The following is a 66096-nucleotide window of genomic DNA, read 5'->3' on the forward strand; positions in this document are numbered from 1 at the left end:
GTAAGTCACAACTCAGTCACATCAATGTGACTGTAAATCCGTTCTTTTAAGTTTCACAGTAAAACAAAAGAGGAAGGTATTGCATATGAAGCAGAAAGAATATAAGATTGGGAGGATTCAACAGCATTTTTGAATTATAATCATGCATGGAGAAAGTCAGCAAACAGATCCTCCAAAAATGAGTTCAAAAATCTATGTAGGATAGAAAGACCTCAACTCCTAAATGGTACTTTTCTCTTTGTTTCTCCTTTCAGGTGAATTTTGCAAGCCCTCTTAACCTCTTGCTAGATTCCCCTACCAACAAAGTCACTGATGAATTCATGAAACATATCCAAACAAATTAACTGGAGCATTTACAGAAAGCTGCAAAGTAGATTCTGTAAAACAGCATTACTTCTACATAAGAGCTCTTTGTCCACTTCCCGTGGTCAAACAGTTTGATGGAAGATATAAGAACAATTACAGTGAATAAATGTTTATGCTTGTGCCCTTAAGCCAAGCTGCACCAAATATTGCCTGAATTTCTTCCCGAAAAGCTGACCACTTAGCCCACTTTCTGGAGCAAAAAGCCAACAAGAAAATAAGACTTGAATGACCTAGATCTGAGAAATTTTCTCAGCTGAAAATATTTAATGTGAATTTGTAGACACTGGCAAGTGGGACTGGCAATAAAGACAGAAAATCAGAGTATCAGCAAATCAGATTTCTCAGAGAAAGTGAATTCTCAGCTCCCTAAAGTTAACAAGATTTCTTAATTCAGTCTCACTCAAGATTAGGTGCTGTTCCTTTCTGCATTCTTATTTTTTGATTCACTGTTTGATTTGAATTATTAGCTCTACTGCCAGCCTTCTTCATTCATAATTCATCCCCTACTGACAAGATTGAAGAAGAACATTTTTAAAAGGGCTAGAGACTTACTGGTGTTAAGGATATTCCGCTGGCATACAGACAAGTCACCTTTGAGAAGCAGATTCTACAGTTATTTCATTATTTGCAAAGGAAGATCATTCTAGCAGGAGAGACTTCATGGTCAACACAGATGTTTGTCATGATATACCTAAGGCAGCCCCTGGCAGTTTCGTTATTCCTGCAAACCCAAGTGCTCCCATGTGCAATTTTCTCTGCTTGTCACAGATTTCAAAAAGTCTACCTTGGGGCTCAGAATAGACAACTTCTGAACATTGGCTACATCAACACCACTCATTTACCCTCACAGGGACAGATTTCAACCCAAGACTGCAATTTTCACTTGCTTTGCTTACATTTAATAATTGTTACCAGTGCAACTGTATTAGCAAACAGCACCTCTGCTATGTCTTAAAACAAGCAAATCCTTGGACTTACCCTGATACAACTTTTCCCCACAGCCTTTTTAAGAAAAGGCACTTAGCCCCATCTGCTGGGCTTGGAATATTTCTCTCTGCGGCTGAAGACCACACAATACAAATGAATTTATTTTCCCTTTGTTAAACATCTTGTATGCCAACAATAGGATTCCAACTGCTGCTAAGTAGATACCTCCCAAAATGCTATAAAGGCATCACTCCTACCTGAAGGTCCATTAATACAGCTCAATTCTGCCCTTAGGGGCAGCAACACCAGTCCTTGGTAAACCTCTCACCAATTCAGAAGTAATTTCGTATATTTTGCCCTGTTTGCTATGATAATTACAAACACAGAGGGCACTGAAGCTGGGCTGTCCAACCAGATTCAATTAACTATTTCAAACAGGTAAGCAAAAATCACTGGAGGAAAAAAAAAAAAAAAAAAAAGCCTGACTAGCAAATGTTAACATGATCTTTCAATCTGAACCTGTAATACTATAAAAACCCACCCACTAATAACACTGCAGTGTTATGAGTAATTTTAGAAATGAGTGTTTTGCACCTCATGGGAAGCAAATTCTCTTAATAAAAGAATATCCTCATTTAAAGAAAACAACTTACAATGAGTTTAGAAGTTCCTAAACATATATATATTATTGCTTCTTCCCTTAGTATGCATTGTTTCAACTCATCAAATTCTGGATAGGCAGAATGGGATAGAGATTCATAATATTTCATTAAAATATATTTTTTAAAAACTATTTACAATTATAAAATTCTAAATCAGAATTTAGAAAGAGGGAAAACAAGCATAAAAATATTTTCATCATCTGTCTGAGATGACTAGTGTAACTAATATATGGCTTACCTGTGTCAATGAAGCAGTCAGAATTGTATCAATAAAGCCTTTTTAAAAACTCAGTGGAACAAAACAACCCAAAACAAACACAAACACCAAACACTTTCATGTCTTATTCTTTTTACGGGCCTTGTTCTGCTATTATTTTTACAAGTGTATTTTCTTTTATCTTAACAAAGCATGGCTAAATTTACACTGGAGTAATTCAAAGAAGAGCAGGGACTGCATGCTTGCAGACTGAGCTCTCTGTGTACTTCAGTGGGATTTTGTTTATCTAAGAGCAGGCACAAAATGTTTTTATAGCACAGTAGGTAGTTCAGTGGAAAAATAAAACCTTCTGAAACACTTTTGCTGTCAGTCGCCTACCTTTGGCTATTTGTTACACTTTATTCCCCCTGAGAAAGTCACCAGAGGAGACACTGACTTTTCTTACATTCTCTCCTCCAGAACAAGATAAATTGAAACACCTACTTCGTACACAGAGGGCAAATCCAGGGGAAACAAGCCTTTTCCCCTTCCTATAATAGACAGAATTTTTAATGCAAAACAATCTGAGATATATCCATTTTCCCAAAATAGGAAGGGGTTTCTTTGCTTCTTTGTTTGCTTGGGGGTTATTTATTTTAATTAAAATAAGAATTAAAGCTACATGGTTTGCAACTACATTTTCAGAAGTCCTTTGCTGCCCTCATGTGTTCCACGGGAAAAGTAACCCTTGAAGTCCACACACAAAACAAAACGGCTTCTCCAGACAAGAATACTGTTTGAAAAGGGCATAGTCTATAAAAATAATAACCAAAAAAACCCTGAAAGTTAATGTCTTTGTCCTATAAAAGCTAAGTTGACCAGTTTAAAATTTAATCATGATACATTAAAAATAAGACAATGTATTCAGTTTGAGATAATCACAATCCCAAAACAACAGATTTCAAGGGCAGCATGCCAATTTAGAGAAAGTTGATCATGTTGGACTGGTGGAAAATCTTAAATTTTTAATGAAAAGTATGTTTTTAAATAAAGCATAATTTCAGCATCTTTTTGTTGCTTACACTTACTGGCAGAGTAACTTCTTTCCTGTTCCGTTATACTGCACCACAGAGAATAAAACCATGTGACTGTTGCATTAAGGCTCAATGTACATTCAGTACAGCCAAAGCTATGGTGACCACAGCAAGCTTTCCTTTGACACTCCTGCCAGCCACTACACCCTGCACTTCTCATGAGGATCTCAGTGCTCAGTCACACTTTGATGGAATTTGCCTCAGAATTTGGCTGCTGAGGTTCAGACCATCCTCAAAAACATTTCACCACTCAGTTCTTCTGTTACTGTCTTCATCCTATCTAGTCGTTCTGATACCAGACCTCAATCTGTCAACATGGGTTTGTAATAAATTGCAATAACTTCTCCAATGCCACTCCTGGGTTTACAATGATAAACTGTATCAGAACAACCAATAAAATCTGCCCAGCTAACAAGATCTTCCGTACTCTGTCCATCAGCCATAAACAGCCCTCCTTGTAACAAAACTGGTGGCAGTTCAGCAATCCCCCAACAGCCATTCCATGGGAGAAGGAGAGCAAAGGCAAAGCTGGATCGTGATCCCCACAGGTTTGTTCCCCAAGCACAGTGCTGCCAGGTGTGCTACCGGCACCCCAGGCCAGGGGACCGGTGCCTTCAAGTTGTGTTAACAAGAGGGTGCGTGGGGAGAAAGCAGCAGAGAGAGCTGAAACGTACAGCAGGTTTAAAACATATAAATATCCTGTTTACAGGGACTGCGTAAAAATACCTGGTGATTGAAGTTAACTCATAATGGCCTAATGGAGCTTTTAAAAGCTGAACACTGTCCTTCTTGCTCAAGTACCAGTATGACCGGTCTCTGAGGAAAGTCATGGTTTCTCTCCGTGTGTTCTTTCAGCACAACTAATCTCACTGGGACCCCGCGGCTGCGGGCACCGGCTGCGCAGCACCAGGCAGCGCCGCCCTCCCCCACCCGTGCCTTCCCTTGCTAAAGCCTGTAACCTGCATTCCTGCTGCTTCACTCTCCTACTGGCAGCCCAGCTTGCAGGTACCAATTAACTTTCCTCTCGGAGAAGAGCTTGCACGAATTTATAACCTGGCAGATAACTGAACGCTCAGCATCCCTTTGCCCCTCCTTTGCAGCCCTGCGCGCCTGGAGCGCGTCTCCCACATGGAAAAATACCGCTAGAAACACGGCTTTGCCCAGGTGCCACGGAGCACGGTCAAGCACAGCTCAGCCTCGCTGCCCCACCACCGCCGCTGGAAGAGCTTTCCCGGCCCTGGGCGGCGGTGCGGGGCGGGCGCTCCTGGATGCCCCGCCTGGCCCCGCCCCGCCGGGCCCGGCCCTGCGGGAAGCGGCAGCGGGCGCAGCCTCCGGCCACGGGCCGGGCAGGAAGGGCTTCAGGGCTCAGCCCCTTTCCCGCTCGGAAGCCGACGGGCCTCAGCTCCGCGGGTGCGGGTGCGTGCCCCGGCCAACCCCGCCATGACACGGTGGCCGATGCGGGTGCTGGCGCTGCTCCTCTGCCTGCTGCGGGCGGGCAGTGCCGCCCTCCCGGCACCTGCAGGCACCCGGCTTCGGGAGGAGGGCGGCGGCGGCGGCGGTCGGGGCCGCCCTGCGTGGGATGGAGGCGGCCGGGAGCGAGAAGAAGCGGCGGCGGCGGCTATGCGGGTGGGTGTCCCGGCCCGCACTTCGCTCGCCATCCGCGCCGCGGGGCTGGTGCGGGTTCTGCCGGAGGAGGGCGGGCGAGGTGCCGCTGAGGGCCGGGTGATGGAGGCCGGGAGGCGGGGGCAGGCGGAGCTCCCCTCCCGCAGTGCCGGGACGCGCCCGCCCGCTGCCGCTTCCTGCGGGCGCTCCCTTCGTGCCAGCCCCGCGGGTCTCCGCCGGCCGCCAGAGCGGCTGCCCCGCGACACGGGACAGGCGGGGAGGCCTCTAGGTCATTATGCTGTTCTTTTGCTTTATAAAGACATAAAGTGATGGGGTTAACTCTTGTGTGAAGACATTCTTACATATCTCTGAACCACAAGGTTTGTTGTGCTGTCAAAGAAGGACATCAGATGAGTTTGGCACTTGTTCTCAGCTTGCCTGTTTTGTCTGATTCATGTCAGTTTCTTGCACTTAACAAATGCTTTTTTGATATTTGTTGGAGTTTAAATTAGTCTAATGGCTTTCCTGTTGGTTTGCTAGGGATACAGGATGAATTTGAGGTGAACAGTTCTTGTTATCTAATTTTGTGTTTACTGTTGCTAACCTTTTCTTTTTCTGCTCTTACGGTTTTGTCCCTGCTGCTAATTTAATAATGCCCACAATTATTTTTGTATTCCTTCAGGAAAGCGCTAAAAGAATTAGATTATTGAATTCATCATCAAAAGATAATACGACTGCTATCTATGGAATAAATCAGTTTTCTCACCTGTTTCCTGAAGAGTTCAAAGGTACATTTTCTGGTTGCTTCTAGTGCATTTTCTGTTGTTTTTTTTTTTTTATTCTTTCCCAGAACCTTGTGTCTTTCACATTTACAGATTCTTCCTGTCCTGATAGTCAGCTAATTTACAATGGCTGGTACCAAACTGTAAGTACTTCTGGAGGATACAACAATCCTCTTCATGTTCTGTAGTCTTGCAAGGTTGAATTGCCCACAGCCTGAATATGTTTTAGTATTCAGGCAGTTCTATTTTTCCTTCTTTCTTCTGATGGTGCTTTAAAGCTTTTTTCAGTTGCAACAGTTTTTAAAAAGTAAGTAAATTTCGAGTAAATTCTCAAGTAAATTCGTATTCCCTACCCCAGCACAAAATCTGACTACAGTCCAGACAATGCTTGGAGGTCCATGGCTGCACAATGACAGCTGTGGCTTTCTGGAGCAATATGACATACTTAATTCATTTTTTCTAGAAAATTTGTCTGATACCTGATCTAACCTTCCCTTCTTGCTGTTCATGTCTGTTGTTACATTTTCTATTCATCAAAGGATTTAACATTTTGTTTTAATTTTAAACAAATTTTTTTAGTGAAAAAACAGCAACTTGCCAGTATTTCAGAACCTTTACTTTATTCTCTTATTTTCTCCTTGTACATGGCTAAAAGAGTATTTTTTAAGTAAGTAAAATGTTTTGGAAGTTTTCAAGTGAAATTTGTTTTGTGGAGTGGTTATGGTTATTGTTCAACTTCAGAAAATCTTCACACTTTTCTACCCACATTCCCTACATAGAGTGTTTTTGTTCTTTGTGGAACTGCAGAAATATTTACATTCATTCTGGAGTATAATGATTATTATAAAATACATGAATTTTCTATGGATTTTAGAATGAGATATAATCTCATGGTTGTAACTTTGTAGATCTTTGTAGATCAGAGTTAACTCTGAATTCTAGTAAAGTTGTTCATGGGATTTTTTTTTTGTTCGTAGATTTATAGATGTTTGTATTCTGTGTTTAGCTATTTACTTGAGAAGCATACCTCACAAACTTCCCAGATACATAAAAGTGCCAAAGGGGAAGGAAAAACCTCTGCCAAAGAAGTTTGACTGGAGGGACAAGAAAGTCATTGCACAAGTGAGAAATCAGCAAACAGTAAGTCCTGGTGTTTTCTGTTCCTGGTTCTCAGCACATAGGCTGTAGAGCACAGTGGAAGCTTTGCAAGGTTTTGCTTGAAGACTCCTTGGAGCACTGGCACCAGAATGGCTGGTTGAATGTACACAAAGTCATGTAGCATTTTATGCCAGGTGGTATTAGACTTTAAAGTATGAGGTGTAGAAGTTGTGCATTTAGAAACTGTGTGTAATTTTTTTTTGATCTAGTTAACGAATTCAGCAAATATTTTGCACCATGTGCGTTTTGTACTTTTCTGAAGGAACCAAGGTAAGTTTAGTACTTAACCTCATCCCCCTGGTTCACGTGGATAGGTTTAGATCCTTTCCTGTTGTTTTTCTGCCATGACTGAATCCCCTTGGCTGGTCACCACCTATATCTTTACCAATGAACTCTTCAAGGGATGCATTCGTTGATAGGAAAGTAAGCAGACCCCACACAATTGCAGTTTATCCCAAAGTGATTATGGTCACTGGTAAAAAACAAGCTGTTAAATCCCCAGTGTCTCCTTTCCATGCTTCACTTAGGACCTTGTGAGGAATAAATCGTGCTTCTTATTTTAGAGAGCTTAGAACTGCAGTATAGATTGTAATTGTCTAAGAATTTTTCTATAATGTTTAATTTACTTTATCATTTCTTAAACTGTAATCTGTTTCTACAAAATTTTATTCATCCTGAGGCCACATTTTTCTTTGGAAAACAGATATCTCACAGTAAAAAGCATCCTCAGACCTATCTTCAAGAGCAAAATTTCATCAGGAAGGAGTCCTTAAAGTAAGACACCCATAATGCATTTCTAGTTTTCACAGAGCAGTACAGGGGGGAAAACAGTTCAGCATTTTAAATGGATTATTACATTTCTTATTGCCTAAAGAACAGAGTTCAAGGATGATGTATTAAATGAAGAGCATTGCAAGACTCCTTTGCCTCTTTTCTTCTTTTTGTATCAGGCTTCAAAAACAAAGCTGACTTTTGCTTTCTCCCCCATTTCCCTTTTCTCTCTCTCAGTGTGGAGGCTGCTGGGCTTTCAGCATTGTAGGTGGCATAGAGTCTGCCTATGCAATTAAAAGAAACACCCTGGAAGAGCTCAGTGTGCAGCAAGTTATTGACTGCTCATACAATAATTACGGCTGCAACGGGGGATCCACTGTTAGCGCTTTGAGCTGGCTGAACCAGGTCTGAAACTCTTCATGAAAGTCTCAAAAGACTTCATCAGCTTTCATATTACCATTCTTATTTATTGGAAAAAATTGATGGAGAAGGTGAAATGTGCAGATTCTATTGTTTAAATGTGTGTGTGTGTGCATATATGCATACACATATGCATCAGTGTATAGGTATGTATGCTTATTTATTTAGTTTGGAACCAAGAGAGAATTTGTTCAAGCAGAATTGAAATCTGATTGGAACTTTATGCTCCATATATGTTCTTGTGAACATAACAAATCAGTCCACAGGGGCTGAAAATAACATTCCTGAATTCATTTGTAGGCATAGAAGTACCAGTGCAGACAGATTCACTTATGCATATGCCATTTTGTGGATTTGAGGCACCAGCATCTGGGGAAAAGGAAGGATCTTGACATTTTCTCTTTTCAAATCTCAGTAGTTTCTGTTGCAAACACTGTAAAATTATATAAAACCTCGGAATGAAATGAACTGCTTGTACCTTTGTTTCGCTTGCAGCCAAAACCATTGAAAATGCAGACAAAGTTTCTATGTCAGTTGTTGCTAACACATTTCATTTAGTGAAAAATTCAAAAAATAACATAGGTAAACAAAAACATTTTGGTGTCTTTGAAATAAAAAGTACTCTCTCAGCCTGAATTGCAAGAATATAAAAAGAATTCTTCAGTTTTTTGAACTAAAAAAACCCCCCTTATTTTAAGAGACTGTAATTCTATCCCTGAAGAGTAATATACCCATGGCTAATAAGTCTAGATGACTTGTTTAAGTTTGAATATCAAGAACAACAAAGGATACTCACCTTGATTCCTGTGAAGCAGAATTCCCTCTTGCTTGGCAGCAGCAGGACCACAGATGAATTAGACTGAGGAAATCACTGTTATACTGTACTGCAGAAGACATGGAAAGTATAAGAGGCTGATCATACATCATATACTAGCATGAGAGTTAGATGCTAAGAACAGAATTGGACTTTACAGTATTTTATGTAACTTTTTGGGATATTTGTGCCTCTTGAACTCTCCCAAGGAGAGGGTAATTTTGTGTGTGGAAGTCATTTGAAGAGAATGAATAGTCATTCATTGAATGAGTATCTCTGTGTCTTGAAATTGACAGGATTGCTTATGAGGATAGTTTAAACCAGAGATGCCTTTTAAATTTCATTCCTTATTTAAAGATTTCTGAATCCCTTCTGAAGCTGTCTCAGGGAACAAGGAAACTAGAGGTAGTAAATACATATTTCACAATGTCACATTCTTATTTCTAATCCTGCCCAACACACACTTAATTTTGAGTGGGTTATGTGGTAGTTTTCTATACTTTTTGAGCTGCATAGTAGTAAAGTCAAATGCATTAAATTCTTACTCAATTACCTTCTTGCAGACAAAAGTAAAACTCGTGAGAGATTCAGAATACACTTTTAAAGCTCAGACAGGACTGTGCCATTATTTTGATCGCTCAGATTTTGGAGTTTCAATAACAGGATTTGCTGCATATGACTTCAGGTAGCTATTATTGATTCTTTTTATTTGCTGTACTTTCCTTTTGTGTTCAGCAACCATGGAATAAGCTGGAGTGAAGAGACCAGGCAAAGGTTATGAGGCTGATTACATCAGTTCTGTAGCTGTGTAGGATTAATGCATTGATTAACTCCTTGACAGTAATGGCATGGCACAACGAATCCACTCAACACTGCTATCACTAAGCCTGTTCAAATGAGAAACTTTGTGTCTTGAAATCAGGTCTTTTAAATTGGCTATAAACTGGAACATAGAGTTAGTTACAGTTTTTAATAAATGAACATTATACTGCTATATTATCAGAAACAGTAAAGCCTACCGATAGTAACTGGAATTTATTGAAAAATTAAGAAGCATTCAGTTACTTCAGTACTCATGCATTTACATATCCACCCACATCTTCTCCAGCCCGTGACTTTAGAAACAGTGTTACCAACTGAATTCTGTAGACTTCAGCATTTTAGGCTCTGTGTGAAGAAACTTTGTTTCTGAGTTTTAGCCGTACAATACATCTACATACTGAATAAAGACAAGAAATACTGTTCCAACTAGGAATTGTGTTACTGCTCGATATAAGTAACTAAAATCAATCATATCTTTGCCAATCTCTATTTGCCAAATTTAGTTATTGAACATAATCATGCAGTGATGAAAATTTTCTGTTCCAGTATATTAGATAAATAAAGCTGTATGAGGATGCTAATGCTAAATGGCTGATAGTGGAAGTGTCCTGTGTTTTAATAAGTTTGAGACATATTTTAGTGTATTATTATGTATGAGAGGTACTTCTGTAGGTTTAAGAAACAGTGGGAAATTCTAATATGGACTAATGATTTGTCCAAAGCTGGTTTTGATTGAGAAGAGTGATGTACAAAAAGTATGTAGTGCTCTCTATTGCCCACCGGCTTGACCTAGAAACCTGCTGCTTTTTAATAGCATTATGTCTTTGGATCTGCACCTGTCCCATAGTTTGTGTGTCCTGTATTTTTATGACTGTGTTGTAGTATATGAAATACATAATTCCTGATGTGTGTTATGTGGTATGTAGAACTTGGAGGAAAGAGTTTAGTTATTTGATTTTTAAACTGTCCTTAACAAGTAGATTACAATCACTCTAATCACTTAAGTGTGCTAACTTCAGTAACTTAGCATTTTTACTCACTTCTTTCACAGTGGTCAAGAAGAGGAAATGATGAGGATGCTTGTCAGCTGGGGCCCTTTGGCAGTGACAGTCGATGCCGTTAGCTGGCAGGATTATCTCGGTGGAATCATACAATATCACTGCTCCAGTGGAAGAGCAAACCATGCTGTTCTTATCACTGGTTTTGACAGAACAGGTGCGTTTCCACCAGCTGAACTTGAGCACAGTAGGTTTGTTTTACTTGCTACTTGCCTTTTGTGGGACAACTGATTAAAATCCAGAACTTGGTTTTCTTTTGGAAGCTGTTTGGTTTGATGTCACATCAGTTCTGGAAACGTAGCCTGATCCCAGGAGAAAAACTCTTTTTTTTTTTGTTGTTCCTTCAGTTCTGTGGGACTTCATCCTTGTAAAGTCAAGAACATGGCTCTGTGTGTCTTTATGCTAGAAGAGCCCATATCCAGTCTTCCCATACCAGAATATTAGCTCTTTTCTGGATATGAACAACAGTTGGTTTCACTGGCCTATATCATCAATCCATCAGAAACTATGAGATACTAAAATGCTAATTAATTCTGTGGAGTGTTAGGAGGCCAAAGCTTCCCAAATTTCGTGCTGTCTCTTGTTCATGAAATGAATGTCTCTTGCAGGTAGCATCCCTTACTGGATTGTACAGAACTCTTGGGGGCCAACATGGGGAATAGATGGCTACGTTCGTGTTAAGATAGGCAGCAATATCTGTGGTAAGTCTGACAAAAAATAAGTAAGGTGGTAAAGGCCATGGGCTGGGATATGTTTCTCAATGGCTGTAAAAAAGTAATATAATACATACAATAATGTAACAGAGGTATAATGGGATCCTCAGAGAGGCAGTACAAATCACTGCTATACTTCAAAACAGGTTAAATGAGTCCAGATGGAAAAATAAATAAAGTGGCTGCTAGTTCAATGAAGCCACCTAGTTGAATGATTGAAAAGCACCATGTAAAGGTAAAGCTGTATGAGACATAAATAATCAAAGTACTGTTGTCCCTTACCAGGTAGAGGTAATTGTAGAGTATCCAGCCATGTGTGGTGGTTCTAGGTGGGTGCCATCACTGTACTCGCTGTAGGTAAAACAGCTGCTGTCCTTGTCTGCTTGGTGCCATTATCTCTGGGCTCAGCTCAGCAAACAAATGTGGAAAGCGAATCTGCCTGGGAATTGTGCACCCTGCTTGTGGCTTTTCTTACAGGACAGAGAGACATCTTTTTATAGTGCTAGTTTGATCTCCTGCCCTATTATTGTTTGCATGAAATTTTTCTTTGTATTTGGGGGATTTCTTTAGCATTAATTACCCAGTTTCTGCTGGATATAGAGGTAAGACAAGTCAAGCTCCTGTTTATCATTAGATTGCTGAGCCAGATTGGTGGGATATTGCCACTACAGAGGAAGCATTGTGTATCTGTTGTAATTTTATGTATTAGAGTAACCCCTTGGCTTTCCCTTCCGCATGTGTTTCACAGTAGCTCTCAACCACTGCAAAAGGTGTTAGATTACCCAAGACTTCTGCAAATAAAGAACAGACAACATCCAGTTTGCCTGCACTTAGTAAAGATCAGAGCAATGTATCCAGTCATAGCTTTCTCATGTTACTGAATCTTTTGTTCTTACTGTTGTTGTGTAAGCAATTTGGAAAGAGAAATTTAGAAGTAGTGATAAAGCAAGTCAATAATAGAGATGGCAGGGAGAACAGAGGTGTTATTTTCAAAACCTGTTCTTTCAAAAAGCAGGATCTTTCATATTTTTTGCAGTGTACCACACAGAACAATCCAGCAAAGGACAGTAGTTGCTCATTTTCCACAGAGATATTGTCTTCTGATTTAGAGGTGCTCTGATAGCACCAGGATACAAAATTTTGAACATAAAAGCAGAGGAAGGAGATTAGGTTTTCAACTATACATAGTGCAAGGCAAGGAAGAAATTAAATAAAAGGGTTGCAGCTGATTCCCTGGATTCCTACTGTCATAGCATGGAGGGGAGGGGGCATTGTATGAATATGAATTCTGGGAAGTCTCCACTTCAGTATTTATTAAAACCAAATTTTATTTCCTTTATAGGTATAGCAGATACAGTTTCAGCAGTATTTGTTTGACACTTAGCTGGGCCTCTACAACTGATCAAAGACCACAAGTATCATTAGGACATACACTGTATATGAAGGTGTAATTCAAAACAACGTCTTTAAATATAACAAATGGCTGTAAGGGCAATTCCTGCAACTCCTGGCTGAAGTTGTTAAATATGCTTTTATTTGAAATTTGTGTTGTGTGCCAAATTTCTCATGGAGTAAGAAGACTCAAAAATCAACTCCAGAGTGCACAAAAAGAAGTTACAAAGATGGAATGAAGCCTCAAATGTGAGCTTTATCCAGATGTTGAATACTACTGCATAGAAAAATCTTGAAAGAAAAGAAGTGATGGCAAATGAGAAGGAAAAAAATCAATAGTATTAAGAGTATATTTGAAATTATTTGAATATAAGAAGAGTCATGAGTAACAGTTTACAAAGTCAGCAATTACAGAATACATCAAATAGAGTGAGTGTTGAATTTCCCTCATTAATTGAATTCAGAGGTGGGACTTGGTGGTAATGAAAAAGGGGTTCCAGCTTCGCTGACCTCTGAAACTGCAGCTGTGGGCAAATGTAACTAGAACTCACAACCAAACATGTAATTCTAAAATGCTCTGAATTTTTCACCTGGAATGCTTTACCTGTATCTTTTAAGGAGGCCTACTAGAAAAAGTATTGAAGAATTTCTGTTAATTTTGCACTCAATTACTGCACCATGTTTTTAGATTAGTTTTTTATAACCTTTTTATGACAAATGCAGTGAGTATTTATAATAGCCTGTTCTAATTGTTAATATTTTAAATGAAAGGAAGACCAAGTGTGGTGTTTCTTTACTTCAGGTTTTGCTACTTACTGAATTTACTTGGCTGAAAACTTCAGTTGAACAAAATGTGAAGTCTTCTGTACTCTGACTGTTGTGTAGTCTGGCCTTCCCTGAGTGGCTTACAAACAACAGATAGCACACTTCCATAACTGGAAAACAACTGCCAAAGTTCCTAATGGGCATAGATAAGAGTAATGTAGTCATAGCAATATGAAACACAGATGTGCCACCAGTGTTTTTGAGGTGCTACTGCCAGGTATAAGTACCCTGAGATGCTGGAGTAGAGAGAACTTACCAGAAATTCCAGCCTATGTGTCTTTCCAAAGGAAGCACTTAAAAAGGCAAAGGTCCATTTAATGAGAAGATGACACTGCTTTATCAGTATTCTATAGCCAAAGTTGCCTTTTATTATATACCAATTTGAATAAAAACCACTTTAAATGCCTGTCATACTCTTGTTTGAACTTTATAGTTTGCTTTAGAAGAAGACTTAACAAAAGATGAGCTTTAATACTGCTTTATTTGAAATGCAAAGTAAGTACTTATAATCTGCTATTTTTAACAGTATTTCTACGTAAGGGATTTACATTCACATGTAACCCATAGATAGCAACATGATTCTTGATGTATTACAGGTTCAGGATGCTTTGGTTTCTACAGATTCAGGACCTACTCTTCTGAATCTAGCTTTTGAAACTTGTAACCCAAAATTCCTTTTGAAATTGCACTAGAGCTCAGAAACAAATATTCTTCTGAAGGCGATGAGACTGATTATATCCTCAACTAGACATTAGGCAAAGAAGCAAATACAAAACTATGTACAAATAAGTCATGATCATAACAATTGCATGTAATTTTCTCCCTTTCTCTAGGTGTAGGCTTTAAGAAGTCAACTAAGAGTTAAATTGGTCATTAGGTTGAATTGGGGTATCATTGTACTCGTAATGTGGGCTAACTCAACACAGATTTATTTTTTCTACAAGCAATTACTTTCTTTCACAAGCCAATTATACTATTCACAAAGGTGTCATACATAAATACATATTTACACGCCCACACTCTTTGTGAGAATGGCTGGTAGCACCACTGAAGGTGAAAGTCAGGAAGTTCTTTACAGCAACCAGCCTAGAAAGGCAGGCTAGTCAGAGTCATCACTGCTGAAGTAGGAGCTGTCACAGTATTCTGCTGTGTAAAGGAATTTATGAATGGTTGGGTTCATCTTTGGTATCCAGTGTCTTGGCACTAGAAATGTTGAAAGATTGAACAAATCCACAAACACCTTGTATCTGTCGCTGAAAAAGACAATCGGAACAATAATTCCATCAGCATAGAAGGCCATAATTTCTAAATCCTCTGTAATCATTCCTTCTCATGTATTTAATAAGATTCCTTGCACTAACCCTCCTGAATATTGCAGAGCAAGAATCCGGTCCTAACTTTCTAGGGCATAGCAGATTAGGCTTAAAAAGGAAGTAGGGTTCTATAGTAACATCTTTCTTCTGAGAATTCAGAGTATGTAGGGTGTGATCTCTAGTAGAATTTATCTAGAAACAGTCTTAACCTGACATGAAGGAAGAGTGGGAGAGCTTTCTAAAATCCACAGTGGACATTTAATTCTCACTATCAGTCTAACCATCCACTTTCTACTCTGCCCTCTCTTCCAATAGTTGTGATAGTAGTTGCTCACAGCCATACATGGTGGTTCAGTGCTCTTTGAGAACAAACCTCAAAGATCCTCCTGTAAGGAGGTTGTGCAATTAGAGGTCATGCCAGGGAATAAAGAAACAGTCACACAGTAGCTGGGACTCACTTCCAGCCTGTGGCACCTCTGTGGACTTGGGCTAGCTGGCACACAAACTAAACAATGCAGGGTTAATATTATTGCTAGCACTGTAACACCTGGACCCCTTGGCTGCAAATTATAGATGGCACTTTGTGTGAGTGATCAAAAGGAATTCTTATTCGCTAGAAGCCTTGGAATTTATATATATAGTCACTGATAAATAAATGTACAACAACCAGGTGGAGATGCTAGAGTTCTAGAAGAGAAGCAGCAGCCCTTTGGCCTCCAGTGAGCCATCTGAAATAAGTCTCCCAGCATCAGAGTATTTATGAAGTGCATTACTGCAGGTAACAGGGGAAACATGTTATTCCTACCTCACTGTTGAGCGCAAGTAGTGGTAGCCTGATGAGCCTCCAGTGCCAGCCTTGCTGCCAATCATTCTGTGCACCAAACAGACATGGTTATCTAAATGATACAACAGGAGAAAATGGCACATGTTCAGTGTTTAGATATAACTAAAGAGTCACATTTATTAAAGGTCATTCAGAGATCTTTACAGGGCTATAGAACTATTAGGTCTTCAGCAATGCAGGATTTAATTCTGCCATTCTTCAGTCAATTAATACAAAATTATTGTTACTTCAGAATGAACACGCTAATTATTAAACATTACTATGTTCTGTTAGTACAGAATTATATATTCAGTTACGTATGCCTAGATAGGGAAGGAGCAGAAGGAATGTTTGCATATAAAGACATGTCATTATGACTACTTGGGATACATTGAAAAATATATACCTGGCCTTGAAATAAGATAGTACACTTAAAGCCCGTCATACAAGTGGTAGCTATACCTATGTATCTAATGGTCACAGAAGCAGCTCTTTCTCTTTCCTCTTGGCTGAAGTACAAACAAAAACAGAAATGTCATTCCTAAAGCATGAACTCCAAAGCTCGATTCTTAGACTGGGTGTAACTCAGAGACAGAGCAATTTATTTGCGCCCAGAAGAGGGAGTGTCACAGTCAAAAAAGTCAAACTTACATCTCCATTTAGTCATGAGCACATCGAGATCCATAAGGGAGGTAAGAAGCTGAAAGGGAACCTGGAAACGAGGCTCCTCCCTTGGAAAGTGAAAGAGAAGAGTGAGACCTCTTAGCATGTGCTGTTATTTTTCAAAGTTGCATTTCACCAATGCTCAGTGACTTAAAGTATAGTTTTCCAAAATTAGTACTGAAATATCAGATATTTCAACAAATGCTTCTGCCATGTAAGTCTTGATCTGCCCCTTTTCCCTTGTACTTGGAAAAGGACTTCAAATCTTTCTAGGACAGGTAAAACAAGGCATTTACTAGTCACAATCGGAGAAGCAGCATCTGATCAGACAAGAACCAGCTGCCCAGAGGGGATGTGCAACCTCCATCCTTGAAGATACTCAGAACTTGGCTGAACACGGCCCTGAGCAGCCTGGTCTGACCTTCAAGCTGTATCTGACTAATCAGGGTTCCTGTGGAGGCCTGAAGTAGATTGCTTTCCACAGCCCATTCCAGCCTAACTAAACCTGGGCTGCTGTTCTTAGCCTTCACCTCTCCTCCTGCCAGTCACCATCAAAGACACACAGCATTACCTGTAAAAGTAGATCATCAAGGCCCCCTTCAGTGCTTTGTAGGACAGTCGTCTCTCTCCTGCAAGATAAAAGTGTCCTTAGTTTGTTGCTCATTCTCCTGCAATTTTAATGTTATTATGTGGTTATAAATAAGATGTATAAAACATACAAAGTGCATACTGACATACGGTAATGCAATCTACCTTTACTGAGCAGATGTTCATGGCGTTTTTCATCAAATAATGAAAGTAATACATCTCTCTGTTTTTGGAATTCAGACAATAAGTCATCTTTTTCTTCTGATTCTGCCTTGGCCTTTAGTATTTAAAACAAAGACAAGTTTTAGAATTCAGTAGGGAAAATTAAGCACTTAAATGACTCATTATGCAACTTTTATTTAAATAAATACTCTGAAGTTTGCATCTTAGATGTAAGAACTGTATTTGCAAATAAGATACATGAGTCCCTGTCCTTTGAAAAGTACAATTACCAAGAAATGTACAATTAAATAGATTCCAGCATAACTCAGACAAATGAATATTCAAACAAGCTGGCAATTTATCACTTATTTTGGTCTAGAGGCCTTAAAAAAATTTCATTTGTTTGAAGTCTGATTTATTTGTTTTCAAGGCAAAAAAATTACATCCTTGCAGAGCTGTGGGCAAGAAAATTGTAAATAAGAGAAGTTTAGATAAGTTAGAAAGTCATAAACAGATATTCTCCAGAAGTTGATTAATTCTTACTATTTTTTTCATTAAAAATGAAAAAATTAAAAATGTTATTTAAAGCCACAGGTCTTAAAATATTCAGGGATTTTCTAGTCCTTTTTTGCCAGCATAATTCAAATGATCACATAGCAGCAAATTGGCATATTCTGTTAAACAGAAATGGGCTGTTTATAGTGACAATCCATATTCACAGCTTAGGGGCCCAAACTTCATATTTACTGTGGATTGTAGATGCAAGTACTAACTAAAGGTGGAGTTGTAGCTTCAGCAGAATCAAGTTCAGCCCTCCCATTGATACTAATCCATCCCTTTTGCCATCAAAATCATCCATGTATCTCATGTTTTAAATCATTTTAGATGTCAAATTTTAAAAATATTCTTATTTCCTTAAGAATTTGCATTTTTTTCTGCTTCTTGCAGACAGAGACTGATGAAGATTAAGTGAAGTGAGTGAGAAACTGTGAGTGAGCCAAAAGTTCAACTTATGGCAGACTATCATTTTGCCAGATGTCTTTGCTTATGGGTAGTTCAAGAGTACACTCTATACCTGTATCAAGGCAAATTCCTCTTCCAGACCTTTTAAAACATTCTCTTCAAATTGTCCCCAAAAATCAAATTCTTCTGAATCGAGTCCTGGAGTTCTTTCCAGCCATGCCTTTAATAATAATAATAGTAATAATATTAGTAGTAGTAGTAATAATAATAATAGCAGTAGTAGTAATAATAATAGTAATAATAATAATAGTAGTAATATGTTCAAATAATAACAAGGCAAGTGCATTATCCTAGAATTACAAGTTATAGCAACATAAATTATACTACTACAGTTCTGGTTTAGTATCCTGTAGAAGTGCTTATTGCTAAATTCAGCATGTCCATGCAGATAATTTACACCTGCAGAATGGTGCCATACCAACCCCCCTCAGCTTCCAGATTGAACGGCCAGTGTTGGAATACAGAAGCTGTCTCATTCTAAGGATATCATTAAAACAAACTACAGGAAAACAAATCTTATTCTACATATATATATATAGGGAGAGTAATATTAATGATATATCTCAGAAGGAAGATACAGAGCCATCTATATTTTTTAACCTCTCTAATAGCCATCACTAACAGTGTGACTATTTTTAAAGTTTTCTTTCCAGAAGGGCCTAGAGTCATGAAAACATGCAAATGAAACAGTACATTTACATTCTCAGTTCACACTTCCACAATGCAATTTACCAGTTTAACAGCCAGAATTTTCAGATGAAAGGAGATGCTGTGAAAAGTCAATTGGTTTACTAACAACTAACTCTCTTTCATGCAAAATTTGTAAAGAATCCAAAACACAATTGACAGAGGATTTGCCGGCATGCTTGCTTCTCTTAAGGTAGGAAAATTTGTCACTGACACTAATGAAGGACATTCTCAGGAGATGGGGGGAAATGAAACAGGGCTTAAGACAGACACTGTTACCTCCACAAGTTGCAGTAGTGTTGGTTCTTGTTCTGATTGAAGCAGTAGTTCATAATCCTGTCCCTTGAAGTTATCACGGTAATGCCTTCTGTTGTAAGGGACTCTCAGACTTTGGGGAACACCAATCTTGTTCTCTAGCAAGCGAAACTGCAGGCTCTGAAAACCTGAGGCTGGGCTTAGGTGGTATCTTTGGGAACAAAGGAAAAGAAGATACAAAAATGCAGGATGTTATTTTACAATGGTGAGTTTATCTTTTTCTCAGAAAACCCCACCCATATTTCATATTTGAAGAATAACAAACAGCTATCTCACCATTTTTTTATATGACTGCATTTAAGGAAAGAAAAAAACCATGCAACTTTAATGCAACTACAATGTTTGTACAACAATCTTATTTTCTATTTCTGTCTTGTTTGTGCATACAGAGATACATTCACACATTTTTGTTTACACTGTGTTTTAAAATGGCAGCTTTGTGCACACAATGTACAGGAGGCAACATTAGTGAATGCCATTTTTTTTCCAAACAGGCAGTTTCACACCAAATTGCTATTACAAAAGTTTTCACAGCAAAAAGTGTCAACAAATGCACTTTAAAGTCTTGCTATACAGCATAATTCCTGTATATTACTACATATATGTGTGCAATATTATATATTGCCTTATTCTATACAGTAGAATAATGTTCAGAAAAACTTCCAGTGGGTTTTTTTGAGGGATTCATTAATGGGAGTCTTTTCGAGTTAAATCATCTGACCATGCTGAAAAACAATTACTAGTGAAAGTAACCTGAAATCCTACATTGCTAGATAATTGTAATGCATTTTGAATAGCGAGTACAAGACTTGACAGAGACAGATCACTGATTTAATCTTAGGTTTACTTATCAAATGACAGTATGTGGTTGAAAAGGTGAAGGAAGTATGGATCAAAACAGACGATTAGCCCATGGATTTCCCCTGCTGTAATGTAATGATAGATGATACAGACATTTCAAACTTTAAAAAAGTGAAGAAAAATTGTAGTTTCCTGCTCTTTTTATTAGTGAATATTAAAAGATAGAAGGAAAAGGGTTCCAAAATGCAGAAGTGGATGGGATGCTGGATGGCACTGAGGTCACCAGGCAGACAGATATGCACAAATGACACAAGCAGAAGAACAGGGAAGGCAAACAGTGGATGAAACTGTCATGCATGGTAGTGTGGTGGAAGGACCTAGATATAGTGAGGGAAGAGAAAGAAATGCCATGGGAGAAGTGAGACAAGCCAAAGGATCCCAGAGAATGCTTGGGCAGAAGGCAGAAGAGCTACCCACCACCCAGCCCAGCAATACACTGAGCTGCTACTGGAGAGCAGAAATTACAGGGGAAAAAGGACAAGGGACAGCAATGCTTCCTTCAGCCACTTGAAGCCTCCAGCGCTGCAGACCCAAGGAAACACCATGCAAACCAAGACAGCTGAAATGCCTGTTTGATAATCTAGAGGGAGTGCATTTCTCCCACCCAAGCACTTCTATGATTTGCCATAGAACAAGGCTTCAGCTCTGCAGTGCCAAGTTTCAACTAAATTGTTAACAGAACCATGAGCTATTTGTGTTTTTTCTGCTGTTTTAACTTTTGACTCTGAAACCAGTCAGCAGCACCCTGCCCCAAAACGTCAACACTTGTACTTCTTTGCAGAACACGCTGGACTCACACTCGGGCTCAATTTCGTAATTGACCCTTGCACTTTAATGTCATGTTTGCCTCTCCAAGGTGAGTTCTCAGCTTGCTGAAAAACACCAGCAGGCTTGCAAAACTCACAGTCAGTTCTAAGGATGGGAATTACCAGCTTACTGGTGGATTACTGTGTGGAATAAGAAGTCTTCACCTGAAATCAAAGAAGTCCAATGCAGTCATAGTTTCCAAAACTGAGAATTGTTCCACAAGTAATTTCAGAATCAGTGAAATTCTGTTCATTCGAGTAATAACCTTCAGCATGTTTCTCTCATCTCTTACCTGTAGAAAAAATAAAGATCATTACCAGACAGAATGGTGTTTTCTCTAGATCCTACCTAGTTATTTCATGTCTTTTCACTGTTGTACATCACTACAGTTACCAAGTCCTTCCCATGTGAAATCCATAGCAGCAGAATCTCATATGGAATAGAGCACTCTGGTTTCAACTGAAAACTGAAACTATAATTTTCACAGATTGAAATCTGGTTTTTTCTGACTGATGTTACATTACAAGTAGGCCTATCATATAGGGATTTTTCTTTTCTATGTTTTTGACTAAAATAGAAGTCAAAGAAATTACATTCTAAAGCAAAATAATTTATGAATTCCAATAATTACAATATTATTGTAACTTCATATTACATAATACAAAAATTATATACTTTCTGTTATAATTACTTCCAGAATGATTCCTATTTTTGTGAAGGAACAAGCCATAAGGCAGGTATGGGAATTACTTTGAAGTTGAGAAGCAGAATATCTGACAGCTACATCAGGAGAGCGCATCTAAAACATGTTCATCAGAAATGTGCAGTGGCAAGCAGAGAAGAAGAGAAAAGTGGGAAATAGAAAAAAAGTGGTGGGAAATAGAAAATATTAAATGGAGAATACAGAAGTTCTTTTTTTGGCTAAGTTGAACACTTTGCCTGCAGAGGTGTCTGCTAAAATTCCTTTCAGTTTCAGTGGGATTAAACTTCTCTCTAAAATCTGGGCATGCAACCAGGAAATATCAAACTACAAAAAATGGCAAATGATAACCATTTCCCTAATTGCTTGGCTGTGTACTTGACCTTAACATTGACATTTCAAATTCTGATTACAAGCATGGCTTCATTTTTCACAAAAATAAATATTGAAAGATTATTCTTCTTAAGAACTGATTTTGGTCAGTTATAATTTGATAAAATGTTAAACTAAAAAGCCAATGAAATTAGGAATATAGTGGGCAACAGAGAACATTTTCATTGCACCTTGTGAAAATAAGGTTCCTTTTTTCAGTCTGGTCTAGTTTCAAATTTACTTTGTAGACACATGGTCATGATGTACTCAAGGTATTTCTCAAACTGCATGCAGTCAGTTTTTTCTGTGGATGTAGTATCAAGTCAAGAGTTTTCCATTGTTGCCTATTGTTATAATGTGTGTTTAACTTTGGACAAATGCAAAGAGTTCAAATCTGTAGACTTCAAAAACTGAGCAAATGCAGAAATGACTTTTCAACATAAAAATTCTTGTGAGCCTTCTGCTTTTCAGTTTTGCCTCTGAGGCTGCTTTTTCTGCAGTAGAATATCTCCAGCTTACGTTTCTGCAGTTACCCAGCACTAACAGGAGAATATGAGAGCATGGCCAGTGAAATTGGCCTTGAAAGGTGATCTACACAAAAGGCAAACTTCCAGAGGAAATAAGATTTTGCTGATCAAAAATCAGTAGTATCAGGATATAAGAGCCACTTGGCCAAATTTTACTTGGTCTTTTGATGCTGTTTCAAAAAAAAGCACTTGTTGCTTTAGTAAACCCAAGTATATCAGGCTCAGAGGCAGGAAACAAGAGAAAAACAGGGCTGAATTTTCCAAAAATTAATATTTTTTTTAACTTACATGACCATTTTGAAAGATCACTCGCACAGAGTCCATTTCCCACAAAATCTGCTTAAACCAAAGTTCATATGCTACAACAAGAAAGACACTGTTAGCATCAACTTCAAGGTTATTTTGTTTTTTCTTCTTAGCACCAAGAAAGAAAAATTCTTGCATGTTGATTTGAAATGAATGGCCTGCATTGACACTGCCAGTGCACAAGAAGATGCTGATACATACACTATTACTTGTTACAGTATTCTGTCCTTTACTGAAAGTATTCCATGAAATAATCTAGTCGAGAATATTGACAGAATTTTTAAAAATATGTTTTTACATGTCAGATATTTGATCTACAGATTGTTCATTACAAAAGGAGGAAAGAGAAAATCCAGATCTGATACTTCAATAAAATCTAACTCCAGAGCCGCTTACAATCTGCATGTTTTCTGTCAATAACAGAAAACATCATCAGGCCAGGCTCTGGAAAACAGGCAGATATGGGCATTACAGGGTGCCTAACCAGTGTGCTGATTTCTAGACAGATTCTAGGTGGTTAAAACTGGATTGAAGTTTCAGAGAAGGCACAAAGCAACACACAATATTTGCCTACAATAAACTGCATAGCAGCCTGCTGCTTGGACGACACCAAGATTTTCACCACCTTAATTTCTCTGAGAATAAAACCATCCATACCTTGGTTTACCAAATCCAAAGGTTATACTTATTGTGGATACAAAAATGCTGTTAGTGAGAAATTTTCCTGCTCCTTTCTAAGCCCGTGGGATACTTTTCTCTCTCACGAGGATATTTGCAGAAGTTCTGTAAACTATGAACACCTGCAACCTTGTAGAACTATGCTTATGGTACAGTAGAAAAATATTTTGACAATGGATGTTTTAGGATTCTAGCCAATCACCCCAGGGGGTGGCTGATCCTTTGTCCAATTAGACTATGAGGAAAAAAGTCTATAAAAGAGTTGGTAAAATAATTAAATAAATCAATCTTGATGCACAATTCCTGCCTGCTGGATCTTCTCTCCTCTCCTCCCTACGGCTGCGGGATACAGTAATAACTTATGGCTTCACAAGCATAGAGTTGATTACAGTCTTACAAATTATATAGGAATATATACAAATATGAAAGCAGATAAAAGACAGAGCTATTGCTGTGCTAGTGTCTAAAATGAAAATAAATTGTGAATTGCATGTGTCGGCACCCCATGGCAAAAATGTTGGTCAACCACCACTGCACTCCTCCACTTACCTTGATGTGTCACAATGAAAAGATGCTCATCATGGATTTTCTTCCCTTTCTTCTCACTCTCAAGTTCTTGAGCATTCAATATTTTGTTCAGCTTAAAAATAAAGGTAAGACTGTTCTGTAAAGCTCTCAATTCTACTATTAGCAATGGTAGTCCTACTGTGTACAGCTAATTTTTAAGGATAATATTTTTTAAAAATACACAAATAGACACACTCTAGGTTCTATGACAAGTTTGACTAAATTGTCTCAGGTATGACTTTTACTTTTTAACTTAAAAAACATCTTGCCTAAAATGGAACATTTAGGTACCTCAAGTAATAAAGTTTTGAAAATAATTTTAAGGGTATTTTTAGTTATTTATATATATACATATATATATAAAAATAGAGAAAACAAAATATCCAGCATGCTTTCCAGATTTTAGGTCTATACTGTTGTGTCCCATGAAAACAGAGTTCCTATAGTAAAATTCTGAGTAACCGTTCAATAACATCTGCAAAAGAGTTCTAATTTGAGGCTGTAGAGTTTCAGTTCTGACATTACTAATTTTTTTTCTTAGTCAAATTTACAATTTAATCATACCTGTTTTCAAATAAATCTTTGCAAGATTCCAAACAGTATATCAACAAATCAGTTCACAATTATAGAGTTATTCCCTTCACTTCAGTTCATGCTGTCAGAAAAAAAAGAAAATCTGGATTCTTTTTTACCTATGGCATTTTATTTTTACTTATTTCTTAATTACTTCTAATTTTTGCAGTTTTTGTTTGGGGTTTTTTTATATCACCCCTTTGTCGTCATCCCACCCCCTAGATTTCTGAAATACACTTTTCCAGTCAAGTATTCTGGACTTTCAAGGAAGTTGCACACAGCCTGCTGACGTGCAGAAATTGCTGAGTGATGATGGCCAGACCAAAGAAAGCTTTTTGTGGTGTGTCACTTTACAGTTTAGGCTTACCAATATGGATAATTCCCTACCAACCCCATCTTCCTTGCAGTTTGAGAAGCCTTTCCCACAGTCCACCTTGAGGTCCCAGCTGAGGTGGGCACCTGTGACTGTAACACCTGGAGACCTGTCTTAGCAACTAGCTGACTGCGGGGAGAAGTGTCAAACACATGTTCTGCCTCAAGTTACAAGAGCAACCAGGAGAGCAAACATGAAATCCTTAAACTTACTTGTAGGTATTCTCCATAGATAAGCCCACCTTTGCTGGCTTTATTTATTCCTTCTTGAGATTTGTCATCATTCTCATCTTCCAAAGATAGCTTGTTAAAATTAAATCTAAGAAGAAAATGAAGTAAATATGTAAACTATTTAATTAAAGAATTATGAATATACCTTTTTACTAACAGATATACCTACAATTCAAATGATGCTTTCTTTTGATAAACAGAACCAGTAAAGCAGGCTTTTGATAAAACCTGAAATTCCTCTTGTCACAGTAACAGCTGGGAGCATCACATTTAGGATCATCACATCTAGGATCATCAAATAACAAGTCCTTGTATGATCTCTAGTCATTTAGCGATAGCTACAGCTGTCTACTTGTTGATAATTAGTAATTCCTCTCTGGACTTTCTTATTTTGCACTAACACAATACCATTTGAATTGAATATATAAAGCAAAACACAGAGAGGAAGTACTCACAGGTAATTCTTCCCCGCAAAGGGGCAACCAGTCATGATTTCAGGATCCAAACTCGCTGAGCTGTGCACTGGGGAATATACTCTGGTAGTGTTCCCAAAGCTGCTGCAGCTCCCTTATATGTAACCTTATCTCATTGCCAAGGCCAGCCCCCAAATTCCCCTCCTTAGCCCCCAGCCCATCCCCATTATTCAATAATTACAGAAACTATCACAACACAAAGGTCAGGAAGTTCATGTGTCATTGGCTCTCCAGGATTGTGTTTTTCTCTGCCAGTTAAAAAATGAATGGATGACATGCTTCATCCTATGGTACGAGCTTTTTGTGCTTTTTACTGCAAGGTTCCCACCAGTTGCTTCTTTGGGTGCAGGTGTAAGGTATAGTGTGTAAGGTGTAAGTCAATGAGAGGCCTGTGTGTGATAAAAAGGCAGTATTTAATAAATTCAGGAATTGTTAAAGTAGGTTTTTAACCTACAGCCTTTTGTATCAGGATACTATTAAGTTTAAAAAAATCAAACGTGTGGAAAGGGGAAAGGAGGAGGGGAAGGGGAGAAACATATTTATGTGGCAGACTAAATAGGGCTTATTCAAAGAGATTTCAAGTAATATATATCATTTTTTTAAATGTACACAGATTAAGTAAAGAACTAAAAGCTTCATGTACCTGTCAGGATGGTTTTCCAGTTATTTAATTCATAATAATTTCTTAATTTTATCTCCTTGCACAGAAGTTTTTCTCTCATTTATTGACAAATGTTACTCAATTCTATCTGGTCATCAGCTTAATACACAATGAAGTAACATGTAACTAGCATCCACTTCTTTTCTGCCTGCCAGCCCTTTCTGAAAAAAAAAAGTTAATGCTCAATTTCACTGCAAACAAAACCACAGGACCTCTGTGACCCTGGATCATTTGCTCTCTGCAAGATTTATTCTGCTTAGTGGTCTCTGTGTGGTGGTCTCAGCTGTTCCAGTCACTTAAGAGTAGTTTGCTCATTAAGAAATGCATATGTAGGATGTGTGGGTGATGGGATGGATACCCTGTTCATCAGCCTGATGTCATTTGTCAGGCTTTAGACATATCAGCTTAAAATTAAGTGTAGCCACAAGAAAAGGAGGACTGCACTGAAGCAAGCCACCAAGCAAGGTCAAAGAATTCTTCATGATGTAAAACCTGACAGAGGAAAATAATCCTCTCCTCACACACACCTACATGTACTCAGTGATGCAGACAACTAGAGATGAAAGCAAAGACATCAGGAATTAGATATTGAAAACTGCTTTTCACATATTTGCACTCAAACAGCTTGATTTACAAATGTAGAAATCTTGCACATCCATAGATCTCAAAGGCATGGAAAAGGGAGGTTTATATTGTCATTCCTGTATATATTCACCCAAAACATCCAGACTGAGCCTACATAATGAAATCAAGCTCTCTGTTATCTTTTCTCATGGCAGAAACAAAGAAAGAGTGTGAAACTAGTAAAAATAAGGACAGTTGGAGAATACTGAATATTTAACCTCACAAAATATGTTAATGTGTGTTTCCTTGTTCAGTTTTATTTTCTTCTGTGGAAAACAGAGAATAATAAACTTCCAGTGCAATGATCTCTGACTGGCAACCTTTACATTGCCTACCCAGTAGGCAAAGGACTTTGAAGTTTCAGAGCCCTTTTACACTCTGTGCTTAACAAAACATTAACTCCTTATTTAGGAAGTAATAGTACCATAAGTTCATTCAGGGTTAGCAAACTCACTTGAAATCTAGCTGGGGATACTGTCTTACCAAGACCTAGACAAACTCCTGTCTTGGGGTGACTTTATGATGTGTATCCCATATCGCTGCCCCATGCCCAGGAATTCATTTTGTGCCTTTCTATGCCTTTAAACTGAGCCCAAGAGAGAGAAGGAAACACTGAGCAAAACTTTTTCAAAGCAGTTTGCAGCTTGTTCAAGGTCACACAGAGAGAGAGAGGGTTTTTTTTCAGCTGCAGCAGGGGAGTGGGAGAGAGGGGAAGCACCCGGCTTTTTTTTCTTTCCAGCCAGCTTTCGGCAGGTTTTTTTTCCTCAGCTCCTTTTCCTTCAGAGAGTTGAACTTTTGTTTTCCTGAGACTTCGATTTTTCTTTTCTCTGCTGGACTGCTTCAACATCAGAATACATTGAGAGGACTTTCCACCGAGGCCTTGGCCCTGGAGGTGGGCCCACCACCCCGTCCCAGCTCCAAGGAGGGGGAGAGAGATCTATGGAAGGACTCTGAAATTTCCCCAGGTTTCTCTCAGCAGATTGAGAGGTTTCATTATTTAGCATCATTATCCCCTTTCCTGTGTGTTTGTTAAATAAATAGTTTTTATCTCTTTCACTTTCCTTCTAGGAAAACTTCTTTTTCCCCGAACGTGGTGGGGGAGGGGTGGTTATAGCCTGCCTTCTCTCAGAGGATGTATTTCTAGATTTGACCAAACCGGCACAACTCCCGATTCAGCAACAGAAAGCTTCAGTCAGTCAAATAAATTGGTAAGACAAGAGCAATTTAGAAAGTTTCTTCCAGTGTTTCCAACATTTCAAATTCCTTGTTTAAGGACCTCATAGCTGATTGGTCCCAAAGCTGTAAAAGACCAATTCCTGAACAACTGGGTAATATTATGGGTAATATTTGCAACCATTCATTTAAGAAAGTTTAATCTCTCACTACCTGAATTCAGATCTCTAACCGTTGCAACTACAACACATTTCAAACTCTCTTAAGATCAGTGGAAAAGATGTCTTGATGAGGACTTGAAAACCCCTGAAATAAAACCATAGACAATACAGATCATTCATTCACCTTACTGGCTGCCTTCATCTGATCTCAGTAAGGCTCCAAAGTGTGTAATGAGCTTGGTAGCAAAATAATTTTTTTAAGTGACTTGTATGACCTGATTATGAAACTGTCTGTTGGCAGTATAGATGATAGCACAGGTTACAAGAGCCCTCAGGTTTGGATCAGCTCAGAGCCTTGAACTTTGACAGGGCTGCAGATACCCTTAGAAACAAAAGTGCTTCTGCCATGCTGCTCAAATTTGGGGCTCTCAGTAGGGACTTCATTTTTATTTGAGCAGCCTTCATATCCTAACAGAGATTTTATAGCCACTTTGTCATCTCTCTCTACTAGCATAATCATAAACAAGTCTTGATGAAAAAAGCTCTCCAATGTGAATATATCTGAAAGTAAAACATAACCTTGATTTTAAATGATGGTATTGCTTTTTTTTCTCAAAATGTACCTTCATTTCCCTTTTTCATGTTGAACACTCAGAACCACAAAGAAGCAGATCTAACCACACACATAACTTGCTGTTCATGCTGCAAATGACTGAGCAAGGCTGTGAAAACCAAGAGTATATGTGCCTGTGAGCTTTTATTTAGTTATTTATTTACTTTTAACACTTGAAAGTCAGATAAAAGGCCTTCTTTTCATCACAGAGGACTCTAACCTTCAGCAGACAGTGAGAATGTTCTATTTTGTGACTGGGCTGAACACAAGACAAACAGTTACATACAGCAGAAAAAAAAAAAACCCACAGCTTCCCAGAACTGCTCTTTGTGGCCTTCAAATGAACTGTCACAGCCTTCGTGACCAAGCATGGGAATTGTTAAGCACCCTTCTTAATCCACCCTTGCCCCACTTCTCCTTACCTCCCCTTCCCCAGGTGGATGTAGGGTGGCTGGCTGGCTGCAATAGGGTTGCAGAGCAGAGACAAACTGAACTTACTTGGACTGAGAGAAGTGGTTCATATGGGCAAAAAAGGAGCCTCTCTCTAGCCTGGCCAAGGGGAGGTTTGATGTAAGGCAGAGGTGGCCTGCAGCATGATTTACGGATACAGCCAGAGCCAAGGGTCTGCGTGTTCTCACTGTGGGGCTCTGTCTGAAACATTATGTTCTGATGAGGACAGGTAAGCAAGACTGACCTCCTATGTACTGTCATGAATCCAACCAAAGTGTGAATTGGAAGTGACCTGTTCACCAAAGCCAAATCTCAAGTTTTCCTACATGAAATCACTTACGGAGAAGAAAAAATGCACACACAAGTGGTTTGGACAGTGTTACCCATTCTACTAATCAAACTCTCATTCTGATTACAAAATCATCACAGATCAATTTGTTTGTCTAGTGTTTGCTAACTTGAAGAGCTCAGAGAACTTCTGACTACAAATGACGTTTGAAACTTCCCAACACTCTTGTCCAACAATTGCAGACTAGGAGCCACCCCACACACATGGTTTCTACCTATGTAACAATGCCTGCAGTGAGTCAAAGATCCAAGTAGGTCATGCCATGCTGAAAAGTTTCAGATAGAAAGTAAAGGATGTCTTGGGAAGAGCTATTAGAACAAAAGAAACAAACATTAAAAGACAAAACAAAACACCATCAACAAAAAAAAAACCAAAACAAGCAAAAAACCCTTTGAAAAACTAAAAAGGAAGCTTACCATGCAATAATTTCCCCAGCATATTCATCTAAGTTTCCAAAGTTGATAGCCCAGGACTTCCCAAGAGGCTTGGGTCCTTACACTTAATAACCTTTTTGTGGATTCTGTGAATCCACAGCCTGCAGCAATGACTTCTATAACTGAAGCATGTATCATGTGAAAGAATATTTCCCTGTACAAGTTTCAAACCTCCTGCCAAATAATCAAGTAATTTTCATTTCTGTTTATTACTAAGTCATGGCTAATGAGAAATAGGTGCATTAGAACTTTGTAGTCCCAGTCACCCTGTTCTGCACTTGTGCAGATTCTACTGTGATCTTTGTAAGATGAAATACTCAAAACAAAAATATATTTTCTATGTATAGATGCTGCATTGTTAATTTCATAAAATTACAGTGATGAAATAATTCGGACAGCCAACACAGAACTGTAATAGTATATAATATATAATAGTATATAAAATATAATAACTGCAATACAGCTGCTACAGTTTTGGTTGACAAGGTGCAACTCAAATTGCAGATGTGAAGCCCCCAGTGTCCTAAGCCAGAACTTCACTGTTTTGGCTATTCTGCCAGCACTGAACAAAAATCACTTCCTCATCCAATTTAATAACAAAACAAGAGATAGACAGGTGAATAAAGACGCATGAAAGGAAGGTGAAGAGCAGAAGATAAACTTGGCACCAAAATGTGTCCTCTGCTGAAATGAGTGTTTCATGATTTTCAAAACTGGACTTGCTATCTAACTAGCATTTGAAATTAACAGTTGGTTTTAAGAAAACTAAAATTGGGTGACTCCAGGCTAAAACAAACAAGCCTAAAGTTGATGCAATATTAATAACCCAATCAGACATCTGTACCTGGGGGAGGAACAGAGCTCAAGGTCTTGCAAACTACAAACAAAGAGATGAGATAGTGCTGGAAAGATTATTTTTTTTCTTTTTAAATATTGCATTTGTTCAAATTCTTAAACAAAAAGAACTGTATCATCACTTCCCAGAATACTTTTAACTTCCATCTATGTTTCACACACCCCAGCACAACCTTCCCCATGCTCTCGCTCATTTGTGGCTCAGCAGAATGCAGTAGTATTTCTTTCACATGCTGATAATTTCTGACTGATAGTTATTCCCTGAGTATGGAGAAAATGTTCTTTCACTTCTATTGTCCAAACACCCTCTTTCAATCAATGTAAATGTATCAATGCCAGCCAGAACTATAAACTTAGGAGAAACAACATACCTTGAACACATACCACAGCATTGTCCCAAGGCAAACCTACCCTCTATTAATGCCTTGCAGCCAAACATTTCAGGGTGCAATTCTTTAGTACAGGAAGGCTGTTGTTCTTCCCCTCCTGAACATTCCAGTCCTGGTTACCTGTCAGATCCAGTGAAGCACAAACTTGGAACCATAAGATACTCCTATGCCTCCACGTGGCTCAGTTCATGCTGCTGTTTACTCCATGGTACAGCTGTCTGGCAAGTGCAAAGGGCTGGTTTAGGACAAATGTTGATAAAAATCGCTAATTTTGTCCTATTCAGTATTATCTTTAATGGCTGGGGTGATGGAATAGGTTGTACACTTCTTAAACTGACAAATTAGAACAGCCTGGAAGGTCTAATAGCATGCTGGCAGATGGGAGCTAGAATTCAAAATTACCTTGATGCACTGAGATCAATAATATGCAGCTTCTGTGATGCAAAGAGCAGTACTTTTGAACTTCAGCTGTGATAACCAAACTAGCAAATAAGAAATTCTTTAGAGCAAATCTTATACTGGAATTTTTAAACAGAAAATTTATACATGGCATGGAATCCCTCCTTTTCATCCAGCATCAGAAATAATTCATCCATTATATTATGTCCTGGGCACCACTCTTCAAGACAGATGAAGACAATAGGAAAGGGCTCAGAAGAGGATGGCAAGAACAATGAATGTTCGATGTAGAAAATATGGCCCTTAAGAAAGATGGAAATAATTTCACTGTATAACTAAGAGAAGATTTTGGGGGAAAAGTGAGAAATATCTTCCTTTCAAAAGGAAGAGCAATAAGCAACTTCCAATATACCAGAGCATGGGAAAAGGAGTAACTGGTTTAAATTATGGCAAGGTAACTCAGACATAAGAAAACAATAAGTAAGGAAATATTAGTATCTGTAAGCATGAGAAAACAATGAGAGCTCATAATTTCTCCATTTATAGCTGATTCCTCCTCAAGGTAGAGAGAGACTCAATCAGTCCTCAAACTCTCCTTGAGCACCTTCTGCTGCAGCCCCTTCTACCCTGCTGTCCCCCCTTGCTGAATCCAGTGGCAGTACATGCTTGAAGGAAGGAGCAAGACAGATGTTTGCATATACCATTAGTTACCAGCCTTCCATGAAATGGCAATGACAACACTATAACAATCCAGATGGCGATCGCTCCATTGTTTTTTCCTCTCTTTTCCCTTTTTGCTACTATTTTTGTATGAATTGAGTAAAAGTATTTGTAGTCTGCTATATTAGCAAATGCATTACTTCTGTCTTAAAAGTAGATAATATTTGAGATATTTCTATTAAAAAAAGAAAGCAAAGCCAAACATCAGTAGCATTAATGTCAAGAAAGCACTTACAGAGTGCCATGCAATGTAACAAGCATTGGAAAGAAACATTTTAACAGATTCTAAAAAATACAAAATTGCCTAATGAAGCTAAATATACACCAAATACATACTTGTGTATGCATGTATTTTATCTCAGCAACACTTAAGAATTCTCAGAAGACATTTTGCTGCAACTAGGCTATAAAGAATTAACTTTATCAGAAACATTTCTATCTATTTGCCTCAGGAAATAGCTATGTAGTTACACTGGCTGCAGCACTATTTTTTAATTTAGCACCATAACATAAGAACTGAACAGCACTTAAGACTGACTTCAAATAACAATTTGAGTACAAAATTTGCATTATGTATGAATGCAAAAAGTGGTGACCACCTCTGTCAGCAGTTGGTTTTCCTAATCTTTACGGCATTAAGTATTAAGGAATGGTTTAAATAGCCAGATACAAATGCTAGGAGTGAGCAGACAGAGCAAGCTGCCTGTACCAATTTACAACCTGGAAACTGTTTGTCCAAGCCATTAGGGAAGGATGAACAAACATAAGATGGGTGGTCCTCGCCCCTTAGTGTTTGCTTAAGAATTAATATAAAACAACCATAAAAGAAAGAAATTTTTCAAAATCAGTTTCTTATGTAAAACACAGTGGGACAACAACAGCCTTGTTCATCTAAAGTATTACATAAGCATAACAACTCTTTTTAAGGCAGCAACACAATTTAAAAAAAAAAAAGTTGAATCATTTGCTGTATAGAGAGCAAGTAACTTACAGTTTGTACTTCCTTATTCTATGCACATAACAGTATAAAAGATTGACATAATTCGTTTTATGAGCTCAAGCAACTTGGTCAAGAGGTGGTGTCTGGGTTCTGTGAATTACAGTGGTTAGCATCAATAGGACTCAATGGATCTGCAGCGCTCGGCAACTGCTCGGCAGAGCATCAGTTGGGGTCAAGTTACAAACAGATCTTGGAAAACTGCTTGAGTCAACACAAGTGCTGTGCAAAGCTTGCCCTGGCAGAGAGCCCCACCAGTGAGGCAACACTGACAAATGGAGCTGGGAATTCCAAGAAGTAGAGTACAGAATCTTGTCAGCCAGGAACAACTAAATGGAGTTCAGTGCTTTACCTTGTTGCGTGTAGCATTAAAAGCACAACCAGAAAATAGCAAACAACCAGGCAGTGAGACACCAAGGAGCCAAGCTAATACACCTGATAACCCAAGAACACTGTAGGTGATCACCTGGACAATTACTAACAGAGAGAAACAAAAACACAGCTCAGAAGGAGAATGCGAGGGGGGCTTTTTCCTTATATTTTCCTAAAGCGTTAATCAAGTACATCCCACATTTGAATTTTCTAGTCTTTTTATTCACTTTTATTAGATGTTCAGTTCTTTTCTTGAAATAAATTTCAAGCAAGATAATATTGCACATTAACACAAAAGCAGTCTCTGTCCTTTTGCATAAGGCCTTGCTGGAATGATTAAGCCTGCATGTATATTCATCCTTGCCCACAGGGTGGGTTCTTATGAGTATCAGCTCATTTTTGCTGAAGTCCACAAGAATATGAAACCTGGAGCTGGTCATGAAGACAGCTATTCAAAGTGTGACTGGACTGCATCTTGTTCCTGATGGGAACCTAGTGAGAGACATTTATTACCCTCCAGACCAAGAAGGAGCTCCTTATCTATTTCAAGAGAAGCTATTCAGTTCTGAACAGCACAGAATTTCTGTGAAGATAATTGGCCTTTCTAAAACAAAAGGAAAAAATATGAAAGAAATTTGCAAGGTGATGCAATGCACAAGTGCACTTGTACTACTATTAGCATAATATGTAATTGAAATTTATATAAATGCATACGTCTGATCCTGTAATAAAAATAATCTTCTCTTTTACATTGAGGACCATGTTAATGAAAGGCAAAACATAGCAACCTTGGCAGGTAAATTACCCGGTCCCATGTGTCATCGAGTATCACCTCCCATTTAGTGTTCTATAAAAGCCATTGCCCAGCAGTGACCACAGTGGTAAGGCAGCTTTCTGTCCATCCCTTCCTTACTGAAATAAGCACGGCCTCATGGAGCAGCTTGGGAGATTCATTCAATCAGATGCCAAAGGTAGGTGACTAGGTATATTAGAGTACTTTAGAGCTTTGTTGTCATCCTGTCCAAAAGTAGCAGTAGTGTACCTTTTCAAGATACAAAGAAGAAGGGAGAGCTCAAAAAAGCTTGTAGAAAATAATCTGTATGCTTACTTAAGAAAATAAAAAAGTCTTTAGCTATTGGTCCTCTGTGTATTTAGAATAAAGCTAATACAGTTTTAACTAGGCAATTCCTTCTCTGAATAATACCACACTTGAATGATCTTTAGATTAAGGCAAAGAGGAAATCAGAAATCTATCTAGACTAACTAACCCTAGCAGAGAGGCCATACAACCTTCCCAAAATAACTTCTTTCAGGTAAGAGCTCTGGAAGAAGACAAGTGATATTTTAAAAAGCCATTTTTTAAAGTGTATTAGTGAAAATCCAATCACAATTAAACATCAGGACTACAAAAACAAAAGTGTTGTACCTTATTTTCCCTACAGCTTAGCTTCCAGTTCTTCCCACTCAGTCCTGTTATATCTTTTTCTCCACTAGATCAAGGAGCCTATTCTTATTATCTATCAGTTACTGTGCAAGTAGTTATAGATGGTTACCAGTTGCCTGCTGGCTGAAGTGAAAAAACCCTTTAAATCCAATTTATAATATTACCATTAAAGACACTGTGAATTTATGAAGAGATAATTTCTGAATGTCCCTATTACTATGTGAATTTCTATTTTAATCTCTGTAAGCCCATAACAGTATGCCCATGTATCCCTGGTTATACATGCAGGGAAGTAATTTCCTCTTTAACAACATTTACTGGGAAATTAGGTTTATCTATCTAACCTTGATGGCTCTCAGGGCTTTTCCAGTAATCAATGTTTCCTGAGGCAAAGCACCTGCAGCCCATCCTGAACATACAAGCTACAGTACTAGTTCTTACATGCAGGTCCTATATTTGGTTCCTAATATGTCATTTGCTCCTGAAGCTGGATTCCTCGAAGTCCTTACTTTTTTACTTATCCATTCTCTACTCTCTGAATCCGCTATAAAAATTTGGTTTATTGATATGTTTGACTGTTTTGTTTTTTTCAAGTAGCTACATTAAATGTACTTTGTATTGCTACTAAAAGAACATTGTGCTCTAAAGCACTTACTGTCTTATGTGTCTAAGTCCTTACAAGGCCTTACTGTCTATGTAGCAGCAACTTGGATACTCTAACTCTCTTACAGCTAGTTTGGCTATGTTGGTTACACAACCTTAGGCCAGGTACACACAGCCTAAGTGTTGCACAGCATAGGATGTGACAACCCATCCTTAAAGGGAAGGAAGGATTAATCATTTATGATCTCATGCCCATCCATTATTGTGGTGTATTATTTTACTATTTGCTAACTAAGACCTGGAATAACCATTCTATTACTAATTATATATCACTGGAATGTATCTATTCCTCATAAACAGAGCAAATCACAAATCAATGGCTATTCCCAGCTTACATATTTGATACTATTTTCCAATGTACCCCATGTGAGCAATTTCACACCAGAAGTTTACCATTTCACCCCTACTTGGCGTAACCAACAATAGTTTTTCTTAATTTTTTTTTTTTTTTTTTTAATAATAGCATTTTCTAAACAAATCTGGAAGTAGGGTGAGGATTCCTTAAGACACTGACAAAGTGGTGCTGATTCCTCTGGTGAGAAACCAGAATAATTAAAGCAGCAACATGCTATTGTTAGATAATCTTAAGCATTAAAAGCAAAACTTTTGCAATCAGGTGAAACATCATTTCTACTTCCTACTATTTACTGTACTAGCTATGCACAAGAGCTGAAATAGGTTTAGTTACATGTTTGCATAGATTCAAAGTTACACTTCTGCTGATTAAGGTAACCAGTGTTTTATGATGGCACTGGCATTTTATGTAGGGACATGCTATCATTTTTGTACCTAGCACAGTGCATACAGGAGAAATAAACACCCATGGCACTATGCTTGGAGAAAAGGATCTGACCTGCCCTGTGGTCTCTTGTTGGAGTCTATAGGCAGCAGATGCAGACATGTTAGAAATGTACTTCTCTCTGCTCTTTTTTGGGGAACATGCAAAGAATTCGCCTCACTGCCCATGTGCTAGTGAGAGAGAAAATCAGAAATCCACTCCATTCCAGCATGATGTACAAAACCACACACGGCTGAACAGATTTGCAGTGGGCTCCAATAGTCACTAGAGGTAGGAGAGAAACTTTTGAACAGTTTTGTAGCGGAAAACTGATGATAAAACAGATTCATAGTAAATTATGTAATATTGATCAAAGTTCTTACACAGACCTTAAAAGAACAACATAAAGTAAATTCAGAAACATTTTGAAACCCAGCACCATCTGGGATTTCATTATCATGGTCCAGAGACTGTGGACCAAAGAAACATCCCTGAGTACTGATTTGGTCCCAATGTGGCTTTGGCAGATGACTCTTACGTCCCTTTGTTCCTTTGCCTGACTGTAATAGCCTCAAGCAAGTCAGTCTTTAAAAGGCTATATTGTCTTCCTACTACAATATCAAACCTAGTTTTTGGTTAAAAAAAGAAGGGAAGCATTTAATTGATGTTAAACACTGATTTAAATAATATATTTTCAGATATTAATAACTGTCTCACATACTTTCTTTGATTTACTGTTTTTATGGATTTACTTAATGTCAAAATAAAGTAGCGGATAGCGATCCGTAAAAGAAGCACTTTGCAAAGAGAGTGACCCAATTATGACAAGGTACAAAAAAGGTCTCATGAAGTTTCCCTCATTTGGGTATTTTGGGAGAGAAAACGTTTTTAAATCCATGTCCAAAAGATTATTCAGCATAAAGCATAAGAAAGTTCCAGGTACTGATAACATTTATTACTGTTATAGCCCTTAAACTTAGATTTAAAAACTGTTTGGCTTGGTTTATTTTAATATCTGTTTATAGAAAACATGAGGCAAATGAAAACTAAACCCATCCCGTTTCAAAGGTATGGAATCAGACAAGTATGAACCTAAGAAAATGAGATTAGATATTCTTTGGAACCTGTAACCTTCCAAGTCTTATTCTGAAATTTTTAATAGTGAAAGAGTGAAATTCCCTTTTATAGCATTCATATAATTCATTTTTAACCTTGTTTGTCAGAGCATGTGTGAAGGACCAGTCCTTTATTGGGTTGTTACTGCAAAAATGAGATGTTTAATTTTGCACATTAGGATCACAGCAACATATGGTTTTAGATCCCTGAGGTATGTCAAAATCCATTTTTTTCCCCCAGAAGTGGAACTACTCTTTTAAATTAAAGTGCTTAAACATTTGTGGGCTTGAAATATTGCAAGATATAGTTTGTACTCAGGGCAGCACTGAGCTCATCTCTTAGCACACAACTCTTCCATCCTCAGAAACAAGTTCTCCACTTAAAGAGAGAATTTACAATTAAAGGGGAATTTTACATCTGCTTTTCAGCATCAGAATTATGTGGATTCCTTTCTTAAGTGACAGTTAAATGGTGTTTTTTAAAAATGTTTTCCCTTTGTTCCATATTCAGGAATATTGGAAAAGATACGGTTGTGTTTAATAAAGAAACTGCTGCCACATTTGGAAGACAGAAGGAGGTATCATGAGGAGTTTGTCTCATCCACTTCATTTCACGGCGTGCATAACATTGTCCACACGCAGAGCAAGGCTCGCAGAGTGCTGTGGCTGCTGATAGTTGCAGGCTGCCTTGCCACTGTCATTTGGCAGATCTGCAGTCGCTTCATCTACTACTTCAGCTGGCCAACCACAAGTACAGTGGTGGTTCAGTACGTGGAAAACATCAAGTTCCCCTCTGTGACCTTTTGCAACTTGAACAGGTAAAAATGAGGTCTGTTGTTTGCTCTTGAGACACAACACATCTTTATCTGAAAGCAGTCGGGTTCCACAGCTTGTTTGGACAAATTACATAAACCAAGGGAAACATGGCTATGAGGGGCATGTCTTCCACACCACCACATGATACTTAAATGAAGATGAAAATATGAGAATCAAGAAAAGGAGGTTGCTTTTATAATCTTCCCCTTCATTCAGATGACAGGATTTTTAAGTTTCACAACAGAAGTTGGAATAGAAAAACTCCTCTGGTGGTAGTGTTCTATGTAGAAGCGTTGCTTTTACAGTGTAACTAAGGGACAGTCATCAGCCACACCCAACTTAAAAATAAAAGACAAGATTAGCTGATGATTTTAAATAGAAACCTCAGGCAAAGGTAAAAATCTTAGGTAAAACAGATACTCTTTTTTCAGAGGTGCTCAACCTTTACAGCTCCAGCTGATGTCTGTGGATTCTGCAGGAGGAAAGCATTTGGGTTGTTTGGAAGTCATGTGTCTAAGCAAGAACTTCACTCCAGATTTCTACATTTGAAGACAGTGGCCAACTGCCAATTCAGTGCAGCCACTTCAAAAATAACGTAGTAAAACCACAGCCTGGTTTTTAGAGCAAATACGTAATTCAGGAACAGTTTTAGAAGCACAGAAAGTTTATCCACCTATTTTTTTCCTCAAAAAATGTAAGTTTTCTTAGTTTCTACCTTTTGCTGGCAGAATTAGCCAGAAGTCCAAGTCATTCTGCCTCCCTATGCCACCTTCCCATTACCTGCATAAAGCCACCCTGTGTTATACCTCACAGTATGCACTGCAGATGGAAGTACCTCTGGTTGCAGTGGGCTGGCTGTTACAAATGTGCCTTGCTTCTTGTAACCATAGCAGCAGCACATTGTAAGGAGTCAGCTACTGAGCATGGCTTTTTTCCATCTTTGTAAAAATTTCCTGCTATATCCATCTGCCATTCATGCTGTGCTTATCCTCCCCTCCAGTTTTTAGTAACTAGGAGTTTTTTGTTAGCATGACAAAGAGGCACAGGACTCCCTCTGTCTTTATTTTTTGATTCAAATTCAGTTGTGAAGAGCTGATCCTACTAATCTTCCTTAAACTGGGGCATTAGAGCTACTACACAAATACATTATATTAATACATTTTTTAAAATAAGATAAAATGTCAATGCTAAAGAACATGGCATAGTTTCATTTGTGCTTATTCTCTTTTCAAAGTTATAATTTCTGTAAAGCCTTACTTTACTTCAATAAAGAACTTCAATGCTGTGCACAAGGAAAGCACCACCAAAGTCTCATCACGTTTTTGAGACTTTTCTAGTGGATTCAAAGAGTAAGGCTCACCCTTGATTTAAGCCACTGTGCCACCAGCTCATGGGAAGGTAGACTGCCTCTACACTGGGGTGTAGTGCCTTAGTAAAGCAGGTACATAGATTATTGCAGATGCACTTAGAGTTCAATTTTCCAAATTAAGGAAGACAGCTTTTTTTGAAAGAGATAGCTCCTCTCAGCTAGTTTCCCACTTATAAATGCAATTGTTCAGCTTGTCATGAGTTCTACAAATCTGCTTGTTGGCTTATGTGAATTGTTAATCTATGCAGGAGATTTGGTTTTTAATTTTGAATACCACATACAACATAAATGTTTCCTGTATGACTGACCAGAATAACCATTGGAAGATGTCCATTTTGTTTCCAGGTATGGAAGATACATTCCTAGAGATAGACACTATATTGTTTATCCATGTTCTAGGAATCAAACTGCAACCTGCTGGGCAAGAATCACTTACAGTTTGCGAGCAGACAAAAAAATTGTGTCACAGTTTTGTCAAGAACAGCCTTGAGATCAGTCCTATAACTGCAGAATTCCAAGCAATTCTTTCTCCTTCTCACTGACAGGTTTCAAGCTCATGCAGTGAGCAACCTGAAAGTAATTTTTTTAGTTTGGAACATTGTATCTGCAATACTCAAAAAATTTGCTATGGAAGATAAATATTCCCAGGAGTTAAATGATTTCCTTCTTGGGAACCAGAACTTCAGCATCAAAGAGTTTACAAGGAAAAATGGGTTTTATCTGAACAGCAGCACATTGCTAGAATGTGATTTTTTTGGAAAGCCATGTTACCCACAGGTAAATATGTTTATTTCATTAAAACAGTAGCATGGAGAGGAAGGGGATACATTCTTACACTCAACATAAGACATCTAGTTCTTCCAGCTACTCCCCCTTTGTTCCCTTATAGTCAGACAATAGAGAACAAAAGTCCTGCTCTAAATTACCCCGAGGGCCTCGATTCTCCCACTGACTGCACAGGCAGCCTGCTGGACTCTCTGAGCTGTAAGATGGGATTTCAGTTTAAATTGCTCTCTGCCTAATGCCACTTCTGCACAGACAGCAGCCTTTGAAAGCTGTCATACCTCCAGGCTATATCTAACAACCTTTCCCATCAGTGGCCTGTAATGAAGGACAGTTTGAACAAAGTTTTTTCATAGCTTTGCTCTTGAGGTCAAGAATATAGATAGCCAGGGTAACTATATGCAGAGCCCACAGGAATTTTAAATATCGCAGTGAAAATACCCCATCTTTGGGAAGTTTGGACAACAGCCAAAAAATATGATCATCCCATTCTTATGTTGATTCTTCCGTAAAGGAATTTCCAACTTAAACAGAAAATGTGAACCAAAAAGTTAATTCTATATTCTTTCAGTTTAATCTAACCTTTAGATATGCCATAGTTTCTAAAATCAGACTTTAGAGTCTGAAATTAGGCATCAGAGACTTCTCTTAACTGGAAGACACTAGTGCTAATAACTAAACCTAAAGCAATGAGACGCAGTCATATTAAATTATGAGGCGTTTTCAGGAAAAAATGCAAATATTGTATTTTCATATGTAACATGACAATTAGTTTTGAAACAGTCTTCACTAAGCAGCTAACAGAAAAAATTAAAAAGTTATTTTTGAATATATAATTTCTACACAATGTAACCGGTATAGAAATAACACAGGACCTCATTAAATTATTCTGAGCAGCTCATAAATATTAATAAAAAATGCAAAATTTCTCCTTTAAACTTTACTTTCCATAGAAAGGACTGAAATACTTTTGAATATTTCCATTAATTACCACTTTTCTGATTGTAATATTGAGCATTTTGTGGGGGGGAAAATAAAACAACCAAAATAATCCAACAACCCTAGTAGTCCCTCTCTTGCATTGTAATTATTAAGGAAACTTCAATGCTCTTTGTTTCATTTCACTCTTCCCTGTTTTCCTTTATTGAAGGATTTTGAACATGTTTTCACTGAATATGGAAACTGCTTTACTTTTAATCACAATCATCTCTCCGCAAAAAGAGTGAGTTTGTCTGGAAGAGGCTTACATTTGCTTTTTGATGTCCAGCAGGTACAGCTATCCTCAGGATTATAACAACAAATCATGTAGTAACTTATAAATTAGTGGAGGAGTTTTTTTCTTTGGTTTGGGATTTTTGTTTGATTGGGTTTACCCAGACCTTCAGAATTTCATGCACAAAATTCTAAATCAAGACTATTTCCAAGTGAGAGAGTATTTTAAAGGAAGGACCCAAATAGAGATTTAAAAAAACAGAATTATTATTGACTCTGTCCCCAGCTAAGGGGTGGGGGGAAGGTTGTGAGTGAGCATATACATGCACTGTCCACCTACAACTGAAACACGTCATCAGAAGAGTGATTTAATTTTATACAAGCAGTTCATTTAATAAAAGGCCCAGTAGCAAAGGTCACCTGGTGCCACTTTCTAAGTAGCACTAAATTTTAGTTACAGCAGCCAGCCAAGACCTGGTCTTTGAACTGTAAATTATTTCTCACATTAGAATTGTCTTCAGCCAACAAAAAGCAGAAAACAGGGAATATCACCTTGTGAGAACAGGAAAGAAAACTAAAGACAAACAACTTAGACATTTGCTTTTGTTCTCTGGAATTATGAGTCAGTAGTGAAAGGTTCTGAAGAGAATAATGGAAAGTTTGCTAAAATGTGATGGGTAGTTGCAAGTAAAAGGAACAAATATTCAAGTTATGAGTAAATGCTCATCTATGATTTCTTGCTTTTAAAATTGGGGGATGCCAAAAGGAATAAAAAGGTTAAAAGTTTATAGCAACTGGAAGGAAACCCACAGAGGGGAACAAAGGAAATTCAAGTCAGTAAATTGCCAAAAATGTTACTAAATAGCATAGTACCACATTAAAAATATAGCTAAAGCTTCAGATCATAAGCAAGGTCAAAACTACCTTAAACAATTCTTTTTGTATTAGGACAAATTCACTGATGAACCTACTCTTGGTTATACTGATGCTGGAATAACTTTTATTATCCATTCACCCCAAGAGCTTCCACGCTTTGATGGTTTAGGTTTATTGACACCAGTGGGGATGCATGCACGGGTAGCAATCCGCCAGCTGAAGGTAAGGATTTTGTCCATGACCTGGAAGTAGTGTTTTTTACTGTCTCTAATTCTCTTCTGAAGCACTGACAATGAATTAGACATTTTGGAATGCATAATATTTATTATGCCTTAGAGACTCCAAGAAATAACATTTCCTCCAGACACAAACAAAATTACTGCTTTTTTGGGGAGGATATCACTGGTTTGCCTAATTTGTCTCTATCAAGGCAGCCTTTCTTTCCTGTAACTTTACAGTCTCATTGACAGATAATGATAAAAGGACACCACAGCATTTCCCTATCAACATATTCTGCTACCATTAAGGGGGTCTCAGATTCCTAGTGGAATCCAAGCAGAGTGGAGTACCATTTTGCACTAGGCTGTCTGATCAGGCCCTACTTTTGCTGAGAGAGAGTAGGGATGAATTTTTAATCCCAAGAGCACAAACTGTAATTAAATCACAATGTTACAGCTTATGTCTTCAGCAGGCTTCCTTCAGCAATTTAAAATGTGAAAAAGCAATACCTACATTTAAAACAGAGACCAAAAATTGATTATATCTTTTGTTATTATTACCCTACAGTCAATTATCCAAGAATACCCATGGGGAGAGTGCAAGCCTGATATAAAGCTTCAGTACCACAAGATTTATAGTACTAATGGATGTTTGTTGGAATGCAAAGCCCGGTACATACAGGACTGGTGTGGCTGTTTGCCATTCATTCTTCCAGGTATTTCTCAGGAGCATCATCATACCACACACTGATCATCTTCCTGGAAGACCTCACATGCAGATATGAGGGATGAGGGATATCTCCAGCTGAGATTAATTAAAATTCCAAGAAAACAAGCGAGACATTTGGTCAAGCCTAGACCGAGCATCTGGGTCATTGTCTCTTCTTAGGATACAGTCCAAAATATGGAAAGAAACAGTTATGCCTTAGGCATGCAAGACAGGTCTGCAGTCTTCAACCTACATTCCTAAGGAGCTGGCACTAAACCTTTAAGAAGGCATATACTTTCACATGTACCCCAGACAACTTACTTTGCAAGCAGGTATTCAGCAGAAGAGCTTGCTTGAAGACAGAATGTGAGGGCCCCCACATGAGCCAATGAAAGCTCCCGGCAGCAGCAAAGGCTCTACAAAAGCCAAAAAGCTCTATGGAGCCTTCTAATCAGCCTCAAATGTGGAGCACCAGGTGCATGCTGTAATAATCCCCTCAAATATCCAAGCTTCTTAATCACTCTAGAAATGTAAAGCAGTAACACCAAGCCCTCACACCTTTTCAGCATTAAATGTAACAAAAGTATTGTCACCTAAAGCAAGAGCTGGAACCCAAATCTCTGGCTTTTGTGCCTCTTTTTTCACAACTACTGGGTAAGAAAGCCTGCACTTTCTGACTCATTGTATTTTTTAAATATGTTCAAGCAAGGTAGAATATTCTTAATAAAGCAGACCCATTAATGTGTAAGCTCTAGCCTGTTTGTTTCAGACCCCCTGGGAAAGGAGGTTGGCAGAATTCTGCAAACTGCCAGGGAAAGGGGGTTGCCAAGGCAATTAAGTCTGGGTCCCCCATGCCTGGGGTGACAGCTTTATACAAGGACAGTTAGCTGAAGGAGGGCAATGCCTTCTGGAATTAAGTGTGCTAAACTGCTACATAACATTTCCATGTGAGGGAAAAAAAAAATTAAAAATGGGATGAAACTGAGGCCATCTGAAATCTGAAAATTTTGCTCTACCTCAGGATACTATCTTAGCCCTTAGGTCTCCAAACAACTCTTGCATGAAGTTCAAAATTTCTGCAGAAACACATGGGATGTAATCATATATCAAATTTACCTTACTTTGGTTTTTTTTTTTTTATCATTTCCACTAGGAAAAGCAGAAAATCCTGTCTTTAGCAAGCTAACACAAAGAGTGAGCCACAAGCTTAAAGGCAGTTCTGGCTGGTACACATCATGAAGATGTTTGCTCCAACAGCAGCCTCCTGGCTTGGTCTGTTGTGTCTCCTCACTCTGTATCCCTTCTGGTGTTTGCAACTGCACTGTGCCCAACTGAATTGATTTCTCAGTTGTGTAATCATTAACGTGGAGTTGTGAGCAGGCTTTGATGACATTACATTTCAGTTTAGTACAAGCAGAGCTAAGGGTTAGATGGTTAATTTAGGCTCCTAAACCTTTTTATTTATTTTTAGGAAATGGAACAGAATGTGACTTGCTGAAGTTTTACAAATGTGTTTATCCAGCAGTCTGTAAGTAATAACTTCATATTCATGTTTTCTAAACTGGTTCCAAACAGTAGACAAAAATAAACCAAAATACTGAAAGTAATCTGAAATGGAGTACATCCCAGTTCATTTAATATTCTGAAGACAGAGTCCAGACAGAACATGAAATATATGTCCAATAAAAAACAAAGAAACAAACCACACAAAAAAATACTCCAAAAAATAAATGTGTGTATATATAAAAAAACTAATAGAAGAATTCATTTTAGCAATCAGAAATGGTTTAAAGTGGAAGAATATTCAACTAATCTGTTTTCAGTTACCAAGCCTCTGGCTAGCATTTTCACATCTTCATGGTATCATCCTTCTAGATCCAATGTTGTATTCTCTGTGCAAAGAAGGGTGAACAGCACAGTAATAACAGGTTTGTTAACTGGTAAAAATATAATTCACTGGACTTTAAGGTTTTATCTTCTTAAAAGTAATTATAAATTTTGAAAGCACTCCACATGCAATTCTTTTCCATAAATAAATAATCTGCACACAGTGGATATGTGTCACTTACAACAGACTTTCTGGAAAATACTTTAAAAGGTAATCTGAGAAGTAACTTTTCATGAACTTCAGAAAGTTTTCTTTTTAATTGCTTGGTTTCTATTGTGTAATGTGACTCTCTCTGAGTGATTAGTAGACTCAGAAGTTGGTGGGGGGGGGACTGTTTTGATTAGGTGTGTGCAACATTCAAGCCAGATCTACTACTGTGAACATTTCCCTTTTTTTTTTCCTGTGGCTATTTTGAAATGGATTCCACTAAGTTCACATTCTTATCTAACCACAATCTTTGAAAGCCTGTCATCAGGGAAGATGTATATTATTTTACTTAATAGATATTCAGAGACTGAATTTCAAAGAAACCACAGAGCGCTAAGCAAAAATGACCCTAAAGTCCTAAGAAGGATGGATAGGATTCAGAGCTGGACCCCAGAAGGTCTGTAGGTATATGGTCCCCAGGATCCCATGTTAGGGGCTGACTCTCCTCTGACAGTGTACGAGAGGTAAGTCATCTGATAACAAAATCTCAAGTAAGAGCACACTTATCCAGTATCTGCAGGACCTACTAAGAGCATTTATTTTAGGAACTCTAAAGGCTGTAAATCCAGAATTAAATCCACAACCCCAGCACCCCTGAAGAATATTTCAAATCATCAGCTAACAGGCTGAGATATCTCCTCCTCTGTGCTTTGCAAAAGTGACAAGCCCACAAGCAGAGTGAACAAACACATCCTCTGCCACCACACAAACAGGACAAATAGAGCATCAGAAGCAGGACATTACAGTACTCATCTCAGAGTGATGGCTTATGATTTAGGAAACATTTATGCCTTACAATTTTTCATCTACATTGTTTTTCTCTAGCTTTCTCAGATTTCGGTAATGATTACTTTCTGTTAGAACCTTGTTAGGGGAATGGCTCCCCACTTTCATGAGCACCCAGACCTGAAGAATTTTATGGCTTCTCTTTGGTATTCGAAGAGACAAAGCTTTCCCTAAGCCTTCTTAGCTGTCCTGAGCCCAATTACCAAATGGAAGGCAGGGATTAAGGTAGAGTGAACTTTGTTTACCAAGGTCTTTATACAGTTATCAGATGATAGCAAATTAGAATTGGAATTGCTCTGAAAGATGTTTCTGTGCACTGAAATGAGCTGGGAAGGCACCAAGACCAAGGATATACACCTAAGTATTTAATTAGAAAGCACAGAACATGGAAAGTCTTTTGTTGTTCTTTTGCTTAACAGTGGGTGAGAAATAATAAGCACATAAAGCCCCAATGAATGCAGAAAGACTTAGAGGTGCTATATTTCTTTGGAAAAAGTGAGAAAAATATCCCAACCCTTATTATCGTGAACCAGTTTCCCAAAGGACAATTGCAAATACTTCTTTGCTCCTTCAAAACTGACTAAGTATCCACTTTTTTGGGGATAATTAACCCACACATTAAAGACAGTTAAAAGTAGTTTATAAAGTATTTTTTAAAAAGTTTTTAAACTGTGTGCGTTTTTAGAAATATTATATAAATTATTTCTTCTGAAATTTCAGATGATATAGAGATAAAAGGATTATGTACAGTAGGAACACACAATTCCACTTGCCCTGCCCCATGTGAAGAAACAGATTATCCTACCACTGTCACCTATTCAAACTTGGGAGGAGAAAAAGCCATAAAATATTTTTCTACAAAACTGAAGAAAAGCCCAGAATACATCAGGTAATCTTGCTTAACACCTTGTCTAACAAAGAAATTATCAATTCCTTATAATGGTGCTAGCAGAGCGTATGATGAAAAGATGACCTTAAAAAATATTCTTACGTGCAGTATTAATAACATTGTGAGATAACATAATCTCTTGGACAAAATTGGTTAAGATTTATACAAATGCATATATATAGATGTATGTATGTATTAGACATATAGGTACATATATGTATATAATACACTAAGATGTATCTAAGACTGTGGATAAAAAATACTAGATAATGCAATTAAAAAGTAATATTCTCAATTACCTTCTCTGTCATTGACTCCTATAACAAAGCTTTTTGATCGCTGCTTCAGTTAAGACTAAAGAAAAAGCAGGGTTATCAAACCTATTCACAGTCCATGTGAGCCATCCATTCAAGAGAGAAGAAATCTTCACACTTCCACAAATAAGGGCAATGAATAATACGAATAGATGCTATATAAAGTTTTTTTCCTTTCAGCTTATTCCCAAAGGAAGCTTGGTAAGCACTGAAGACCTAGGTTTTACTGTATTGGCAATGCCACAAATTTAATAATATTTTCCACTGTTAGTAGAGTTCCCTAAGACCATTTATATTATAAAAGATATTTAGAAAATCTTTGGTACAATATTAATTCTCATGAGGTAGCAGAAGAGTGAAAGGGGATGGTTGTGTGCGATTGAAAGCACTACACAGCAAAAGAAGGTAGTTCTCCACCCAATAGAAGATACCTTCTAGTGTGAAAACACCTCAACACTACTGACTACATCTTCTATCCAAGAAAAGGGGATAGGATTTACGTTATGCATAGAGCTGTGCTGCTCAGTATGCAGACTGCACTGACCTAATCTGCATACTTTTAAATTCAGTGATGCCATATATCCTTACGCTTTAATAGACCATACGTGCCTTACTGTTATAATGAATTGATGCCAAACTTCCTCACAAACACAAGCATTATATATCAAAAAACTGAATTATTGCCAGATTTTTTTTGCTAGAAAGAAATGATCTAGTTTTCAAAGAAAATTTAATACAGTTTCATACACTGAATTGCCTCTTTCTCATAGCCAGAGATGTCAGTAGTACAAATAAGTATTAAGGCAGGTGCTACCTGAACTCATAGTATATAGAACATCAAAGTAGGTTTATAAACAGATGTAGAAAATTTGGTTCTTGAAGTATATGAGTTTCATTGTCTCAGTAACTTCAGTTTTCTCACTTTTGAAGCCATCAATCTGCAATGCTTGCATATGTTTATATATGAACAGGAACTATACAAATCAGAATAGTTGGTTTGGATGGGACCTTTAATGGTCAATTAGTCCAACTCCCCTGCAATGAGCAGGGATGTCTTCAACTACATCAGGTTGCTCAGGGCCCAACCTGACCTTGAATGTTTCCAGACATGGGTCATTCACCACCTCTTGGGGCAACTTGTTCCAGTGTTTCACCACCCTTGCTGTAAAAAATGCCTTCCTTGTACCTACTCTGAATCTACCCTCTCTTAGTTTTCAACCATTACCTCTTGTCCTACATCTACAGGCCCTATTAAAAAGTCTGTTCCCAATGAACATTATGAAAATTAAGCCTGTTGTTATATGCAAACTATATTAATCCCTTGAAGACATTTTATCCTTGTTGATTATTTTATTGTCTGTAAACATCATGCGCAAGTCGGTAATTACTCAATTAAGCAAGGGAACATACAGGACATTCCCCTGTTACTGGGCCTTAACCAATAGGAATCCTGCCAACACATTAATGAGTACATATTCCAAACTATAAAACATAGAGATGTATTTATTTCTGAAGATGGAAGGAGGAAAATGTTAAATATTTATTGGATAGTTCTGCTAGCAAGTCCATGACAAGGGCAGAAGCCTTACCAAGAGAAGCTAGGAAAAAAAGATTATTTTTATAAATTACTGCTGAGTTTTAGAATTATCACCCAAAGAAAGAGAAGGGATGATTTTGTATAGAAAGAACTTTATTTTCATGAAAATGGTAAATGACCTCATTGTCACGGTCAAACCAAAAACCTGTAGCTGTTAACACTTCTGAAGAATCATAGAATGCTTTGGATGGAAGGGACATTAAAAGTCATCTAGTTCCCATCCTTGTGGGCAGGGATAGCACCCTCTAGACTGGGTTGCTCAAAGCCCCTTCCAACTTGGCCTTGAACACTGCCAGGGATGGGGCATCCCCAACTTCTCTGGACAGCCTGTTCCAGTGCCTCACCACCCTCACAGGGAAGACTTTCTTCCCAATATCTAATCTAAACCTACCCTCTTTCAGTTTAAAGCCATTCCCCCTTGTCCTGTCCCAATATGTCCTTGTAAAAAGTCCCTCTCCATCTTTTTTGTAAGCCCCCTTTAGGTAATGGAAGGCTGCTATAATTTCACTCCAGAGGCTTCTCCTCTCCAGGCTGAGCAGCCACAGGTCTCTCAGCCTGCCCTCAAAGGTGAGGTGCTCCAGCCCTCTGACCATGTTCATGGCCTCCTCTGGATTTGCTCCACATCCTTCTTATGATGGGGGTCCCAGAGCTGGATGCAGCACTCCAGGTGGAGTCTCACAAGAGTGGAATAGAGGGGCAGAATCACCTCCCTTGACCTCCTGGTCACTCTCCCTTCGATGCTGTCCAGGCTAACTCTGAGGGCTGCAGGTGCACAGTGCTCATTCGTGTTGAGCTTCTCACCAATGAACACCCAAGTCCCTCCACTTAGGGCTGCTCTCATTCTATTCTCCATCCATCCCACGTTTGTGCTTGTGCTTGCCCTGACCTAGATTCCGTACTTTGCACCTGGCCTTGTTGAACTACACGAGGTTTGCACAGGCTCACCTCTCAAGCCTGTCCAGGTCCTTGTGAATCGCATCCCTTCCCTGCAGCATGTCAGTCACACCACACAGCCTGGTGTCACTGACAAACTTGCTGAAGTTGCACTCAGTGCCACAGTCCATGTCACTAAAAAAGATGTTAAACAGCACTGGTCCAAATACTCTACTTGGACATCGACACATTGACATTAGCTGTGCAATCAGGTTTTGTGTCTGTTTTCTTCCAAAACCATTATTTTTATATTCAGTCTAGAACTTAAGCACAATCTTTCTCTAGGCAATATATAATAAAGAGGAGCTCTACACTCAATCATTACACAGGTCTTGCTCCAACTGAGATTTACCTACTCTTCCACTTTGGCAGCAGGCAAGAATATAATTAGGGAAGTGAGGCTACTAGCAGAGGGTAGAACTGAACATCCAAGTTTAGGACAAGCACTGCTCTGCACAAATATGCCCATTGAAATAAGCACAATTAAATAGTATGTAATTCAGAGTGGTAGACTATACTTTGCTTGACATTTCCACTCAAGTTTCTATCAATGACCCTTAAAAAGCATGAGTCTATCCCACAGTACAGATCTAGAGCTACTTTTTCAACACAACATGAAGATCTACTCCTGACAAAGTGCTGTTGTTATTAGGACTTTGGGTTTTTTCCTTCTCTGATGTAACCGATTTTGATAACACTCATCTAATTTTTCATTAAAAGACACCATCACTCTCCCTGAACTCAGACCATGCTGATAGATGTTGGTAAAAATGAACTGCACTCCCAACTGTCTCAAGTAAACTCTATGTATTTGTCATTAGGCAAAACCTTGTGCGCATTGAGATTAAATATCATGATTTGAGCTACAAAATAACACAGCAGCAGAAAGCCTTGACTGTCTCTGAGTTGCTTTGTAAGTGAATGTTTACTATTTATTTATTATTGATTAATAATTAATCTAAAAATAACAATTTTTTTAAACCCTCTTTTTATAATTGTCTCTCCTCCTAAACCAAAACCTATGTGGGCTTCTGAACAAGAAGCCATAATTTTTATATTATAATAGTAATAATCATGTCTGTCTCATGGTCATTTTTGATACTGTCTCCTGTCATTCCATTAAAGAACCTGGGATATGGACAGCAGCTGAGAGTAAGAATTAAGTCTGGCACTAGTTTATGGCTGTAGCACAGGCAGGACTGTAAGAATAGTGACATTTTGGGGATTTGGAGAGGAGAGGGAGACCACGGGGATGAGAAGCAAGGGAACAGTTAAAAAGACATAGAAGTAGTAAATATTTTAAGTATCTCTTTCACAGTAGGATATCTTGTGTTGTACTTGCTTTATTTAGAATTTTCAGAAACACATTACTCTTCTTCAGTAAACATTCTTAAGAATATTAATTCTGTTTTCTTAAAGTGATGGATTATGTGTATTGAATTTATTTAACACTTGAGTCTGGCAGGGTTTTGTTTGCTTGCTAGACTAAACCAGATGCTTTGGATGACATATGTTTATTTTCTTCTATTACAGCTGAAGTAGGTGGCCAGCTTGGATTGTTTTGTGGTGCCAGTATGATTACAATCATAGAACTGCTAGAGTATATTTTTACTAACTTCTGTTGGATGTGCATCTTTCTTCTTTTGAAAGCTCCTGAAATGCCTCAGTGGAACAATTCATCCCAGAACCAACCAACACATAAGGAAAAAAAGAGGGGAATACAAGAATGTTAGTGGATTGTAGAAGTTCAGAACTAATTGGTTTTGCAAATTCCCTTTCCTCTTAAGATACAAAGGAGACAGTAATATTTTACATTGCTCCCTTGTCTGCACTCCTTATTCTCCCTTTTATTCCCTAAAACTATTTAACTGTACTAAATAAATTTAAAGAGTGCATTTCACAGTCTCACTTTCCTTCTCATGTAAAGAAAAAATGTTATCTTTAACTAAAATTTTACTTTAATAAATTAATCTTTTAAATAGCTTAACAAGTGATGCTGACATACAATATAATTTAGCATTCATGACCCAGTTTTTATCTTCTGTATTTTGAGTGATGAGAAATAATACACATGCCAAATTATCTCACAGAAGTTTCTTGACCACCACAAACATGGAGCATTGCTATTCTAGAAAAGCAAGTTGCTTATTAACAACTCTTCTCGTAGGTTATCACTGTAACATATTCCAGTGAAGAATATGGTAGCTTCACCTAGAACAATTAGGAATGTACCTAATAGCAATAAAATTTACAGTACTAGCTGTCTGAAACACATCAAAAAAAAAATCTCATCAGCCTGCCAGCTACTCTAGAGAACCATAGGGCATCTGAGTGGATGGCAAGTGGGCAAACATGAGTCAAACTCAGTGTTTAATGTCATGAAAGACAATAATAAAGGCTAAAGGCTTCATCGAAGTCTTACTAAATATGAGTCAGTGTAAGGACTTTGTGGCTTTGGTGCTGATTCAGGCTTCCTGAATGTTTCTTTAAAAGTGTTCAGAAAAGCTTCTGTGATTTCCTGCATGTTTGGGCCTACAGAGCAGTAGCAGTTTAGTCTTATGTTTTTTTAAGAAGACTCTGGTGATTAAATAATAAGTGTATTTACTAAAGAGCCAAGTCCTTAAGGTCAGATATAAAGTAATGAAAATGCTACCATTTGGCCATCATTGGCAATAGCTCCCCTTCAACATAAGCCCTAGGATATGCAATTCAGGAAATACAGGAAATATTTTTGCTTCGTAGAAAGAGATGCTTTGATTTTTTGTCCTCTTAAGCATAACATAAAGATTTTGTTCTCAATTCTATTTTATTGGTCACTCCACTTCTGCTGGGACTTTTCCCCCTCACATGGCCACATCTGGCTCAGCAGCCCTACAAAAAGGTCATTCTAACCCCACTGTCCAAGGTGTGTATTAGGCAACCCAGAGGAAGAATAGAAAGAACAGAGCAAACATACTGCAATATTTCTCTAAAGACTTCTCCCAGCCTCAAACAGTTTGTAACTGTGGAATTCTTAAGCCAAAAGAAATTATAGGTTTGGAAGTAGAAATCAGGTATTATCTGAAAAGCAGGGTAAAGTTTAAACATAGTAATCTAGCACAACTTGTATTTCAGAGATCAAAGCATTCTGTAGCTATCAATCACAGTGATTTGTTTTGTTTTGTTTGCTTCTACTAATAAGGGCTAAATAAAAGAACATTAGTATTGTAAGGACGAAACAAAACAAAACTGGTATTGTTTCTGTCCAAAGGTTCAAGTGAAATGAAGCACAGAACATGCTAAAAACTCACCAATCCTCAGAAAGGGAAGGTACTGAAATCTTTGCTTTGTTTAACAAGAATAAAGCAACTTTTGCTTACTCCACTGACTTTGGACAAGGACAGATGAAATCACTGCTTGGTTACAGAATCTTTTAACATACATGGCAGAAAGAGCTCTGAAGGAAGCACAAAGGCTTGTTTTGCCCAAGGTCAAGTGACAGACTTGGATGTTTTTTTCCCAGCAATGGCTTGTGATAAGATTATATAAAGCAATTGATTCCCTAGCACAGCTAAATTTAGCAAGTGTGCTGTGCAGCAAAGCAGAAGTAAGGGTGCTTTTGTATTTTGATGTATGACTACTCCTCCATTATGGCAATAGAATTTTAAAAAGTGTTAAGGAAATGTCTGGCTTTACTGGATGGGTGACAATGTCGTATCTGTAAGGACAGCAGAAGCAAGGTATTTACCTGTTTGAACAGATCTCCTAGCTTAGCATTACTTTGCTGCTTATTTATTCCGTTTTCCTTCTCACAAGTGCACATCCATACTCCAAGTAAACATATTGGAAAGCTTTTCCCATAGCAATTGGTTCTAAAATGGTAGTCCTAACAATGGAATTAGTTGACATGATCAGGAAAGCCCCCTTGGACTCTTCCCGAGTCCTTGTCTAATGTGCAAAAAGAGACACAACATAGAATTTTGTAAAAATAATTTTAAAAATACATTTTCAAATGCATTCTGCAGAGGTCATTAAACTTTATTTAATGCTGTAGAGAATCTCATGCAGTTGCATACATTTTCTGAAGAACAGAGGGAGGCACTTGAGTTGTGTGGATAATGACCTGTGTTTGGGAACTCTGGATTTTATAGAGTATTGTTGTATTCCTTTATGCATTGTATTCATTTTAAACCCCTGGGCAGCTGGTCAGAGTGTTAGAACCCCTGTACAAGGAAGCCAGACTTAATAAACTATCAGAGAACTTGCCATAAGAGACTTCGGTGGGGGAATGTTGGAGATAGCTAAAGACATGAATCACATGTTTTTACAAGTTTCTTTAGCTCATTTCTCCTCTTCTTCTGTCTCACAAGACCATTATTGCAATGTACATGGCAGACATCTCTAAAGGAGTGCCAGAAAGTAAGGAATTATGCAAAAAGAAATTGTAATTCTTTCCAAAGAGTTCAGGAAACAGGTCTGACATTTGCTTACTTGGCAAAGGAAAATGTAGACAGAATGGCCTGTACAGAAGAAGGATTTGGAGCAGACTTTCATGGAGTAGGTGAATTCACTACATTTCACCAGTAGATGCCCCACTTACCTTAGGCTGCTGTTCACAAGGCTTCTCATGCACAGTTGATTTCTCAGCACCTATTATAGAATTACTCACTATAACTGAAGTCGGGTTGTTTCCCTCTTGTTAATGATGTATCAGCTGGGGAATTATTTCAAAGGAGCTGCTGGCAAACCTGCCATTACTTAGACTGAACTAAGAGACATCATCTTTGCAGCACAATGTTTAGATTGATTTCTGAGGAAAACAAACAAAAGTATACAGCCATCCCCACTCTGCATCAAAATAAGCTGATCAAAGCATTTCTTAAGGAGCTTATACAAGCCAGCTGATCTAATGTTGTGTAAGAAAGCATTGGTTAGGGTAAAACAACTACCCTCACCAATTCTTTATGCTAAAACTATGCAGGGGGGTGTGGGGGGGAAAGTATTTCCCTAATCACTCAAGTCTGAAGGTAGTTAGCTGTGCCTACACCCTAGCCCAAATACAAGTGTTTGCACTGTGTGTGAATCTGGTGCTGGCAAAACCTCAAAAAAGAACTCTTCCTCACCTGAGTAGTACCCCATGGCAGCATGAGACAGACAAGTTTTCTTACAGATAAACTTTGCCTTCCAGTTGCTCAGTATTTTGGAAATCCAAGCATCATCATGCAATTCTAAAAACTGCCAGACCAACATAAACCATAGTGTTTCACTAATACTGTCTCTCAGTACAAAGTGTTTCCAGCACTTCATACTTCTGTACACAGGAGTGAATATCCCTTATTGGGTTATAAACATTAGTACATCTTGTCACACTAACTGTATCCAGAGTTAAACACATTTTTGTGTTGGCAGTTGGTGTGCTTAATGAACTCAGGATACAGGAAATATCTCCAAGTTCATACCATATTAATTACTTAGTGCAACATAGAAACATGGCAGGGTTATAAATTATAAATTCTATATGGGGAGGATACTGCTGCAGATCAAGGGTTAGCATCACATCTCATTCATGTTGCTTATGGCCAGCCTGCACTGTTAACCCTCTTGCACTCTAAGTCCCTTTATCCACCAGGAGATGCTCACCTCTGCTGACTCCTCACTACAAGCAGTCACCACGAGAAGGAAAGCTTCTTTAGAACACATAAACTTCCAAATGGCTCTTCCCACTACACACACAACTGATGTCCAGATAGGGAATCCCCAACTATCTCGTGTCTCAGGACAGAAATGCTCAAGGTGGCAGGGTGGGGATTGTGTTTTTTGGTTTGGTTATTTTTTAGCACCTTTTGGGATCAGGACTGCTTTTACAAAACTAGGAAGAGAGGGAGGTTCATACATGTAGCTATTCTTTCCTGAGTGAAATACCAAGACCCTTCTATCTCCAGAAAAGCATGTTATTTTGCAACGGGAAGACTGGTTAAGTGTGTATCTAGTTTTGCCTTGCTGATTGTTGGGGGTTACTTTCAAAGAAATAACCCTGAGCCTTAGAAAATTTAGTAATACTTCCAGTACATTTCGAGGTTTCAATGAAAAGGTTGATAGTCCCCATTATAATTGTTAGCATTTCTGCCTACTTTGCTACACTTTCAAAGCCACTCTCAACTTAGCCAGTCATTTTGAGTTAAAGAGACGAACACTGAATAAACACAGGTTGTGTCCCTTGTGGGTCTCAATCTGAGCACAGCATTGGGTTTCCTTATCTACATCTACCTATTTAAGACTTGGCAAATAGGTGTGCAAGGCAGGATTGATGATTCCACACTTGTTCATTCCTGATGTATCCCTCCCATACTGTCAATCAGCTGAAGGTAAGAAATAGGAACAGTTACTATCTTGGTTTGAAAGACAGATGTCTGCTAAGGAAGGCAGGAGCCTTCCTTGGAATGGAAAATGTAACCCACTTCCCTCCAAATTATTACAATTTTGAAATTAAGGGGCTTTCAGGCAAAGATATGAGAAATAGAAATAACAGTTCTTTACTAATATATATAACAAGGCACTAATACAGAAACACTGGCTTACTTAACCTGACAGTCAGGACACGACCTGATGCCCTGCTGGGCAGGGTGTGGTAGCAGTCCAGTTAAGCAGTGGCTGCAGTCCTCTCTGAAGTGATAGATGTGGTTCTGTCAAAGCAGTGATCCTGTAGAAGGGTCTGGTCTTCCTCTGAAGGTCCAGTGGTGGTTATGTAGCTCTTGTCCTCTGGGAATCCAGTAAATAATGGCTACCTGTGGTGTTTCAAGCCTCAGATTATATCCAGGTAGGAATGCTTGGTTCCTCCCCCTGGGCGGAGCATCTCACAATGGGATGATGTAATTTTATGAGTCATGCAGTGGGGCTGGATGGCCCATTAACAGAAGACATCCCTCTGGAGGGAGTTATCAGGGATGTGTGTGGAAGAGATAAAGAACACTGCCCAACCTGGTTTTAACAGCTGGTGATAGAATACATACTTTTGGTTACATCTTATATTGTAACCTAAGTCAGTTACAACAAGGAATACTTTCATGCACAAGCTGTAAAAAACATGGGCTTGGCAGGGCTGCACACATACCACAGAACACGCAAAAACTGTTCATCGAAAAGGAAGGTTTGCTTCTGGTGTTTTTAAACTAAACCCATAGGCCTTCCACAACAATGGCTCAATTCTTACGCAGTTTCCATAACTGATACTCCCAAAAATTTTAGCTAAGAATTACAATGTAACCCCTTTGCCTGCGGTAAGCATAATTCCAAATTTATGGGAAGTTAGGGTCAGGGTTAGGGTAAGAGTAAGGGTAAGGGTTAGGGTTCAGTTAGGCAAAGAGTTAGGTTAGGGTTGTGTTAGGGTTAGGGTGTGGTTTTGGGTTGGGTTAGGGTTAAAGTAAATGTTAGGGTAAGGGTTAGGTTTAGGGAAAGGGATAGGGTTAGGGTTAGGTTTGGGGTTATCTTTAGGATTAGGATTAGGGTTCGGATAGAGTTAGGGGTAGGGGTAGGGGTAGGGGTTGGGGTAGGGTTAGGGTTAGGGCTAGGGTTTGGGTTAGGGTTTGGGTAAGGGTTAGGTTTGGGGTAAGGGTTTGGGTTAGGGTTAGGTTTAGGATTTCCATTAGGGGTAGTGTTAGGGTCAGTGTTAGTGTACGGTTTTGAGTTAGGGTTAGGGTTTGGGTTAAAGATATGGATAGGGTTGGGATTAGGCTTAGTGTTATGGTAAGGGCTTTGGTTAGTTTCTGGGTTAGATTTTGTGTTAGTGCTAGTATTGGTGTTAGGGTTAGGTAAAGGTTAGTTTTAGGATGAGGGCCTGGGTTAGGGTTTCTTCAGGGTTCGAGTTAGGTTTATGGCTTGGTTTAGGGTTAGTTTTCCGGGTCAGGGTTAGGTTTGGGGTTAGGTTTATGCTTAGGGTTATGTTTCGGGTTAGGGTTAGGCATAGGGGGTGTTTTGGGGTTAGCATCAGGCTTTGGTCTAGGGTTAGGGTTAGGGTTAGAGTAGTTTTTGGATTAGGGTTATGTTAGTTTCTGGGTTTTGGTTAGGTTTAGGGTAGCAATGGGGAATGAAGCTGACAGACTCCCTTGTACGTCCAAGGATGATTTGTTTACTGTCAGAAATCTTCCCCCTGTTTCCCCTAATTTCCTGCAGACACAGCTGACACCAGTCTGAAACTTTTCAGAATTTCTCCTAAGAAGGGCACCCATTGGCTGGCTCAGTTGCGCTGCTGCTGTCCGCGCATCCTATCACCCCATCAGTTTCCTGTTCACACGCTGCCCATGCGTTCCTCCAGCCAATCACAGTCTCACTGCCAGCTGTCACTCAGCCGACTCTCTCCTCACTCACTCTCCTCACTCACTCTCTCCTCACAGCTGCCTCTCACCCCTCAACCAACTTCCAACCGAGCAACTGTGCCTCTCCCACAGGGCCTTCTGGTGAGCGTAAGGTTTAACAATATTAACAAAGATAATCCCATAGCCTACATCTTCCCCTTCTTTTGTTTAAGCAATGAAAACCTGCTAAGAAAAACCTAAACAACTCCTACGACATCACTAACAGTAACAACGATAATAACTTTTCAAAAACTGTATCATATGCCTATAACTTAGCAACTATATACACATGGAAGCACGATGGTGCAACAAAAGGTTGCGCACACCTTGATGGAACCCACTCTGCGTAGCAACCTGTGGCAACGCAGGTATAACCCCTGCCCCACGTTAGTGAGTCCAGGGGTCCTTTCCATTGGCCAGTCAGTAAGTCCTTCACCATTACTGGAGGTCTTAGACGAGCCTTTGTGTCAGAGGAGTACTGTCTCTCGCACACACTCAACCGACTCCCTCCTCACTCGTAACTGCCTCTCACCCCTCCACCGTCTTCCAACCAACCAGCCTGTAACTGTGCCTTTCCCACAGGACTTTCTGGTGAGCATAAATTTAACAATATTAACAATGATAATCCCATAGACTACAGTTTTGGGTTTTGGGTTGGGTTAGGGTTAGGGTGTAGGGTTAGGGTTAGGTGTTAGGGCTAGTGTTCATGTCTAGTATTCCACACAGCATCGGATTTTAGAGAATTCTTTTGTCATGAAGCATAATTTGCTTATTGTTCTTTATTTTGCAATATGCCAGTTCAGAGAAGGACTCTGTTGTTTGAAGTACCTCACAAAATGCAGACCTTTTAAAACACTAAGGCAGCTTTTTTGCTCCTTAACTCAAAGCACCTGAGGGTTTGGGTTGCTCATTTACATGGTGAGATAAGAAAGTGTGCTTAGGTATGCAATGGCAAGTACCGTTTCTCCCATTCTTACTGCTTGCAGAGAAAGTTTAGATGTCTCAAAACAGATGGCCTTAACAGTAAGCAGAGAACAGCAACAGCACTGTCATGTGACGGATGTGACTATTCCTGAGCCTCCCTTGTGAAGGCAAACATGTTTTGCACCTGGTGTAGGAAGAAGGGTGGAGAAGCAATGGTTTCGAATTATGCAGACAACCCAGCTTCCTGTCACCCAGCTGTTTTGATGGCATCTTTGGGTTTGCTCCAGCAAATACTCACCCACATAAGCTCTGCTGGTGACACTAGCAAGTACTGCATTATGAGGTTTACATCTAAATTTGGAGACAATCTTTTTATTCTTTATTGCTGACACACAACTGAATTCTCACGGGTTGGCACTGCCAGTTTCTGCAGACTCCATGGGAGGTTTCAGTACAATAAGCCAGTAAGAAACTTTCATCAGAAAACTCTGTCTGAAAATCAAGGACATTATTAGCAAGTTAGTAACTGTATTCAATTCCAAAGATACATCCACAGGTGAAAAACAGCTCTTTGGGGAAGAGGAAGGGGTAGTTTTCAACTGAAGAAGAGAGTATTTCTTGTGATGGGATGGTTCATATCTCTGAGGAAAATCAGGAGGGCCGAGGATCCAAACAGTTCCTGTGCTAAAGGAAACACTAGACTTTTGCCTTCCTTCTCAACCTCTGTGTCTTTCATAATGCTAAACATGAAATAAACCTTCTAAAGGTGTAATCTTCTACAGAGTTTGCACCCAGCAATGGAATTCAGCTCTTCAGCTCTATTAATTAACCCTTACATAAAACACTCATCACATTCTCACAGTGTAAAATCAACAAATACAGTTCTGAATTCAACTGTATAACTCTCACATTTTTCCTTAATAAAGAATTGTGGCAGGACATATCACCCCTCTCCCCACCACAGGTGGCCAGTGTGGATAAGAGAGATAATCCAGGTGGGCAAGGTCCAGCGGGTGTCATCTCCTGGCACCAAAAGGTCTGCCAGCTTAACCAAGAATCAACATCTTGATATGGAGAACAGATGTGGGAAGAGACAGAAGAAAAACATAGGTGACCCAAAGCCCTGCTTTACCCTATAAAAATACTACAGATTATCACGGAGGCAGAAATCTCCTACACACACCCTGAGAAGCCTTCTACCCACACGCCCTGAAAGTGTGTGAGACGGCTCCCCGGAGCCTGGATGCAGGTTCTGTGGTTACTTTCCTGGGAATTGAGGGAAGGGGTTTCGATGTGTGCTCCATCAGGAATTGGATGGTAAGAAACACTGGATTCTAAGTTACATTGTTTCTTCCCTAGTTGTAAAATAATAGTACCTTTAACCCTGTGTGTATAATACTAGTATTATATAAATAGTCTGGTTTAAGTCTTATGTCTGTTAGTTTTGTGTCTATTAAATAAATAATTCATTCTCTAATAGGCTGAATCAGCCATTATTACAGAACTTGCAGACAAGAGTGGGTTTTGGGGTGCTGGCCATCCCTATAAAGCTACTGCCTGCTGCCAGAGGCCTGGTCAAAAAGCAGGGACTTACTTAAATCCACATCATCCATTCATAACAAGAATATAAACAAACTTCATAACATGAATACATCCACAAACTGATCAGTAATTTATTAAGTAATGATATTAAGACCAGACCTAGGATGCCCTGTAAGGAAAATATGCAACAGCTACTTATCAATATGAGTGTTATCAACAACAAACTCTATGCAATAGTGCTTAAAGCTAGCAAAATTATGGAGGGTTACAGCAAGGACAAAGTTTGACTCCTCTTTTTTTTTCAGTCTGCCTGTCTTGATTTATAAATACTATGTCCCTCAAAAGCTTTCTGCCTTCAAATTATCAGCAGAAAGAGGTTGAGGGTTAATTTTTGAGACTGTTCAGCAATCAGCTGAACAGAATGGCTCTCCTGCTGAGAAAGCTACAGGCAGAATGGATTTCTATCACGTATTCTGAATGCATGTATTTGGCTTTGTATTACTAAGAGTAGATTAATTAAATAAAGCATATACAGTACTTGATAATTAAAATGAATGCATAGTTCACATGCATCAATAGATGAGTATTTGCCCTAAGGAGGTGAAGGACAGTAGAACAGAAAACAGATGGCAGGCAGCTCTCAGACCCACAACCAAAACAGCTCTTTTTGGCCATGCTGACAGAATTTGTTGTGCCCAAATTCTGTCCCTCTTTTTCTTGTTAAAAGTGAAAAAGCAGCAACATTGTTCAGCACTGTTTCTTTGGGTGCTGATGGAAGAAAATCCTCAGCAAGGGACCTGAGCCTCCAGCACCTTGCCCAGGTCCCCTGCATCCACAGAGCCACACTGCCTCTGCTACAGGGCAGGTGCATCCCAAATGTCGCTACTTTTGCCAGTGTCCAGACAATGAGAGGAGCTCAAATGAAGCCTGGTGCTCAGGAAGCAACAAGTCTTTTTTTCTTTGCCCTCCTGATTATCTGTTCCACCTGTCCCTGCAGGGAGGAAACATGCATAGTTGAAAAACCCATGGCAGTGCTTAGAAGTTATTGCCCAACTAAGCTGTGCGCTGTTGAGTGGGGACTATTCCTTTCATAGACTAATTTCCCACTCAGAATCCTGTTCCACCAATTGCTACTAAATTTTTTTGCACCAAGCTGTGCACTGACAGAATTTACCCACTTGCACATCAGCCAGAATAAAGCTGCTTTTTTTGGTTTTTCCACAAGCAGGGAGCTTTCCAGCATATGTTTTTTGTTTAGGAGCAGGAGATGTTCCAACCTGGCCTAGTGACTGCAGTTAGTAACTCTAATGGATGTTTTCAAGTAGACTGAGAAAGTAAAAAAGTTCTGACAAATGCAACTCAAAGTTCAAATCTGCATTATTGAGATGCACAGAAGGGAAAGGGAATTGTTACAGAAACAGATGAGAGAAAGCAGCAAAGATTCTTTAACATCAGACCCTCCAGTTCATCCACATCCTCACAATTAACAATGGAAGTAGTTTGAAGGCTGCAAAACTGCAGAACAGAATAGAAGCTGATGCAGGGAATTTTGGCATACTCCAGGTATGAGCAACAGCCTGTATATTAGTTTTTCCTTTTTTACAAGTATTCGTAATTCCTGTCTTCAATTCAGAGACACTTTCTGTAACACTTGTCTTAATAGAACTTTTCCTGTATATTTACCAGAGCCGTAGAAGAAATGAACATAAGGTACAGAAAGATAAGTGCAAAATGGGCTACTTTGCATCAGGAATGATACTGTTGGTCAGCAGAAACTCCTAGCAGAAAAGTGAGCACTCTACAACACAAGCCACTTCTGAAGTGCTGACGAGCTCTTTCCAACAATTAATTCCATTAACAGACCAGATAAATTTTCTTGCAGCACTGTTACACTTGCCACAGGCCTCCACATTCATGGGGGCAATAAAATCAGTCACTATGCAAGCAGAAATGACCCAAAAATCCTCGTATGAGTAATTACACATGAATGATGAATTTGAATGTTTAGAAAGACCTGTCAGTGTAGCATCTTTGGCTTGTAATTATTAAATGGCTAAAACAAACTATCTCTTCAAATTGGAACAAATTTTGGTTACTTCTAGGATGCATTCCTCCTAAGAGCCTCCTGTAAATGTAGCTATAGGAATGCTGGGTGCACCTTGGGAAAAGCTGAACTAATTTTCTTGAACTGAAATAACAACCCTGTTGTTACATAATCCTTACCAAAATGTTACCAAAGATCCATGCCATTGTAACCATGTCTTATGTAGATGTTGGAATATTTTATCTTTATTTAAAATGGCAGCTTATGTTACATACTTTTACACGAGAGATGTTACAATACAAACTACTGACACATCCATCAGACACAGAACACCTGATTTGTGTATTCCTGAACTAAAATGTAATGAAATACATGATGGTTTTTGGATAGCATCCATAGCACCAGTATTAGACCAAACGACCACAAATACGGCACTGACATGTGAATTCCAAAGCTGAGTTAGGAGTCAAGAAGGGAAAGGCTTTTCATTTTCTTCAGGGTGCCAGGGGCTGCCAATGGCAAGGTGAGAATTTAGCACTTAGTAAAAACAAAACCAATGAACCAAAAGGATGGGCAGTGTTCCTCAGCAGGTATGCAGCATGGTTTGGAAAATAAGGTTCAAGTGAAAACTGAGGTTGCGTCTCTCATAGATAGAAATGTTATCATTAACCCAGCACTTTTGTCCAGATAGCCTCTCCTTTCAGACTTATAAAATGAGCAATGGAAGGAAGCAACTGCTTTCAAAACTATGTATTTATCTGTATAAACAAAATTGATCTTTCTTTTCTTCCAGTGACCAAAGAAAAGTAGTTATTTTCAGTGTCTTCCATCAGAGGAGAATTGAGTACCTCAAGAAAGCAAGTTCTTCCAACAGCTGCTGACTTTAGATTTTGCAGTCTGTATGCCATTCATGCTACTCTATGCAAGAGTGCGCAGCACTCAAATGTGCATGTGTGTGTATGTGTGTGTATATATATATACACATGCACATGCATTTATAAAGCCTGAAGGGTAGGATGATGTGGGAAAGGCTGTGTGAAAAGGCATGTATCCTTATTTAGAGGGCAAGTTTCTTATCCTCTAGATAATTACAAAATTGCCCACAAACACATCTATAATGTGGCAGAAAGCAAAGTTTTGATTTCTTGTACAGAGCTGAAGCTCTGAATGCTTCACTATGACCTCTGTGGAAAAAGGATACTTACTCTTCAACATCTTTATACAGGGTTTTTTTGATATTAGGTTATTTCTGAACACTTCGTGTAGGAAAGCTTACATTTCTCAAGTCTGAAAATAACAAGGCGTAACAGGCTGCCTTTTCTTTCTAGGAACCCTATACACAGTGTTTAGGACTTGCAAGAAATAGATGTGCATTTCTTCACACTTAATACACTGCATATTTCAGTGTGATTTATGAAGGTGGTTTATTTGTCACACACTTCATTAGAGCACTACGCCCATACTGACATAGAGGCTGAAGGCAGCAATACTGAACTCAGAGTTTTATTTCTCATCTGAAAACTATGGCCATGTAGTTCCTGTGGGGGGTTTTGTTTGTTTTTATTTTTAAACAAAGGCTCAAGGACTATTGGTTTAATTGGTCTCCAGTTCTGGATTATGATTAACACCAGCTAGGAACTGTGAACATTTTCAGCCTTTTGTCAGGACTCATCAGATAAGTTCTGTCATTTTAATCACAGGTCAGTTGTTTGAACACTTAGACAGGACAGCACATTTATCAAAGTGTAAAATCAGTTTTGAAAGGCTAGAATGACCCTGAGAACCTGAAATATAAAAAGGCACACAGATTTCCTGCCAGAGGTGTCCAGCACATGAACAGACAGATCCTCAGCACACAAAAATTGCTGCCCTTGAAAGCACAGTTGTTCTGTGATGTTGAATCTGTACTAGGAACATAATCATCTCTGGAAAAAAACAGTAACAATGCCGATCTGAAAACTGGATATGGGGATAGTCTGGAACAAAACCTTTATAACAGAGATCACATCTTCATCCCAGAACAATAATCACAATATTGTTTTCACATTCCACTGTTGTCATTATCTCCAAAACAGTTATATTGGCAAAAAGACCCCTTGATGATGATGAAAGTGATTATTACCCTTTTCCTGTTAATAACAAAGAATGAATTGCTGGAGACAGCATGTATTGTTGCAGTTTTTCCAAACTGCCACCCAAAGTCAGACAGAAATCTAAAGAACAGTAGAAAAAAACCCAGTGCCTTTTATGTGCAGCTAGAGATTGGGGAATGGAACCTCTTTTTTGTTTTTTTTACAGTTACATTAGCACAGCTGTTTACTGGCTTATTACTTGCTTCCCTCTCATGGTCAGGTAGGCACATGAAATGACACCAGTTTCAGACTCTCCCCCATGAAAGAATCTTGTTATAATGAAAAATAAAATCTTGTTAAAATAAAATAGGACTACAAATCCAGCCAATTCCCTTTACTTGAAGATGGTAAGCCAAGACAGTGACTGGCAGAATTAATTTAAAATTGCTATAAGCTCCCATTTGTACCAGTATGCTGACTGTCTGGAGAACATGAATACTAAATTCTCTTCAAGTTCTCATAGTGCTAGAACACGATGACCCAACTTTTTCTCTTCTTTTTTTAATATATGATGGCTCTAGAAATGCACAGAATAACCATTTTACAGTTTATGACAATACAGTAAAGTGTTGGCCTGTCTGTGGACAAAAAACACGTTTTAGGATACAAATGCCTCAGGCCTTCCTCTGGATTCATGGAGACAGGTGCTACTGACAAGGCCATCGACATTTCAGAGTACAAGTGTGT

General features: G+C 38.7%; 3 protein-coding genes across 3 annotated transcripts; 2 read left to right on the top strand and 1 right to left on the bottom strand.

Moving 5' to 3' along the window:
* Positions 1–4685: 4685 nt before the first annotated feature.
* CTSO (cathepsin O) lies at positions 4686–13906 on the top strand (the record flags this gene model as incomplete). Its single annotated transcript, XM_082281723.1, has 8 exons — positions 4686–4871; positions 5530–5635; positions 6636–6769; positions 7796–7963; positions 9356–9477; positions 10666–10829; positions 11281–11373; positions 12728–13906. 8 exons carry the CDS (start codon positions 4686–4688, stop codon positions 12760–12762), a joined length of 1008 nt encoding a protein of 335 aa, XP_082137849.1. The 3' UTR covers positions 12763–13906.
* A 795-nt stretch (positions 13907–14701) lies between these two features.
* Positions 14702–25660, bottom strand: TDO2 (tryptophan 2,3-dioxygenase; the record flags this gene model as incomplete). Its single annotated transcript, XM_082281918.1, has 12 exons — positions 14702–14855; positions 15721–15811; positions 16390–16469; positions 16973–17030; positions 17155–17266; positions 18227–18334; positions 19141–19327; positions 21009–21136; positions 22732–22802; positions 23977–24067; positions 25153–25258; positions 25626–25660. 12 exons carry the CDS (start codon positions 25658–25660, stop codon positions 14702–14704), a joined length of 1221 nt encoding a protein of 406 aa, XP_082138044.1.
* A 9111-nt stretch (positions 25661–34771) lies between these two features.
* ASIC5 (acid sensing ion channel subunit family member 5) lies at positions 34772–52170 on the top strand (the record flags this gene model as incomplete). Its single annotated transcript, XM_082282596.1, has 10 exons — positions 34772–34811; positions 38352–38658; positions 40571–40802; positions 41959–42078; positions 42969–43118; positions 43683–43830; positions 45295–45351; positions 47425–47593; positions 51259–51350; positions 51971–52170. The coding sequence occupies 10 exons, from the start codon at positions 34772–34774 to the stop codon at positions 52168–52170; spliced, it is 1515 nt and encodes a 504-aa protein (XP_082138722.1).
* Positions 52171–66096: the final 13926 nt, after the last annotated feature.

This window comes from Coloeus monedula, assembly GCF_965178545.1.
Source record: "Coloeus monedula genome assembly, chromosome: 5".
In the NCBI taxonomy this organism is placed as follows: Eukaryota; Metazoa; Chordata; class Aves; order Passeriformes; family Corvidae; genus Coloeus; species Coloeus monedula.